Raw genomic sequence first — 72,089 nt, 5'->3', positions numbered from 1 at the left:
GTATCAACCCTGGCTAACACCTACATTAACCTCAGTGTTGCACAACCAGGTGGCGCTGCCACCCACAGGGAAGCAGCCAAATCCCGTAAGTATAGAGAACTGGATCACCACTACAATTTTGTCCCCATTGCTTCTGAGACGCTCGGCGCCTGGGGTAAAAGTGCTACCAGTTTTTTGAAGGAACTGGGTTCTAGGCTCATTGAAACAACAAGGGACCCGAGAGCTGCAAGCTTTCTTTTCCAGCGCCTCAGTGTGGCGATACAGAGGGGAAATGCGCACTGCATCCAGGGTTCCTTCCCGCCATCTGAGGAGCTGGAGGAACTCGACAACCTATGACAACCATCTTTGTAACCCATATGTAACTCCTTTTTTGTAACAAACTTCAAATAAAGTAAATATATGTGTACATACAAAAGAATGGGGGTGGTAGGAGAAGATAATATTAGTGTTCAGTGAGAAACCACAAGGTCTCCTCTGAATACTTTTTATTTTCTTCTCCGAGGCTATGGGTCCCCACATTGGCACCAGAGGTGGTACCTTCACAAATTTATATATATATATATATATATATATATATATATATATATATATATATATATATATATATATATATATATATATATACAACTTTAGAACACTTTCCCACCAGGAGACTCGAACCCTAGCCAGCAAAGAAGCCTTCCAGCAACTAGCATAACAGGTACGCCTTAACCCGCTCCACCACCTGCTCAGACCCTTAAAAGAGATGGTAATTTCGGAGTATTTATATACCACAAAGATCACCACCTCCCAAGAGCACTAGAGCAAGTGAGGGGTCATTTATTCGTTTATTTCATCAAGTCCCTGTTAATATGGGAAGACACAGTGTCTATGCTTAAGGCACAACTCTCCTAAACACGAGAGTGAAGTATACAACTTTAGAACACTTTCCCACCAGGAGACTCGAACCCTAGCCAGCACAGAAGCCTTCCAGCAACTAGCATAACACGTACGCCTTAACCCGCTCCACCACCTGCTCAGACCCTTAAAAGAGATGGTAATTTCGGAGTATTTATATACCACAAAGATCACCACCTCCCAAGAGCACTAGAGCAAGTGAGGGGTCATTTATACGTTTATTTCATCAAGTCCCTGTTAATATTGGAAGACACAGTGTCTATGCTTAAGGCACAACTCTCCTAAACACGAGAGTGAAGTATACAACTTTAGAACACTTCCCCACCAGGAGACTCGAACCCTAGCCAGCACAGAAGCCTTCCAGCAACTAGCATAACACGTACGCCTTAACCCGCTCCACCACCTGCTCAGACCCTTAAAAGAGATGGTAATTTCGGAGTATTTATATACCACAAAGATCACCACCTCCCAAGAGCTCTAGAGCAAGTGAGCGGTCATTTATACGTTTATTTCATCAAGTCCCTGTTAATATGGGAAGACACAGTGTCTATGCTTAAGGCACAACTCTCCTAAACACGAGAGTGAAGTATACAACTTTAGAACACTTTCCCACCAGGAGACTCGAACCCTAGCCAGCACAGAAGCCTTCCAGCAACTAGCATAACAGATTTCTGTTATGCTAGTTGCTGGAAGGCTTCTGTGCTGGCTAGGGTTCGAGTCTCCTGGTGGGAAAGTGTTCTAAAGTTGTATACTTCACTCTCGTGTTTAGGAGAGTTGTGCCATATATATATATATATATATATATATATATATATATATATATATATATATATATATATATATATATATATATATATATATATATATATATATATAATTAGGTAGATACTTGATTTCAATTTAACTTGTTTTATAAAATATACTGATCGATTTGCAGACAAATATATTGTTGCCTAGAAATATCTTGTATTACAAAGAGGGAGCAAGATGTAGGCAGAGAGAATACATGCACATGTCTAATGCGCACACCTCTCTAGAACTCCTGTTGCAGCATCCAAGATATCATCTTGAAAATATTTTGCCCGGCCCTTTTTCTTCATCTCCCACCAATGAGCATCCCATGACCTGACCCCCCTCACCACCCAAGCTGCCTGCTCTCCGTATGCTTACATAACTCAGCAGGTGCAGCAGCAGCAGCAGCAGCAACAGGTGGAGGAGTAGGCTGAACGGGAGGCTGGTGTCAGTATGCGAGTTCAGCTTTAAGACTGACACATATACCCTGGAGGAAGTAACCTTAAGGGCCGCTCCACCACACGCCCGCCCCTACCCTCCTCTGTTGTAATGAACAAGTGTATCATATTAGCCTCACATTCCAACCCGTTCTCACACAAGACAGCACATATATGACTTAATGCTTAAAGTCAATATGTTGAATATGAATTAGTAAATATGTGATATATTCCCAGTTACTTTTTTTTCCAAGGCCCTAACTCTTCCTCACGTACCAACTTGCGTCTCACAGTACCCGTCCGTCAACCTAGATAGCAGAATAGTCGTGATTGGTTCAATTATTAGGAAAATTGTACTTTTCAGGTCCCACATGGGTTGTGAAATTTACCTACTATTGTCCATGCTCTTAGAATATTATAGATCAGCTACTTCCTATTGAAGGTTCGTAGTTTTGTTTTGAGAAATATTAGTTGTTCTTAGTAAATTATAATAAGCACTAAAAATTATTACATAGAATAACAGTCCTTCACCAATCAATATTATATACCATAGTTGGTGCTTTACAAATCTTTAAAGGATGTTTTGTAGGAACGCTAACAGAAAACGATGGTTCATTGGAATGCCTATGGGGTAAACTACTCTAAACAGGATGGTATTGTGTCTACTATACCAACTACAGGATCGGTATATTGTCCACTACCACCTGTTAGGTGAGTAAGGGGTGCAATACCACCCACAGGATGGGTATGAGGGTCACATCCACCCAGAGGATGAGTATGGGGATCACATCCACCCACAGGAAGGGTATGGGGTCCAATACCACCCACAGGATGAGTATGGCGTCCACTACAACCCACAGGATGGGTATGGGGCTCCAACCACCCATAGAATGGGTATGGGGCTCCAACCACCCATAAAATGGGTATGGGGTCCAATAACACCCACTGGATGTGTATATGGCGTCCATTGCCGCACGTCGAGCTCGAAAACCGCAGCATTCATCTCAGAACCATGCCTATTTCACGCAGATTCCTTAATAAACGTAAAAGTTTTATATGTCACAAGAAAGATAGAAATATAAGCTTCATTCTAAATACCTTACCATGGGCATATTTAAATTTAAACCGAAGATACGTGTACTTTTATAATAGCCGAGCTCCGACCCCGGACAGATCGATCGACCGAGCAATGTTTATTTCACGTGAATTCGTTAGTAAACATATATGTTTTATATGTCTCAAGAAAGACAGACATATAAGCTTCACTTTAAACACTTTACTATAGACATATTTAAATTTCTAATGAAGATTATTGTATTTTAAAAATTACGGAGCTCCCACCCCGTACAGACTGAACGACAGAGCAACTCTCAGATCAATGTTTATTTCACGTAAATTCGTTAATAAACACAAATGTTTTATAAGTCTTAAGCAAGATAGAAATAAGAGCTTCATTTTAAATACATTACAATAGACATATTTATAGCTCAAGTGAAGATACATATGTTTTTATAGTAGCGCTCAGTAGCTTGTCGGGCATGGAGTGCAGACGCCTACGCACTTGCCGATATATTGTATAATTAACAAAGATACGCTAATAAAGCCTAAAATCTTATATGCCTCCAGAAAGACCGATATATGAACATTATTATAATTGCACCAAATGAAATATATCATGTTCGAGAACATAGATATATCAATTTTAAATTAAGTTTCGACTCTCTCTCGGGTGAGAGAGATGGGGCGACTCTCGCCCCATCTATTGGAGATTCTGTGCACTAAATACCCAAAGCTACTCAAACCCTCCTAGCATTATTTAAGTAATGAAGTAATATGGTATATTTACTCACTATAATGTGGGTGCTGAATGCAGAACATGAGAAAACATATATTTACTACAAACTAATATAATTTCATTATGAAATAAGTAGCATCAAAGGAAGTCGATGGTCCAAGCAGCAATGTTGTGGAGCGACTTATCCAAGATATATCGTTGTTTGGAAAGTGTTTGTTGGCATATCCAGTTGTCGCACTTCTCTGCTCAAATTATCACAAATTTAAATTATAATGTTAACAAGTAGAATACGTATTTTTAATAAAATCTAACATAACTAGCCAGAAAACATTTAACATTAATTAAAAAATATATGTTTGGAAGTTAAATCGACTTCATAGGACAATGGTTTTGTTATATATACTCGTTATTCGTTGACATGCGTTCGCTACTTAAACTACCATGTACTGTACTTATGTAAAATCTCCCATGTCTCTTCGCTCATCTCACCGAACCCTACAGGCTCTGTGATATATTGTTTAATTAATTGAGATTCACAAATAAAGCTAATAATTGTATATGTTATCAAAAAGGCAGAGCTTAGTTTAGTTCATTTATTATGCACTCCATACCCATCCTATGGACGATAGTGGAGTGTTACAGAGGCACATAATGGGCTCAGGGAATGAGCCCCACAATTTATATAGCCAAGCAAGTTATAATCTTGATAAGCTAGTTACAAAAGTCAATGCACATTGTCACATCAACAATGGGCTCGAGTCCGACCACAAGTACAGTTTATAATTTAAGCAACTGACATATATGGAGGGCTAGTGTCACAATTGATATGTTTATCCTACACATAACCCCCTCTCCCCCATCCAATGGGCAGCGGTGGATAGGTTACAATCAAGTTTTTCATTTTCAGTTTTTCACAGAATCATCATTACATTCTGTAACACCTACACATGATCCATGGTGGCAAATATTGCAACGTTCACAGCATACCATCAGCTTCAAATCATTTAGCTTTCTGCAAATGCAGTACACTTCCATCGAGCATGACCGGATGATTCGTTTTCTTCTCAGTGTCTGAGCTGCAGGGAATGAGATGAGACACTTTCCTTTAAAGTTCTCTTGAAGATGTTGTCTCATTCTGCATATCATACGAGGTTCACCGGATCTACACCACTTGCAAGTGATGCAGCAAACGCCACAGCATATACCCCACTCATACTTGAGTCCTTGTGTCTGCTGACATTCATTATATTGCATATCAGCTTATCATCCTGGCAATTAGCAAGAGCATACAAGATAACTTCAGTAGATTTGGATGGTAATTTATGCCTGGTGTCGTATATGTTAATTTGTCCAGTTACTCCAATGTTGGAAACGGTGGCCCAGTGACAACCATCAACTTGGATAATTTGAATAAATTCACCAATTGTAACTGGCCAGGAGAGGTCCCGCTACCACGCTGGGTCATGAAGGCCTTCTAGGCTTGGCACAGTTTGTTTGATGAGGTCACATGCAGATTTTATATGAAGGTCAGAGAGCTGTACATTTGTTCCAATGTTCATTATCTCGTCATTTGTTAAATAATTTAACATTGTCGAATGTGAAGCACTGTTATCACTCTCCTTATTGTTGCATTGGTGTGAGGAGTGGCAGTGATTGGTTCAGTTTATTTTTTTTTAAATAGGGACATAAATTTGTACTGCAGATACCAGTACAGTTGCACCGTTTCTTTATATATTTTATACTTGGGTTAGCAAGGCGAGACGCTTCTCTTAACGTGATACTGTTGGTATCAAATAGAAATAGTTTTTAAAGTATGTATCTTAATAAATTTGAACCTTATATTATCAACATCAACATATTATATTATTTAACATCAACAAATTAGATTTCGAATGTTAAAACCAATTTCAACCAATTAAAGGATTTATCCTTTTTAAAGGATTTAATTAAAGGATTTGACACAAAAATCAGTATGAAAATTACCTCGGCTGAGGATATTGAAAAACTTCAAGCTGATATTAATAAAGTTTTCGACTGGGCATCAGAAAATAACATGATGTTTAACAGTGATAAATTCCAGGTACTCAGGTACGGTAAAAATGAGGACCTTAAACATAATACAGAGTACAAAACACAATCAAATGTACCCATAGTAGGAAAACAGCATGTAAAGGATTTGGGAATAATAATGTCTGACGACCTAACGTTTAAGGAGCATAACCAAGCAAATATTGCGACAGCCAGAAAAATGATAGGATAGATTACGAGAACTTTCAAATCCAGGGATCCCATCACAATGGTTGTACTCTTCAAGTCACTTGTGTTGTCCCGTCTTGAGTACTGCTCAGTACTCACTTCCCCCTTCAGAGCAGGAGAGATTGCTGAAATAGAGGGAATACAGAGAACATATACGGCACGCATAGACGCAATAAAGCACCTAAATTATTGGGATCGTCTCAAAGCCCTCCAAATGTACTCACTAGAAAGAAGACGAGAGAGATATCAAATAATATACACCTGGAAGATACTGGAGGGCCAAGTACCAAATCTACACAGTAAAATAACAACGTACTGGAGTGAACGATATGGAAGAAAATGTAGAATAGAACCAGTGAAGAGCAGAGGTGCCATAGGCACAATCAGAGAACACTGTATAAACATCAGAGGTCCGCGGTTGTTCAACGTCCTCCCAGCAAGCATAAGAAATATTGCCGGAACAACCGGGGACATTTTCAAGAGGAAACTAGATTTATTCCTCCAAGGAGTGCCGGACCAACCGGGCTGTGGTGGGTATGTGGGCCTGCGGGCCGCTCCAAGCAACAGCCTAGTGGACCAAACTCTCACAAGTCAAGCCTGGCCTCGGGCCGGGCTTGGGGAGTAGAAGAACTCCCAGAACCCCATCAACCAGGTATCCTTTAATGTTAAAAATTGTTCAAATTGAAATAAATATATAACACTGTACAGTACAGTTGTGTTTGCCTGCCACAGCCTGCCACAGCCTTGAGAGCACGGAGCCTCTCTCTACATTGGCGACCCAGTCTGGCTAAACATTGCGGTACAGTAGAACCTCAAGACCAAGGTAAATTGTATCTGGTAACTAGTCGAGCAGAGAGCCATCATCCAACTGCATTTTGCGATCGGCCCCACCCCGTCTGGGTGGGTGTCGGTTCAGGATCTTTGTTTTCTCTACTGAGATGACTAAGCATAGTTCCTGACATGTGGACAATACAGAGTTCAGAACATTTTGGGTGTTGGTATACCCATTGGTGTGGATCAGTATATCATCCACATAGCTAATGATGTGTTCGCTGGACCTTCTAGTTACAAAGTTTAAAAGTGCACTGATTAACACATTGAACAGAGTAGGACTGAGGACACCTCCCTGTGGAGTGCCAAGTTCAAAAAATCTCGTTACACTCCTATGCCCATGGAACAGTACAGATGACTTCTTGTTGGATAGATAGCCTCTTATCCACCGTAGAAGCCATCCTCCAACATTTATTTTAGCAAGTTCTCTCAGAATGACGTGTGGGTTAGCAATGTCAAAGGCTGACTTAAGATCTAGGAAAGTGGTGTATGACCTATCAGTATGCAGGGTGAGGAATGTGGTAATACAGTGATGTACACTCTTTCCATGCATAAAGCCATATATCTGGGGAGACAACATATTAATAATTTTGTAAAGGAGACGGTTGAGAACCATCCTCTCAAGACACTTATAGAGGCAACTAGTGAGGGAGATTGGGCGAAAAGCACTCGGCTGGTGAGGTTTAGGAATGGGAATAATAACACTGTTGGTCCATGACTTAGGAAGCTCCTCAGTTACATAGCTCATATTATACAATTGAAGAAAGGTATTCCCTGGAACTAGCAGAAGCATATGCAGTATGCCGTCAGTAACTCCATCCTCCCCGGGTGATGTAGCTTTGCCTTTATGTAGAGCAGAATCTAGTTCGTATTCAGTAAAAGCATGTCACAGTCATCCTCTTGATGAAGCATGAAGTCAAGGAGCCTTGCCCTGTCAGTATATCTATCATTTAATTCATTCTGCGAGGGTAGAGGAAGACTGTCAAAGCTGGAAGTCGTGGCCCAAGCACCAACAAGCTCATTTGCTCTGTGCAGAGGATTAGGGTACGAGATCTCTGCAGCATTTTTCCCTTTGATCTTGTTGATATCCTTCCATGCCCGACTTAGTGGCGTGTGAGAATTGAGACCACGGACAAAAGTTTCCCAGTCTGTCTGCCTCAGCTCCACCATACGTTCCCTGGCCTTAGCCAGAGCCGCTTGAAAGAGCCGAAGCATTTCAGCAGTGCGGGTCCTTCTACAAGCTAGTCCAATTATTCTGGCAGTGCGTTTTAGTGTCTGCAATTTAAAATCATTATAATAAACATAAGTGCTATGACCAGTGTAATTTGGGTTACGTGGCCTGGACGATGGATCAAGTGATTCTATAAACTGGTTGATAGTACCTGTGAGCTCATTGTTAAAATCTTCAACTGATGAAGGCTCAGATGAACTGCACCAATCTGACACATGGGCAACAAGATTGTCTCGTTGATCGATGGGTACAGCCAGCCTCTTCCGCTTGAACACTCCACCAGGGAGGATAGAGCTGCCAATGCTTATAGTGGCTAATATGGCCAGATGATCAGACGCCATATCTGGCACTATTGACGAGGCGCACACGGTGTGGGAGACGTTGAAACCGAGACATAGATCAGGAATACCTCCGTAGATATGCGTCGGTTCAAGGTCACCCACAATCTGTGCATCATCGTGACTACCTAATAGTGACACTAGTTGCCGTTACGATTACTGAACTGCGAATTACCAATATTCCTATGTCTAGCGTTATAATCACCTCTAATGATGGTAGGCTCAGTCTGAATACAGATAGGAAGGTCAGCATAATTAAAGTTACAAGGAGTCGATTATTTAGTACATAGTTGTTTTTCTCTTAAACTGGATGATAGAGGGGGAGTCTTTAACGTGATTGGGAATACATACATACATACATACATACATACATACATCCATACATACATACATACATACATACATACATACATACATACATACATACATACATACATACATGCATGCGTACATCCATTCATACATACATACATACATACATACATACATACATACATACATACATACATACATACATACATACATACATACATACATACATACATGCATACATGCATGCATACATACATACATACATACATACATACATACATACATACATACATACATACATACATACATACATACATGCATATATAAATACATGCGTATATACATGCGTATATAAATACATACATACATACATTACATACATACATACATACATGCATGCGTACATACATACATCCATCCATCTATCCATACATACATACATACATGCATACATACATACATACATACATACATACATACATACATACATACATACATACATACATACATCCATGCGTACATACATACATCCATCCATCTATCCATTCATACATGCATGCATACATACATACATACATACATACATACATACATACATACATACATACATACATACATACATACATACATGCATGCATGCATGCATACATACATACATACATACATACATACATACATACATACATACATACATACATACATGCATGCATGCGTACATACATACATCCATCTATCCATTCATACATGCATACATACATACATACATACATACATACATACATACATACATACATACATACATACATACATACATACATACATACATACATACATACACGTCCAGCCAGCATATAGCTATTTCGGGACAAAATCCAATACAGTTTATATTGGTGAAACGCCACTGTGATGAGGAGTTGAAATATCACAGGAACTGTAGGTTAATGTGTGACATAAGTGAGGTTAGATGAGGCATCTACAAGCATCAGCTGGAGGCTGATGGAGTGTTGTGGAGGCTGGTGGTACTATGTCCAGATGTTGGAGGGTGGATTTGACTCTCCCACCTTCCCTCCCCCTCCCCCCCCCCCCCCCACACATTGACCGCAGTACGTCTAAGGTTACTTTCCACTCTCGCTTACCAAGGGTAAGCGAGAGTGGACTATACTATACTTACTATAACCCCCGTTATAAGGGTAAGCGAGAGTGGACTATACTAGACTTACTATAACCCCCGCCCCTCCCAACACACACACATGCATCAGATTCTTAACTTACAATATTTATGATTTACCAATTTATGTTACTACACTGACTGTCAATTTCACAATATTGTATAAACTTTGATGAATCGCTCGTCTATGGGTCATCCAATAATGTTAGCAGACTTCTAGATGTTACCACTGCTAGGTTTAGGCTCAGCTACAAGTACCTCTGGAAGTTTGTTACATCTGATGATGTAGATTTGACTAAATGTAAACTCTGTCAGCAGAACTATTCGCATACTTTGCGTCATTATATAATGGAATGTGAAAAATCGCGGAATTTAAAGATAACAAAATCAATAGTGTCCATGAAATGTGTAAGTACTTCATTCATAATGATGTGCTGCTCGAAATCTTAGCGAAGTATCCAAAATTTGCTTACTGTAGGTAATGCATACACATGACTGTAAAGCTGCCGCCCAGTTGGGTGGGTGTGGAGCACATGACTGTAAAGCTGCCGCCCAGTTGGGTGGGTGTGGAGCACATGACTGTAAAGCAGCCGCCCAGTTGGGTGGGTGTGGAGCACATGACTGTAAAGCTGCCGCCCAGTTGGGTGGGTGTGGAGCACATGACTGTAAAGCTGCCGCCCAGTTGGGTGGGTGTGGAGCACATGACTGTAAAGCTGCCGCCCAGTTGGGTGGGTGTGGAGCACATGACTGTAAAGCTGCCGCCCAGTTGGGTGGGTGTGGAGCACATGACTGTAAAGCTGCCGCCCAGTTGGGTGGGCGTGGAGCACATGACTGTAAAGCTGCCGCCCAGTTGGGTGGGTGTGCAGCAAGACTAGTAACTGTGTGACTCACCATAAATGTAAAGTGCCTTGTATAGTGACAGTTGTGAGCCTCTTGTTGAATCACTTGTGACACAAAAGATTACTGATGTGTGTATTTGTGGTGGTGATTAAATATGTATGTGTATGTATATATGTATACGTATGAATATGTACATGTATGCATAAGTATGTGTACATTAATAATTTTGTAACTAGCGTCAAAAGATTGTTACTTGCTTAGCTAAACGAACTAGAGGGTTCAGTTCCTGAACCGATTATGTGCCTCTGTAATCCTTTACACCACCGCCCACGGGATGTGTATTATGGGGTGCATAATAAAGAAAGAAAATGAATGGACCGAACCCCACAATTCATTTAGCTAAGCAAGTTACAATCTTAATGAGCTAGTTACAAAATTCACTATAAGTCGTCACATCATAAATGGGTTCGAGATCGACCACAAGTAGTGCATTACATAAATTTATCAGTATTGTGCAGCCTGTGATCCCCGCCTGGCTGGATACTGATACCTAGGTAATTTTCATGTGTCCGGACACCGGCAATAAGGTGGTATTATTTATTTAACTTAAGATATATATATTTTTAAATGTTGTCACATTAACGGCTACATCTTCCTTTCTTCTGACATATAGATTTTTAAGATTAATTAAAATATATGGAAACTAATTATACAATTTATTGGCTGGTGTGCAGGGCTTCACACTCTCAGAGCTAGCCATCAAGTAACTATCAAAACGCATATATCTTCGTTTTCACTTCAGTTATATTTATGACAAAGGATTTTAAATGTAGCCTATATTTCTACCTTTCAGATGACATAAATACTTTCGTTAATTACAATATCTAGATCAACTAACATTGATTTTCAAAAGGTTGTATATTTTCCATCAATGGAGAGCATCAGCCAAGAAGCCTTCTTTAAAATATGAATATCTTTCCTCACCCAATAAGATCTAATCTCTGAATAAAACGCAAAAAACGACTTGATTGTAACCTATCCACCGCTGCCCATTGGATGGGGGAGAGGGGGTTATGTGTAGGATAAACATATCAATTGTGACACTAGCCCTCCATATATGTCAGTTGCTTAAATTATAAACTGTACTTGTGGTCGGACTCGAGCCCATTGTTGATGTGACAATGTGCATTGACTTTTGTAACTAGCTTATCAAGATTATAACTTGCTTGGCTATATGAATTGTGGGGCTCATTCCCTGAGCCCATTATGTGCCTCTGTAACACTCCACTATCGTCCATAGGATGGGTATGGAGTGCATAATAAATGAACTAAACTAAGCTCTGCCTTTTTGATAACATATACAATTATTAGCTTTATTTGTGAATCTCAATTAATTAAACAATATATCACAGAGCCTGTAGGGTTCGGTGAGATGAGCGAAGAGACATGGGAGATTTTACATAAGTACAGTACATGGTAGTTTAAGTAGCGAACGCATGTCAACGAATAACGAGTATATATAACAAAACCATTGTCCTATGAAGTCGATTTAACTTCCAAACATATATTTTTTAATTAATGTTAAATGTTTTCTGGCTAGTTATGTTAGATTTTATTAAAAATACGTATTCTACTTGTTAACATTATAATTTAAATTTGTGATAATTTGAGCAGAGAAGTGCGACAACTGGATATGCCAACAAACACTTTCCAAACAACGATATATCTTGGATAAGTCGCTCCACAACATTGCTGCTTGGACCATCGACTTCCTTTGATGCTACTTATTTCATAATGAAATTATATTAGTTTGTAGTAAATATATGTTTTCTCATGTTCTGCATTCAGCACCCACATTATAGTGAGTAAATATACCATATTACTTCATTACTTAAATAATGCTAGGAGGGTTTGAGTAGCTTTGGGTATTTAGTGCACAGAATCTCCAATAGATGGGGCGAGAGTCGCCCCATCTCTCTCACCCGAGAGAGAGTCGAAACTTAATTTAAAATTGATATATCTTTGTTCTCGAACATGATATATTTCATTTGGTGCAATTATAATAATGTTCATATATCGGTCTTTCTGGAGGCATATAAGATTTTAGGCTTTATTAGCGTATCTTTGTTAATTATACAATATATCGGCAAGTGCGTAGGCGTCTGCACTCCATGCCCGACAAGCTACTGAGCGCTACTATAAAAACATATGTATCTTCACTTGAGCTATAAATATGTCTATTGTAATGTATTTAAAATGAAGCTCTTATTTCTATCTTGCTTAAGACTTATAAAACATTTGTGTTTATTAACGAATTTACGTGAAATAAACATTGATCTGAGAGAGAGTTGCTCTGTCGTTCAGTCTGTACGGGGTGGGAGCTCCGTAATTTTTAAAATACAATAATCTTCATTAGAAATTTAAATATGTCTATAGTAAAGTGTTTAAAGTGAAGCTTATATGTCTGTCTTTCTTGAGACATATAAAACATATATGTTTACTAACGAATTCACGTGAAATAAACATTGTTCTGAGAGAGAGTTGCTCGGTCGATCGATCTGTCCGGGGTCGGAGCTCGGCTATTATAAAAGTACACGTATCTTCGGTTTAAATTTAAATATGCCCATGGTAAGGTATTTAGAATGAAGCTTATATTTCTATCTTTCTTGTGACATATAAAACTTTTACGTTTATTAAGGAATCTGCGTGAAATAGGCATGGTTCTGAGATGAATGCTGCGGTTTTCGAGCTCGACGTGCGGCAATGGACGCCATATACACATCCAGTGGGTGTTATTGGACCCCATACCCATTTTATGGGTGGTTGGAGCCCCATACCCATTCTATGGGTGGTTGGAGCCCCATACCCATCCTGTGGGTTGTAGTGGACGCCATACTCATCCTGTGGGTGGTATTGGACCCCATACCCTTCCTGTGGGTGGATGTGATCCCCATACTCATCCTCTGGGTGGATGTGACCCTCATACCCATCCTGTGGGTGGTATTGCACCCCTTACTCACCTAACAGGTGGTAGTGGACAATATACCGATCCTGTAGTTGGTATAGTAGACACAATACCATCCTGTTTAGAGTAGTTTACCCCATAGGCATTCCAATGAACCATCGTTTTCTGTTAGCGTTCCTACAAAACATCCTTTAAAGATTTGTAAAGCACCAACTATGGTATATAATATTGATTGGTGAAGGACTGTTATTCTATGTAATAATTTTTAGTGCTTATTATAATTTACTAAGAACAACTAATATTTCTCAAAACAAAACTACGAACCTTCAATAGGAAGTAGCTGATCTATAATATTCTAAGAGCATGGACAATAGTAGGTAAATTTCACAACCCATGTGGGACCTGAAAAGTACAATTTTCCTTATAATTGAACCAATCACGACTATTCTGCTATCTAGGTTGACGGACGGGTACTGTGAGACGCAAGTTGGTACGTGAGGAAGAGTTTGGGCCTTGGGAAAAAAAGTAACTGGGAATATATCACATATTTACTAATTCATATTCAACATATTGACTTTAAGCATTAAGTCATATATGTGCTGTCTTGTGTGAGAACGGGTTGCACATTCACCTCCGTGCCTGAGTGGACTCTCGCCGGTGTATGTATGTTGGATTGTTAATCCTTGTTCTGGTGGCCGCCACTACCGTGTGCTTCTTCCCCAACATGTCACGTGTTCACAAAACCTTGAAGGAAGTGGAAAGTCTAAGTAGACGAGTGATGCCTCACCCTTTACCTGACATAGGCACTCATGTATATTTATTATATATCCACATATGTAACAATATATATTTGTTTTATATACATATTCATATATGTGTGTGCGTGTGTGTGCATCACACACACTATAATGTGTGTGTATGTGTGTGATGCACACACACACACTGTAACAAACACATAGACCATTCACCAGAGCGCACTAAGCGTTGTCATGTCCCACGCTGCCACAACACCCACCTCAACAATTACAAACATTTACAAGAGACATGAATAATGCAAGTGTTGTGTCGACAAGGGGGAGGGGGGTGGATGGGGGGACGAGACTAGTGCATGGAGAGTCCTTTTATGGGAATGAGTCTTAAACTTTTGTGGAGCCGGGTACACAATATCGTCTATTCTGGGCCTCCTCGAGCACACATTCGCTCAGAAGCTTGGATCCTGTGGCTTTCGTCCTGACGTGAAACGTTTCAGGCTTGCAGAAGGCAATACTAACAACTATTACAAACACACACACATATATACAAATGTACATACACCCACAAACACATATATAATGATACTCACACATAAACACTTCAAAGAATAATCAGGTTTAGACTGATTTAAACTACGATTAGGTATATTGTGAGAAGAGTAGCTGAGAAAAGGTATGAAAATGATATAGCTAATAAAGCCAAGACCGAACCAAAGCTACTACACAGTCACATCAGGAGGAAAACAACAGTGAAGGAACAGGTTATGAAACTTAAAACGGGTGAGGACAGGTACACAGAGAATGACAAAGAGGTGTCTGAAGAACTCAACAAGAGGTTCCAGGAGGCCTTCACAATAGAACTAGGTGATGTCACTGTGCTAGGAGAGGTGGCAGTAAACCAGGTGGCCTTGGAGGGGTTCGAAATAACAAGAGATGAGGTCAAAAGGCATCTGATGGGTCTGGACATGAAAAGGCTTTTAGCCCGGACGGAATCTCACAATGGGTATTGAAAGAGTGTGCAGGAGCGCTCTGCTAACTGAAGGAATGGTCGAATAAATGGTTGTCAGAGTTTAACCCAAGCAAATGCAATGTAATGAAGGGACAAGGAGAGTATAGGGACAAGGAGACCAGATACAAGGTAACATTTGGGATATGAAATACTGAGGATTTCATCTACCAAATAATAACTTCTATCTGGTATCATATCATGTATCTGTATCTCCGGAGGTTGTCAGGGTTGTGTGTGTACTCACCTAATTGTGTTTGCAAGAGGTTGAGCTCTGGCTCTTTGGTCCCGCCTCTCAACCGTCAATCAACAGGTGTACAGGTTCTTGAGCCTATTGGGCTCTATCATATCTACACTTGAAACTGTGTATGGAGTCAGCCTCCACCACATCACTTCCTAATGCATTCCATTTGTCAACCACTCTGACACTAAAAAAGTTCTTTCTAATATCTCTATGGCTCATTTGGGCACTCAGTTTCCACCTGTGTCCCCTAGTGCTTGTGCCCCTTGTGTTAAATGGCCTGTCTTTATCTACCCTATCGATTCCCTTGAGCATTTTGAATGTGGTGATCATGTCCCCCTAACTCTTCCACCTTCCAACGAAATGAGGTTTAAGCAAGCAAGAGAAGAATGGGCGGAATGCATTTTTTTGGATTGTCGGGAAGCCTTTGACACAGTATCCCATAAAAGGTTGATGTATAAGCTGGAGAAACAGACAGGAATAACTAGTAGGGCACTCCAGTGGATAAGGGAGTATCTAAGCAATAGGAAGCAGAGAGTTACAGTGAAGGGTGAGATATCAAATTGGCGTGAAGTCACTAGTGGAGTCCCACAGGGCTCTATACCCAGACCTATCCTGTTTCTGATATAAGTAAATGATCTCCCGGAGGGTATAGACTCATTCCTCTCAATGTTTGCTGACGACGCCAAAATTATGAGAAGGATTCAGACAGAGGAGGACAGCTTGAGGCTTCAAGAAGACGTGGACAAGCTACAGGAATGATCGAACAAATGGTTGTTAGAGTTTAACCCAAGGTAATGCACTGTAATGAAGATAGGTGTAGAGGGAAGGAGACCAGATACAAAGTCTCATTTGGGAGATGAAATACTTCAAGAGTCTAAGAAAGAGAAAGACTTAGGGGTTGATATCACGCCAGATCTGTCCCCTGATGTTCATATCAAGAGGATAACATGCGCGGCATATGCCAGGTTGGCTAACAAAAGAACGGCCTTTAGAAACTAGTATAAGGAATCTTTCAGAACTTTGTATACCACATATGTCAGACCAATCCTGGAGTATGCGGCTCCAGCATGGAGTCCATATCCAGTCATGCATAAGAATAAACTGGAAAAGGTTCAAGGGTTTGCCACCAGAATAGTACCCGAACTGAGGGGTATGAGCTAGGAGAAGAGACTACAGGAATTAAACCTCACGTCACTTGGAGACAGAAGAGTTAGAGGGGGGACATCATCACCACATTCAAGAATCTCAGAGTAATTGATGGGGTAGATAAAGACAGGCTATTTACCACAAGGGGCACACCACAAGGGGAACAGGTGGAAATTAAATGCCCAAATGAGCCATAGAGACGTTAGAAAGAATTTTTTCAGTGTCAGTGTAGTAGAAAAATAGAATGCATTAGGAAGAGATGTGGTGGAGGCTGACTCCATACACAGCTTTGAGTGTAGATATGATAGAGCCCAGTAGGCTCAGGAACCTGTACACCATTTCATTGACAGTTGAGAGGCGGGACCAAAGAGCCACAGCTCAACCCGCGCAAGCACAATTAGGTAAGAACAATTAGGTACGTACACCACCACTACTAGGCTGTATGATACAACACCCCTCACCAGCTGTATGATACAACACCACCACCACGCAGTACGATACAAAACCACCACTAGGCTATATGATACATCACCACCACCAGTGCGTATGATCCAACACCATCACCACAAGTCTATATAATACAACACCACCTCCAGGCTGCATGATACAACACAACAACCAGGCTTCAAGATACAATACCACCACCAGGATTTATGACAACATCATCTATCAGGTCCTAACCAACCACAGATTAGAGAACTACTTAGATTCTGTGACAAATTTACACTCAATCAGCAGATATCGGAGCCAACGAGAAATTAAAATATTTTAGATCTGGTCTTTACGAACAATGAAGACATTATCAGAGACATTACGATATCAGATACCACATACTCAGATCACAAGCTCATTGAAATGCAAACGACCATCAATACTCAGAATAGACCTAAAACGTTGATAAAGCGAGAGGGGCTATTCAGTAAATTCAATTTTAATAATAAAAGGATAGACTGGGTGATAATAAGCAGGGAACTTACAAACATTCCATGGGAAACTGTTCTAAGTAATACAAGTCCTACAGAAGGAATAGAAAAACTGACTTCGGAAGCGTATCAAGTCTGTCTGAAACATGTTCCTTTGAGGACAGCCAGAAAGAGATCCAGCGTAGAAAGAGAACGCAGACGACACTATAAACGCAGGAAAAAATAACGGAACTGCTTATGCAGACACGAATTTCCCGTCAAAGAAGGAATAATTTAAATAGGGAGATTGAAGAAATCGAGCGGAAATTGAAACACTCATATGAAACTGAAGAAAGGCAGTTAGAACAAAAAGCAATTCAGGAAATAAAGAAAAATCCAAAATATTTCTTCACATAGGCGAAATCAGAAGCAAAAACCACTGCCAGTATTGGACCTATTCGTACAAGTGAAGGTTCATACACGGAGGATGACAAAGAAATTAGTGAAATCCTAAAAAAGCAGTATGAGGACATGTTTAGCACTCCAATAAACAACATGAAAGTGGAAGATCCAGACAATTTCTTTTTGCGGGATATTCAAACCCGTGTAAATGTAACTGATATAAATACGAGCGCACTAAATTTTGAAAGAGAAATTGAGAACATGCCCATGCACTCGGCCCCAGGTCCAGACTCATGGAATTCAATATTTATAAAGAAATGCAAAGTGCCGGTAGCACAGGCACTCAGTAGAGTGTGGAGGAAGAGCTTGGACACGGGGGAGATACCAGATGCACTTAAAGCAGCAGACATAGCCCCTCTACACAAGGGAGGGAGCAGAGCATTGGCAAAGAATTATAGACCAGTTGCACTAACATCGCACATCATAAAAGTATTTGAGAGAGTGATTAGGAGTCAGGTCACCAATTTCATGGCGACCAATGACCTTCGCAACCCAGGCCAACATGGATTTCGAGCGGGAAGATCGTGCCTCTCACAGCTACTTGAGCACTACGACAGTCACTGAGGCATTAGAAGAAAAACAGAATGCTGATGTGATATACACGGACTTCCCAAAGGCTTTCGATAAATGTGACCATGGCGTGATAGCACACAAAATGAAGTCAATGGGAATAACCGGTAAAGTAGGACGCTGGATACTCAGTTTTCTGTCAAACAGGACTCAGCGAGTAACGGTCAAACATATAAAATCTAGTCTATATCAGTTAAAAGCTCTGTACCTCAGGGTACAATCCTTGCACCGCTGCTTTTCCGTATTCTCATATCAGATATAGACAAAAATACAAGTCACAGCTTCGTATCATCCTTTGCAGATGACCCAAAAATCAGTATGAAAATTATCTCGGCTGAAGACATTGAAAAACTTCAAGCTGGTATTAATAAAGTTTTCGACTGGGCATGAGAAAATAACATGATGTTTAAGAGTGATAAATTCCAGGTACTCAGGTACGGTAAAAATGAGGACCTTAAACATAATACAGAGTACAAAACACAATCAAATGTACCCATAGTAGGAAAACAGCATGTAAAGTATTTGGGAATAATAATGTCTGACGACCTGACGTTTAAGGAGCATAACCAAGCAAATATTGCGAAAGCCTGAAAAATGATAGGATGGATTACGAGAACTTTCAAATCCAGGGATCCCATCACAATGGTTGTACTCTTCAAGTCACTTGTGTTGTCCCGTCTTGAGTACTGCTCAGTACTCACTTCCCCCTTCAGAGCAGGAGAGATTGCTGAAATAGAGGGAATACAGAGAACATATACGGCACGCATAGACGCAATAAAGCACCTAAATTATTGGGATCGTCTCAAAGCCCTCCAAATGTCCTCACAAGAAAGAAGACGAGAGAGATATCAAATAATATACACCTGGAAGATACTGGAGGGCCAAGTACCAAATCTACACAGTAAAATAACAACGTACTGGAGTGAACGATATGGAAGAAAATGCAGAATAGAACCAGTGAAGAGCAGAGGTGCCATAGGCACAATCAGAGAACACTGTATAAACATCAGAGGTCCGCGGTTGTTCAACGTCCTCCCAGCAAGCATAAGAAATATTGCCGGAACAACCGTGAACATGATCAAGAGGAAACTAGATTTATTCCTCCAAGGAGTGCCGGACCAACCGGGCTGTTGTGGGTATGTGGGCCTGCGGGCTGCTCCAAACAACAGCCTAGTGGACCAAACTCTCACAAGTCAAGCCTGGCCTCGGGCCGGGCTTGGGGAGTAGAAGAACTCCCAGAACCCCATCAACCAGGTATCAACCAGGTACCACCACCAGGCTGTATGATACAAAACCATTACCAGGTGCAAGATACAACACCACGTCCAGGCTGCTTAATACAACACCATCACCAGGCTGCATGACACAGCACCACCACCAGGCTGTATGATACAACACCATTACCATGCTGCATGATGCAACACCACCACGAGGCTGTACGATACAACATCATCAGGCAGCATGATACAACACCACCACCAGGCTCTATGATATAACACCACCAGGCTCTATGATACAACAGCACCAACAGGCTGCATGATACAACACAATCACCAGGCTCTATGATACAACACCACCACCAGGTTGTATTATTCTACACCACCACCAGTCTGTATGATTCTACACCACCACCAGGCAGTATGATACAACAACACCATCAGGCTGTATTATTCTACACCACCACCAGTCTGTATGATTCTACACCACCACCAGGTTGTATGATACAACCCCACCACCAGACTATATGATGCAACACCCCCACCAGGCTGTATGATACAACACCCCCACCAGGAAGTACGATACAACACCACCACCACCAGGCTGAATGATACAACACCACCACCAGACTGCATGATACAACACCACCACTAGGCTGTATGATACAACACCACCACCAGGCTGAATGATACAACACCACCACCAGGCTGCATGATAACCCACCACTACCACCAGGCTGCATGATACAACACCACCACCAGGCTAAATGATACAACACCACCACTAGGCTGCATGATACAACACCACCACCAGGCTGCATGATACAACACCACCACCAGGCTGAATGATACAAAACCAACACCAGGCTGAATGATACAACACCACCACCAGGCTGCATGATACAACACCACCACCAGGCTGAATGATACAAAACCACCACCAGACTGTATGATACAGCACCAGCACCATCTTGTATGATACAACACCACCCCCAGGCTGTATGGTATAACTCCACCACCAGCTTGTGTGATACAACACCACCAGCAGACTGTATGGTATAACCCCCACCACCAGGCTGTATGATACAAGACCCCCAACAGGCTGTATAATACAACACCCCCACCAGGAAGTACGATAAAACAACACCACCAGGCTGTACGATATAACACCACCACCACCAGGCTGCATGATACAACACCACCACCAGGGTGCATGATACAACACCACCACCAGGTTGCATGATACAACACCACTTCTAGGCTATACGATACAATACTACCATAACGATGCTGTATGATACAACGCCCCCACCAGGCTGCATGATACAACACAACAACCAGGCTGTATGATACAACACCACAGCAATGCTGTATGATACAACACCACCACCACCACCAGGCTGTATAATACAACAACACCACTAGCTTGTGTGAAACAACACCACCACCAGGCTGTATGATACAACACCACAACCATGCTGTATGCTACAACACTGTATAATACAACAACACCACTAGCCTGTATGATACAACACCACCACCAGGCGGCATGATACAACATGACCACCAGGCTGAATGATACAACAACACCACCAGCAGGCTCCATGATACAACACCACCTCAAGGCTGTATGATACAACAAGACCACAATTCTGTTTGATACAACACCACCACCAGGCTGTATCACACAACACTACCACCACCAGGCTGTATGATACAACACCACCACCAGCAGGCTCCATGATACAACACCACCACCAGGCTGTATCACACAACACTCTCATCTCCAGGCTGTATGATACAACACTACCACTAGGCTGTATGATTCTACACTACCACCAGGCTGCATGGTACAACACCACCACCACCAGGCTGTATGATACAACATTACCACCAGGCTGTATGATACAACAATACCACCAGGCTGCACGATACAAAACCACGACCACCAGGCTGTATGTTAAAACACCACCACTATCACCAGGCTGTATGATACACCACCACCACTACTAGGCTGCATGATACAACACCACCACCACCAGGCTGTATGATAAAATATCACCACCATCAGGCTGTATGAGACAACACTACCACCAGGCTGCATGATACAACACCTCTAAGAGTCTGTATGATAAAACACCACCACCATCAGGCTGCACGATACAACACCACCACCAGGCTGCATTATACAACACCAGCACCAAGCTCTATAATACATGATACATATTATAGAGCAACAACAAGACAAAACAAAAACAAGACAAAAAAAAAAAAAACAAATACAGGAAAAAAGGAAAACAACAAAAGGAAAAGTATGAAAATGATATAGCTAATAAAGCCAAGATCGAACCAAAGCTACTACACAGTCACATCAGGAGGAAAACAACAGTGAAGGAACAGGTTATGAAACTTAGAACGGGTGAGGACAGGTACACAGAGAAAGACAAAGAAGTGTGCGAAGAACTCAACAAGAGGTTCCAGGAGGTCTTCACACCAGAACGAGGAGAGGTCACTGCGCTAGGAGAGGTGGCAGTAAATCAGGCTGGCTTGGAAGGGGTCGAAACTACTAGAGATGAGGTCAAGAGGCACCTGTTGGATCTGGACGTGAGAAAGGCTTTTGGCCCAGACGAAACCTCACCATGGGTATTGAAAGAGTGTGCAGGAGCGCTCTGCTTGCCACTCTCCATAGTGAATAGTAGGTCACTGGAAACGGGAGACCTACCAGAAATATGGAAGACTGCTAATGTAGTACAAATATACAAAGAGGGTGACAGACAAGAGACACTGTACAACAGGCCAGTGTCCTTAACTTGTATACCATGCAAGGTGACGGAGAAGATGACGTGACGTGAGAAAAAAATTTGTAAGAAATTTGGAGAGAATGGACTTGGAGACAACCCATCAACATAGGTTCAGTGTGGGTAAATCTTGCCTTACAGGCTTAATAGAATTCTACGATCAGGTGACAAAGGTTAAGCAAGCAAGAGAAGAATGGGCGGACTGCATTTTTTTGGATTGTCGGAAAGCCTTTGACACAGTACCCCATAAAAGGTTGATGTATTAGCTGGAGAAACATAAAGGAGTAACTAGTAGGGCGCTCCAGTGGATAAGGGAGTATCTAAGCAATAAGAAGCAGAGAGTTACAGTGATATGTGAGACTTCAGATTGGCGTCACTAGTGGAGTCCCACAGGGCTCTGTACCCGGACCTATCCTGTTTCTGATATACGTAAATGATTTCCCGGAGGGTATAGACTCATTCCTCTCAATGTTTGCTGACGACGCCAAAATTATGAGAAGGATTCAGACAGAGGAGGACAGCTTGAGGCTTCAAGAAGACCTGGACAAGCTGGTCGAACAAATGGTTGTTAGAGTTTAACCCAAGCAAATGCAATGTAATGAAGATAGGTGTTTTCCTATCTAATATCACCACCAGGCTGTGTGATACAACACCATTCACCACCAGGCTGTACGATACAACACCACCACCACGCAGTACGATGCAAAACCACCAGTAGGCTGTATGATACAACACAACCACCAGTGTATATGATACAACACCATCACCACCAGTCTGTATAATACAACACCACCTACAGGCTGCTAGATACAACACAACAACCAGGCTGCATGATACAATACCACCACCATGCTGCATGATTCAGCACCATCACCAGGCTGTATGATACAACATCACCATCAGGTTGTATGATACAAAACCACCACCAGGCTGTGTGATACAAAACCACCACCAGGCTGTATGATACAATACCACCACCAGGCTGTATGACACCACACCACCACCAGGCTGTATGATACAACACCATTACCAGGCTGCATGATACAACACCACGTCCAGGCTGCTTGATACAACACCATCAAAAGGCTGTATGATACAACACCACCACCAGGCTTTATGACACAGCACCCAACCAGGCTGTATGACACAGCAACACCACCAGGCTGTATTACACAGCACCACCACCAGGCAGTACGATACAACACCACCACCAGGCAGTACGATACAACACCACCACCAGACTGTATGATACAACACCATCACAAGGCTGTATGATACAACACCACCAGCTGGCTGTATGATACAACACCACCACCAGGCTGTATGATACAACAGCACCTCCAGGCTGCATGATACAATACCACCACCAGGCTGTATGATACAACACCACCGGCTGGCTGTATGATACAACACCACCACCAGGATGTATGATTACACACCACCACCAGTCTGTATGATTCTACACAACCACCAGACTGTATGACACAACACCCCGACCAGGCTGTATGATACAACACACCCACCAGGAAGTACGATACAACACCACCACCAGGCAGTACGATACAACACCACCACCAGGCTGTATGATACAACACTACCACCAGGCTGTATGATTCAACACAACCAGGCTGCATGATACAACACCACGGCCACAAGGCTGCATGATACAACACCACGGCCACAAGGCTGCATGATACAACACCACGGCCACAAGGCTGCATGATACAACACCAACACCAGGCTGTATGATACAACACCACCACCAGGCTGTATGATACAACACCACCACCAGGCTGTATAATACAACACGACCAACAGGCTGTATGACACAACACCACCAACAGGCTGTATGGTACAACACCACAAATAGGCTGTATGATACAACACCACCACCACGCTGTTTAATGCAACACCACCACCAGGCTGTATGATTCAACACCACAACCAGGCTGAATGATAAAACACCACCACCAGTGTGTATGATACAACATCACCACCAGGCAATACGATACAACACCACCACCACCAAGCAGTACGATACAACTCCACCATCAGACTGTATGATAAAAACACCAACATGATCACGCTGTATGACAACACAACTACCAGGCTGTATGATATAACACCACTATTAGGTTGCATGATACAACAACACCACCAGGCTATATGATACAACAACACCACCAGGCTATATGATACAACACCACCACCAGGCTATATGATACAACACCACAACTACCAGGCTGTTTGATAAAACACCACTACGAGGCTGCATGATACACCACCATCACCAGGCTGTATGATACAATACCACCACCAGGCTGTATGATACAACACCATTAACAGGCTGCATGATACAACACCACGTCCAGGTTGCTCGATACAAAACCGTCACAAGGCTGTATAATACAACACCACCACCAGGCTGTATGACACAGAACCCAACCAGGCTGTATGACACAGCAACACCACCAGGCTTTATTACACAGCACCACCACCAGGCAGTATGATTCTACACCACCAACAGGCAGTATGATACAAAACCACCACCAGGTTGTATGATGCTACACCATCACCAGGCTGTATGATTTTACACCACCACCACCAGTTTGTATGATTCTACACAACCACCAGGCTGTATGATACAACACCACCACCAGCTTGAATGATACAACACCCCCACCAGGAAGTACGATACAACAACACCACCAGGCAGTACGATACAACACCACCACCACCAGGCTGCATGATACAACACCACCACCAGGCTGCATGATACAACACAATCACCAGGCTGTATGATACAACACCAACACTAGGCTGCATGATACATCACCACCACCAGGCTGTACGATACAGTACCACCACCAGGCAGTATGATACAACACCACTACCAGATTGTATGATAAAACAACCACCAGGCTGTAAGATACAACACCACTACCACACAGTACGATACAACACCACCGTCAGGCTGTATAATTCAACACTACCACCGGGCTGTATGATTCAACACCACCAGGCTACATGATAAAACACCACTACCACTATTGCTTCATGATACAACACCAACACCAGGCTGTATAATACAACACCACCACCAGACTGTGTGATACAACACCATCACAAAGCTGTATGATGCAACACCACCAGCTGGCTGTATGATATAACACCACCACCAGGCTGTATGATACAACAGCACCTCCAGGCTGCATGATACAATACCACCACCAGGCTGTATGATACAACACCACCAGCTGGCTGTATGATACAACACCACCACTAGGATGTATGATTCTACCCCACTACCAGTCTGTATGATTCTACACTACCACCAGGCTGTATGATACAACACCCCGACCAGGCTGTATGATACAACACCCCCACCAGGAAGTACGATACCACACCACCACCAGACAGTACGATACAACACCACCACCAGGCAGTACGATACAGTACCACCACCAGGCTGTATGATACAACACCAACACCAGGCTTTATGATATAACACAACCACCAGGCTGTAAGATACAACACCCCGACCAGGCTGTATGATACAACACCACCACCACCATGCTGTATGATACAACACCACCACCAGGCTGCACGATACAACACCAGCACCACCAGGCTGTATGATACAACACCACCACCAGGCTAAATGATACAACAACACCATCAGGCTGTATTATTCTACACCACCACCAGTCTGTATGATTCTACACCACCACCAGGTTGTATGATACAACCCCACCACCAGACTATATGATGCAACACCCCCACCAGGCTGTATGATACAACACCCCCACCAGGAAGTACGATACAACACCACCACCACCAGGCTGAATGATACAACACCACCACCAGGCTGCATGATACAACACCACCACTAGGCTGCATGATACAACACCACCACCAGGCTGAATGATACAACACCACCACCAGGCTGCATGATAACCCACCACTACCACCAGGCTGCATGATACAACACCACCACCAGGCTAAATGATACAACACCACCACTAGGCTGCATGATACAACACCACCACCAGGCTGCATGATACAACACCACCACCAGGCTGAATGATACAACACCAACACCAGGCTGAATGATACAACACCACCACCAGGCTGCATGATACAACACCACCACCAGGCTGAATGATACAAAACCACCACCAGACTGTATGATACAGCACCAGCACCATCTTGTATGATACAACACCACCCCCAGGCTGTATGGTATAACTCCACCACCAGCTTGTATGATACAACACCACCACCAGACTGTATGGTATAACCCCCACCACCAGGCTGTATGATACAAGACCCCCAACAGGCTGTATAATACAACACCCCCACCAGGAAGTACGATAAAACAACACCACCAGGCTGTACGATATAACACCACCACCACCAGGCTGCATGATACAACACCACCACCAGGGTGCATGATACAACACCACCACCAGGTTGCATGATACAACACCACTTCTAGGCTATACGATACAATACTACCATAACGATGCTGTATGATACAACGCCCCCACCAGGCTGCATGATACAACACAACAACCAGGCTGTATGATACAACACCACAGCAATGCTGTATGATACAACACCACCACCACCACCAGGCTGTATAATACAACAACACCACTAGCTTGTGTGAAACAACACCACCACCAGGCTGTATGATACAACACCACAACCATGCTGTATGCTACAACACCAGACTGTATGATACAGCACCACCACCAGACAGTACGATACAACACCACCCCTAGGCTGTATGATATACCAACACCACTAGGCTGCATGATACAACACCACCACCAGGCTGTATAATACAACAACACCACTAGCCTGTATGATACAACACCACCACCAGGCGGCATGATACAACATGACCACCAGGCTGAATGATACAACAACATCACCAGCAGGCTCCATGATACAACACCACCTCAAGGCTGTATGATACAACAAGACCACAATTCTGTTTGATACAACACCACCACCAGGCTGTATCACACAACACTACCACCACCAGGCTGTATGATACAACACCACCACCAGCAGGCTCCATGATACAACACCACCACCAGGCTGTATCACACAACACTCTCATCTCCAGGCTGTATGATACAACACTACCACTAGGCTGTATGATTCTACACTACCACCAGGCTGCATGGTACAACACCACCACCACCAGGCTGTATGATACAACATTACCACCAGGCTGTATGATACAACAATACCACCAGGCTGCACGATACAAAACCACGACCACCAGGCTGTATGTTAAAACACCACCACTATCACCAGGCTGTATGATACACCACCACCACTACTAGGCTGCATGATACAACACCACCACCACCAGGCTGTATGATAAAATATCACCACCATCAGGCTGTATGAGACAACACTACCACCAGGCTGCATGATACAACACCTCTAAGAGTCTGTATGATAAAACACCACCACCATCAGGCTGCACGATACAACACCACCACCAGGCTGCATTATACAACACCAGCACCAAGCTCTATAATACATGATACATATTATAGAGCAACAACAAGACAAAACAAAAACAAGACAAAAAAAAAAAAACAAATACAGGAAAAAAAGGAAAACAACAAAAGGAAAAGTATGAAAATGATATAGCTAATAAAGGCAAGACCGAACCAAAGCTACTACACAGTCACATCAGGAGGAAAACAACAGTGAAGGAACAGGTTATGAAACTTAGAACGGGTGAGGACAGGTACACAGAGAAAGACAAAGAAGTGTGCGAAGAACTCAACAAGAGGTTCCAGGAGGTCTTCACACCAGAACGAGGAGAGGTCACTGCGCTAGGAGAGGTGGCAGTAAATCAGGCTGGCTTGGAAGGGGTCGAAACTACTAGAGATGAGGTCAAGAGGCACCTGTTGGATCTGGACGTGAGAAAGGCTTTTGGCCCAGACGAAACCTCACCATGGGTATTGAAAGAGTGTGCAGGAGCGCTCTGCTTGCCACTCTCCATAGTGAATAGTAGGTCACTGGAAACGGGAGACCTACCAGAAATATGGAAGACTGCTAATGTAGTACAAATATACAAAGAGGGTGACAGACAAGAGACACTGTACAACAGGCCAGTGTCCTTAACTTGTATACCATGCAAGGTGACGGAGAAGATGACGTGACGTGAGAAAAAAATTTGTAAGAAATTTGGAGAGAATGGACTTGGAGACAACCCATCAACATAGGTTCAGTGTGGGTAAATCTTGCCTTACAGGCTTAATAGAATTCTACGATCAGGTGACAAAGGTTAAGCAAGCAAGAGAAGAATGGGCGGACTGCATTTTTTTGGATTGTCGGAAAGCCTTTGACACAGTACCCCATAAAAGGTTGATGTATTAGCTGGAGAAACATAAAGGAGTAACTAGTAGGGCGCTCCAGTGGATAAGGGAGTATCTAAGCAATAAGAAGCAGAGAGTTACAGTGATATGTGAGACTTCAGATTGGCGTCACTAGTGGAGTCCCACAGGGCTCTGTACCCGGACCTATCCTGTTTCTGATATACGTAAATGATTTCCCGGAGGGTATAGACTCATTCCTCTCAATGTTTGCTGACGACGCCAAAATTATGAGAAGGATTCAGACAGAGGAGGACAGCTTGAGGCTTCAAGAAGACCTGGACAAGCTGGTCGAACAAATGGTTGTTAGAGTTTAACCCAAGCAAATGCAATGTAATGAAGATAGGTGTTTTCCTATCTAATATCACCACCAGGCTGTGTGATACAACACCATTCACCACCAGGCTGTACGATACAACACCACCACCACGCAGTACGATGCAAAACCACCAGTAGGCTGTATGATACAACACAACCACCAGTGTATATGATACAACACCATCACCACCAGTCTGTATAATACAACACCACCTACAGGCTGCTAGATACAACACAACAACCAGGCTGCATGATACAATACCACCACCATGCTGCATGATTCAGCACCACCACCAGGCTGTATGATACAACATCACCATCAGGTTGTATGATACAAAACCACCACCAGGCTGTGTGATACAAAACCACCACCAGGCTGTATGATACAATACCACCACCAGGCTGTATGATACAACACCATTACCAGGCTGCATGATACAACACCACGTCCAGGCTGCTTGATACAACACCATCAAAAGGCTGTATGATACAACACCACCACCAGGCTTTATGACACAGCACCCAACCAGGCTGTATGACACAGCAACACCACCAGGCTGTATTACACAGCACCACCACCAGGCAGTACGATACAACACCACCACCAGGCAGTACGATACAACACCACCACCAGACTGTATGATGCAGCACCATCACAAGGCTGTATGATACAACACCACCAGCTGGCTGTATGATACAACACCACCACCAGGCTGTATGATACAACAGCACCTCTAGGCTGCATGATACAATACCACCACCAGGCTGTATGATACAACACCACCGGCTGGCTGTATGATACAACACCACCACCAGGCTGTATGATACAACACCACCACCAGGCTGTATAATACAACACGACCAACAGGCTGTATGACACAACACCACCAACAGGCTGTATGGTACAACACCACAAATAGGCTGTATGATACAACACCACCACCACGCTGTTTAATGCAACACCACCACCAGGCTGTATGATTCAACACCACAACCAGGCTGAATGATAAAACACCACCACCAGTGTGTATGATACAACATCACCACCAGGCAATACGATACAACACCACCACCACCAAGCAGTACGATACAACTCCACCATCAGACTGTATGATAAAAACACCAACATGATCACGCTGTATGACAACACAACTACCAGGCTGTATGATATAACACCACTATTAGGTTGCATGATACAACAACACCACCAGGCTATATGATACAACAACACCACCAGGCTATATGATACAACACCACCACCAGGCTATATGATACAACACCACAACTACCAGGCTGTTTGATAAAACACCACTACGAGGCTGCATGATACACCACCATCACCAGGCTGTATGATACAATACCACCACCAGGCTGTATGATACAACACCATTAACAGGCTGCATGATACAACACCACGTCCAGGTTGCTCGATACAAAACCGTCACAAGGCTGTATAATACAACACCACCACCAGGCTGTATGACACAGAACCCAACCAGGCTGTATGACACAGCAACACCACCAGGCTTTATTACACAGCACCACCACCAGGCAGTATGATTCTACACCACCAACAGGCAGTATGATACAAAACCACCACCAGGTTGTATGATGCTACACCATCACCAGGCTGTATGATTTTACACCACCACCACCAGTTTGTATGATTCTACACAACCACCAGGCTGTATGATACAACACCACCACCAGCTTGAATGATACAACACCCCCACCAGGAAGTACGATACAACAACACCACCAGGCAGTACGATACAACACCACCACCACCAGGCTGCATGATACAACACCACCACCAGGCTGCATGATACAACACAATCACCAGGCTGTATGATACAACACCAACACTAGGCTGCATGATACATCACCACCACCAGGCTGTACGATACAGTACCACCACCAGGCAGTATGATATAACACCACTACCAGATTGTATGATAAAACAACCACCAGGCTGTAAGATACAACACCACTACCACACAGTACGATACAACACCACCGTCAGGCTGTATAATTCAACACTACCACCGGGCTGTATGATTCAACACCACCAGGCTACATGATAAAACACCACTACCACTATTGCTTCATGATACAACACCAACACCAGGCTGTATAATACAACACCACCACCAGACTGTGTGATACAACACCATCACAAAGCTGTATGATGCAACACCACCAGCTGGCTGTATGATATAACACCACCACCAGGCTGTATGATACAACAGCACCTCCAGGCTGCATGATACAATACCACCACCAGGCTGTATGATACAACACCACCAGCTGGCTGTATGATACAACACCACCACTAGGATGTATGATTCTACCCCACTACCAGTCTGTATGATTCTACATTACCACCAGGCTGTATGATACAACACCCCGACCAGGCTGTATGATACAACACCCCCACCAGGAAGTACGATACCACACCACCACCAGACAGTACGATACAACACCACCACCAGGCAGTACGATACAGTACCACCACCAGGCTGTATGATACAACACCAACACCAGGCTTTATGATATAACACAACCACCAGGCTGTAAGATACAACACCCCGACCAGGCTGTATGATACAACACCACCACCACCATGCTGTATGATACAACACCACCACCAGGCTGCACGATACAACACCAGCACCACCAGGCTGTATGATACAACACCACCACCAGGCTAAATGATACAACAACACCATCAGGCTGTATTATTCTACACCACCACCAGTCTGTATGATTCTACACCACCACCAGGTTGTATGATACAACCCCACCACCAGACTATATGATGCAACACCCCCACCAGGCTGTATGATACAACACCCCCACCAGGAAGTACGATACAACACCACCACCACCAGGCTGAATGATACAACACCACCACCAGGCTGCATGATACAACACCACCACTAGGCTGCATGATACAACACCACCACCAGGCTGAATGATACAACACCACCACCAGGCTGCATGATAACCCACCACTACCACCAGGCTGCATGATACAACACCACCACCAGGCTAAATGATACAACACCACCACTAGGCTGCATGATACAACACCACCACCAGGCTGCATGATACAACACCACCACCAGGCTGAATGATACAACACCAACACCAGGCTGAATGATACAACACCACCACCACCAGGCTGCATGATACAACACCACCACCAGGCTGAATGATACAAAACCACCACCAGACTGTATGATACAGCACCAGCACCATCTTGTATGATACAACACCACCCCCAGGCTGTATGGTATAACTCCACCACCAGCTTGTATGATACAACACCACCACCAGACTGTATGGTATAACCCCCACCACCAGGCTGTATGATACAAGACCCCCAACAGGCTGTATAATACAACACCCCCACCAGGAAGTACGATAAAACAACACCACCAGGCTGTACGATATAACACCACCACCACCAGGCTGCATGATACAACACCACCACCAGGGTGCATGATACAACACCACCACCAGGTTGCATGATACAACACCACTTCTAGGCTATACGATACAATACTACCATAACGATGCTGTATGATACAACGCCCCCACCAGGCTGCATGATACAACACAACAACCAGGCTGTATGATACAACACCACAGCAATGCTGTATGATACAACACCACCACCACCACCAGGCTGTATAATACAACAACACCACTAGCTTGTGTGAAACAACACCACCACCAGGCTGTATGATACAACACCACAACCATGCTGTATGCTACAACACCAGACTGTATGATACAGCACCACCACCAGACAGTACGATACAACACCACCCCTAGGCTGTATGATATACCAACACCACTAGGCTGCATGATACAACACCACCACCAGGCTGTATAATACAACAACACCACTAGCCTGTATGATACAACACCACCACCAGGCGGCATGATACAACATGACCACCAGGCTGAATGATACAACAACACCACCAGCAGGCTCCATGATACAACACCACCTCAAGGCTGTATGATACAACAAGACCACAATTCTGTTTGATACAACACCACCACCAGGCTGTATCACACAACACTACCACCACCAGGCTGTATGATACAACACCACCACCAGCAGGCTCCATGATACAACACCACCACCAGGCTGTATCACACAACACTCTCATCTCCAGGCTGTATGATACAACACTACCACTAGGCTGTATGATTCTACACTACCACCAGGCTGCATGGTACAACACCACCACCACCAGGCTGTATGATACAACATTACCACCAGGCTGTATGATACAACAATACCACCAGGCTGCACGATACAAAACCACGACCACCAGGCTGTATGTTAAAACACCACCACTATCACCAGGCTGTATGATACACCACCACCACTACTAGGCTGCATGATACAACACCACCACCACCAGGCTGTATGATAAAATATCACCACCATCAGGCTGTATGAGACAACACTACCACCAGGCTGCATGATACAACACCTCTAAGAGTCTGTATGATAAAACACCACCACCATCAGGCTGCACGATACAACACCACCACCAGGCTGCATTATACAACACCAGCACCAAGCTCTATAATACATGATACATATTATAGAGCAACAACAAGACAAAACAAAAACAAGACAAAAAAAAAAAAAACAAATACAGGAAAAAAAGGAAAACAACAAAAGGAAAAGTATGAAAATGATATAGCTAATAAAGGCAAGACCGAACCAAAGCTACTACACAGTCACATCAGGAGGAAAACAACAGTGAAGGAACAGGTTATGAAACTTAGAACGGGTGAGGACAGGTACACAGAGAAAGACAAAGAAGTGTGCGAAGAACTCAACAAGAGGTTCCAGGAGGTCTTCACACCAGAACGAGGAGAGGTCACTGCGCTAGGAGAGGTGGCAGTAAATCAGGCTGGCTTGGAAGGGGTCGAAACTACTAGAGATGAGGTCAAGAGGCACCTGTTGGATCTGGACGTGAGAAAGGCTTTTGGCCCAGACGAAACCTCACCATGGGTATTGAAAGAGTGTGCAGGAGCGCTCTGCTTGCCACTCTCCATAGTGAATAGTAGGTCACTGGAAACGGGAGACCTACCAGAAATATGGAAGACTGCTAATGTAGTACAAATATACAAAGAGGGTGACAGACAAGAGACACTGTACAACAGGCCAGTGTCCTTAACTTGTATACCATGCAAGGTGACGGAGAAGATGACGTGACGTGAGAAAAAAATTTGTAAGAAATTTGGAGAGAATGGACTTGGAGACAACCCATCAACATAGGTTCAGTGTGGGTAAATCTTGCCTTACAGGCTTAATAGAATTCTACGATCAGGTGACAAAGGTTAAGCAAGCAAGAGAAGAATGGGCGGACTGCATTTTTTTGGATTGTCGGAAAGCCTTTGACACAGTACCCCATAAAAGGTTGATGTATTAGCTGGAGAAACATAAAGGAGTAACTAGTAGGGCGCTCCAGTGGATAAGGGAGTATCTAAGCAATAAGAAGCAGAGAGTTACAGTGATATGTGAGACTTCAGATTGGCGTCACTAGTGGAGTCCCACAGGGCTCTGTACCCGGACCTATCCTGTTTCTGATATACGTAAATGATTTCCCGGAGGGTATAGACTCATTCCTCTCAATGTTTGCTGACGACGCCAAAATTATGAGAAGGATTCAGACAGAGGAGGACAGCTTGAGGCTTCAAGAAGACCTGGACAAGCTGGTCGAACAAATGGTTGTTAGAGTTTAACCCAAGCAAATGCAATGTAATGAAGATAGGTGTTTTCCTATCTAATATCACCACCAGGCTGTGTGATACAACACCATTCACCACCAGGCTGTACGATACAACACCACCACCACGCAGTACGATGCAAAACCACCAGTAGGCTGTATGATACAACACAACCACCAGTGTATATGATACAACACCATCACCACCAGTCTGTATAATACAACACCACCTACAGGCTGCTAGATACAACACAACAACCAGGCTGCATGATACAATACCACCACCATGCTGCATGATTCAGCACCACCACCAGGCTGTATGATACAACATCACCATCAGGTTGTATGATACAAAACCACCACCAGGCTGTGTGATACAAAACCACCACCAGGCTGTATGATACAATACCACCACCAGGCTGTATGATACAACACCATTACCAGGCTGCATGATACAACACCACGTCCAGGCTGCTTGATACAACACCATCAAAAGGCTGTATGATACAACACCACCACCAGGCTTTATGACACAGCACCCAACCAGGCTGTATGACACAGCAACACCACCAGGCTGTATTACACAGCACCACCACCAGGCAGTACGATACAACACCACCACCAGGCAGTACGATACAACACCACCACCAGACTGTATGATGCAGCACCATCACAAGGCTGTATGATACAACACCACCAGCTGGCTGTATGATACAACACCACCACCAGGCTGTATGATACAACAGCACCTCTAGGCTGCATGATACAATACCACCACCAGGCTGTATGATACAACACCACCGGCTGGCTGTATGATACAACACCACCACCAGGATGTATGATTACACACCACCACCAGTCTGTATGATTCTACACAACCACCAGACTGTATGACACAACACCCCGACCAGGCTGTATGATACAACACACCCACCAGGAAGTACGATACAACACCACCACCAGGCAGTACGATACAACACCACCACCAGGCTGTATGATTCAACACAACCAGGCTGCATGATACAACACCACGGCCACAAGGCTGCATGATACAACACCACGGCCACAAGGCTGCATGATACAACACCACGGCCACAAGGCTGCATGATACAACACCACGGCCACAAGGCTGCATGATACAACACCAACACCAGGCTGTATGATACAACACCACCACCAGGCTGTATGATACAACACCACCACCAGGCTGTATAATACAACACGACCAACAGGCTGTATGACACAACACCACCAACAGGCTGTATAGTACAACACCACAAATAGGCTGTATGATACAACACCACCACCACGCTGTTTAATGCAACACCACCACCAGGCTGTATGATTCAACACCACAACCAGGCTGAATGATAAAACACCACCACCAGTGTGTATGATACAACATCACCACCAGGCAATACGATACAACACCACCACCACCAAGCAGTACGATACAACTCCACCATCAGACTGTATGATAAAAACACCAACATGATCACGCTGTATGACAACACAACTACCAGGCTCTATGATATAACACCACTATTAGGTTGCATGATACAACAACACCACCAGGCTATATGATACAACAACACCACCAGGCTATATGATACAACACCACCACCAGGCTATATGATACAACACCACAACTACCAGGCTGTATGATAAAACACCACTACGAGGCTGCATGATACACCACCATCACCAGGCTGTATGATACAATACCACCACCAGGCTGTATGATACAACACCATTAACAGGCTGCATGATACAACACCACGTCCAGGTTGCTCGATACAAAACCGTCACAAGGCTGTATAATACAACACCACCACCAGGCTGTATGACACAGAACCCAACCAGGCTGTATGACACAGCAACACCACCAGGCTTTATTACACAGCACCACCACCAGGCAGTATGATTCTACACCACCAACAGGCAGTATGATACAAAACCACCACCAGGTTGTATGATGCTACACCATCACCAGGCTGTATGATTTTACACCACCACCACCAGTTTGTATGATTCTACACAACCACCAGGCTGTATGATACAACACCACCACCAGCTTGAATGATACAACACCCCCACCAGGAAGTACGATACAACAACACCACCAGGCAGTACGATACAACACCACCACCACCAGGCTGCATGATACAACACCACCACCAGGCTGCATGATACAACACAATCACCAGGCTGTATGATACAACACCAACACTAGGCTGCATGATACATCACCACCACCAGGCTGTACGATACAGTACCACCACCAGGCAGTATGATACAACACCACTACCAGATTGTATGATAAAACAACCACCAGGCTGTAAGATACAACACCACTACCACACAGTACGATACAACACCACCGTCAGGCTGTATAATTCAACACTACCACCGGGCTGTATGATTCAACACCACCAGGCTACATGATAAAACACCACTACCACTATTGCTTCATGATACAAGACCAACACCAGGCTGTATAATACAACACCACCACCAGACTGTGTGATACAACACCATCACAAGGCTGTATGATGCAACACCACCAGCTGGCTGTATGATATAACACCACCACCAGGCTGTATGATACAACAGCACCTCCACGCTGCATGATACAATACCACCACCAGGCTGTATAATACAACACCACCAGCTGGCTGTATGATACAACACCACCACTAGGATGTATGATTCTACACCACTACCAGTCTGTATGATTCTACACTACCACCAGGCTGTATGATACAACACCCCGACCAGGCTGTATGATACAACACCCCCACCAGGAAGTACGATACCACACCACCACCAGACAGTACGATACAACACCACCACCAGGCAGTACGATACAGTACCACCACCAGGCTGTATGATACAACACCAACACCAGGCTGTATGATATAACACAACCACCAGGCTGTAAGATACAACACCCCGACCAGGCTGTATGATACAACACCACCACCACCATGCTGAATGATACAACACCACCACCAGGCTGCACGATACAACACCAGCACCACCAGGCTGTATGATACAACACCACCACCAGGAAGTACGATGCAACACCACTACCACACAGTATGATACAACACCGCCACCAGGCTATGTGATTCAACACTACCACCAGGCTGTATGATTCAACACCACCAGGCTGCATGATACAACACCACTGTTACGAGGCTGCATGATACAACACCACTGTTACGAGGCTACATGATACAACACCAACACCAGGCTGTATGATACAACACCACAACTAGGCTGTATGATACAACACCACCACCAGGCTGTATAACACAACACCACCAGGCTGTATGATACAACACCACCACCAGGCTGTATGGTACAACACCACAACCAGGCTGTATGATAAAAAACCACCACCAGGCTGTATAATACAACACCACCACCAGGCTGTATGATTCAACACCACTACCAGGCTGAATGATAAAACACCACTACCAGTGTGTATGATACAATACCATACCACCAGGCTGTCTGATACAACATCACCACCATGCAGTACGATACAACTCCACCACCAGGCTGTATGATAAAAACTCCACCACGATCAGGCTGTATGACAACACAACTACCAGGCTGTATGATATAACACCACCATTAGGCTGCATTATACAACAACACCACCAGGCTATATGATACAACACCACAACTACCAGGCTGAATGATAAAACACCACTACGAGGCTGCATGATACACCACCACCACCAGGTTGTATGATACAACACCACAACCAGGCTGTATGATACATCACCACTACGAGGCTGCATAATACAACATCACCTCTTAGCTGTATGATATAACACCACCACCAGGCTGTATGATACAACAACACCACCACCAGGCTATATGATACAACACCACCACCACCAAGCTGGATGATACAACATTACCACCAGGCTGCATGATACAACACCACTACCACCAGGCTGCATGATACAACACCACCACCACCAAGCTGCATGATACAACATTACCACCAGGCTGCATGATACAACACCACCACCAGGCTGCATGATACAACACCACCACCAGGCTACATGATACAACACCACCGGCCTGCATGATACAACACTACCACCTGACTTCATGATACAACACCACTTCAAGGCTGTATGATACAACACAACCACCAGGCTGTATGATACAACACAACAACCAGGCTGTATGATACAACACCACAACCATGCTGTATGTTACAACACCACCACCAGGTTGTATGATGCAACACAACCATGCTGTATGATTCAACACCACCAGACTGTATGATACAACACCACCACCAGAAAGTACGATACAACACCACCACTAGGCTGTATGATACAACAACACCACTAGGCTGCATGATACAACACCACCATAAGGCTGTATGATAAAACAACACCACTAGGCTGCATGATACAACACCACCACCAGGCTGTATGATACAACAACACCACTAGGCTGCATGATACAACACCACCACCAGGTGGCATGATACAACACCACCACCAGGCTGCATGATACAACAACACAACAATTCTGTATGATACAACACCACCACCAGGCTATATGATACAACACTACCACCACCAGGCTGTATGATACAATACCACCACCAGGCTATATGATACAACACTACCACCACCAGGCTGTATGATACAACACCACCACCACCAGCAGGCTGTATGATACAACACTACCACCACCAGGCTATATGATACATCACTACCACCAGGCTGTATGACTCAACACTACCACCAGGCTGCATGATACAACACCACCACCACCAGGCTGTCTGATACAACTCCACCACCAGGCTGTATGATACCACACTACCACCACCAGGCTGTAATTTAAAACATCACCACCGCCACCAGACTGTATGATACAACACCACCACCAGGCTGTATGATAAAACACCACCACCATCAGGCTGTATGATACAACACTACCACCAGGCTGCATGATACAACACCACCAGGCTGCATGATACAACAACACTACCAGGCTGCATGATACAGCACCATTTCTAGGGTGTATGATACAACACCGCCACAACCATACTGAACGATACCACACCACCACCAGGCCGCACGATACAACATCACCACCAGGCTGTATGATACAACACCATTTCTAGGCTGTATGATAAAACACCACCACCACCAGTTTGTACGATACAACACCACCACGATTCTGTATGATAAAACACCACCACCACCACCACCACGAGTCTGTATGATAAAACACCACCACCACCAGGCTGTATGATACAACACCACCACCACCAGGCTGTATGATACAACACCACCACCACCAGGCTGTATGATACAACACCACCACCACCAGGCTGTATGATACAACACTACCACCAGGCTGTATGATTCAACACAACCAGGCTGCATGATACAACACCACGGCCACAAGGCTGCATGATACAACACCACGGCCACAAGGCTGCATGATACAACACCACGGCCACAAGGCTGCATGATACAACACCAACACCAGGCTGTATGATACAACACCACCACCAGGCTGTATGATACAACACCACCACCAGGCTGTATAATACAACACGACCAACAGGCTGTATGACACAACACCACCAACAGGCTGTATGGTACAACACCACAAATAGGCTGTATGATACAACACCACCACCACGCTGTTTAATGCAACACCACCACCAGGCTGTATGATTCAACACCACAACCAGGCTGAATGATAAAACACCACCACCAGTGTGTATGATACAACATCACCACCAGGCAATACGATACAACACCACCACCACCAAGCAGTACGATACAACTCCACCATCAGACTGTATGATAAAAACACCAACATGATCACGCTGTATGACAACACAACTACCAGGCTGTATGATATAACACCACTATTAGGTTGCATGATACAACAACACCACCAGGCTATATGATACAACAACACCACCAGGCTATATGATACAACACCACCACCAGGCTATATGATACAACACCACAACTACCAGGCTGTTTGATAAAACACCACTACGAGGCTGCATGATACACCACCATCACCAGGCTGTATGATACAATACCACCACCAGGCTGTATGATACAACACCATTAACAGGCTGCATGATACAACACCACGTCCAGGTTGCTCGATACAAAACCGTCACAAGGCTGTATAATACAACACCACCACCAGGCTGTATGACACAGAACCCAACCAGGCTGTATGACACAGCAACACCACCAGGCTTTATTACACAGCACCACCACCAGGCAGTATGATTCTACACCACCAACAGGCAGTATGATACAAAACCACCACCAGGTTGTATGATGCTACACCATCACCAGGCTGTATGATTTTACACCACCACCACCAGTTTGTATGATTCTACACAACCACCAGGCTGTATGATACAACACCACCACCAGCTTGAATGATACAACACCCCCACCAGGAAGTACGATACAACAACACCACCAGGCAGTACGATACAACACCACCACCACCAGGCTGCATGATACAACACCACCACCAGGCTGCATGATACAACACAATCACCAGGCTGTATGATACAACACCAACACTAGGCTGCATGATACATCACCACCACCAGGCTGTACGATACAGTACCACCACCAGGCAGTATGATACAACACCACTACCAGATTGTATGATAAAACAACCACCAGGCTGTAAGATACAACACCACTACCACACAGTACGATACAACACCACCGTCAGGCTGTATAATTCAACACTACCACCGGGCTGTATGATTCAACACCACCAGGCTACATGATAAAACACCACTACCACTATTGCTTCATGATACAACACCAACACCAGGCTGTATAATACAACACCACCACCAGACTGTGTGATACAACACCATCACAAGGCTGTATGATGCAACACCACCAGCTGGCTGTATGATATAACACCACCACCAGGCTGTATGATACAACAGCACCTCCAGGCTGCATGATACAATACCACCACCAGGCTGTATGATACAACACCACCAGCTGGCTGTATGATACAACACCACCACTAGGATGTATGATTCTACCCCACTACCAGTCTGTATGATTCTACACTACCACCAGGCTGTATGATACAACACCCCGACCAGGCTGTATGATACAACACCCCCACCAGGAAGTACGATACCACACCACCACCAGACAGTACGATACAACACCACCACCAGGCAGTACGATACAGTACCACCACCAGGCTGTATGATACAACACCAACACCAGGCTTTATGATATAACACAACCACCAGGCTGTAAGATACAACACCCCGACCAGGCTGTATGATACAACACCACCACCACCATGCTGTATGATACAACACCACCACCAGGCTGCACGATACAACACCAGCACCACCAGGCTGTATGATACAACACCACCACCAGGCTAAATGATACAACAACACCATCAGGCTGTATTATTCTACACCACCACCAGTCTGTATGATTCTACACCACCACCAGGTTGTATGATACAACCCCACCACCAGACTATATGATGCAACACCCCCACCAGGCTGTATGATACAACACCCCCACCAGGAACGATACAACACCACCACCACCAGGCTGAATGATACAACACCACCACCAGGCTGCATGATACAACACCACCACTAGGCTGCATGATACAACACCACCACCAGGCTGAATGATACAACACCACCACCAGGCTGCATGATAACCCACCACTACCACCAGGCTGCATGATACAACACCACCACCAGGCTAAATGATACAACACCACCACTAGGCTGCATGATACAACACCACCACCAGGCTGCATGATACAACACCACCACCAGGCTGAATGATACAACACCAACACCAGGCTGCATGATACAACACCACCACCAGGCTGCATGATACAACACCACCACCAGGCTGAATGATACAAAACCACCACCAGACTGTATGATACAGCACCAGCACCATCTTGTATGATACAACACCACCCCCAGGCTGTATGGTATAACTCCACCACCAGCTTGTATGATACAACACCACCACCAGACTGTATGGTATAACCCCCACCACCAGGCTGTATGATACAAGACCCCCAACAGGCTGTATAATACAACACCCCCACCAGGAAGTACGATAAAACAACACCACCAGGCTGTACGATATAACACCACCACCACCAGGCTGCATGATACAACACCACCACCAGGGTGCATGATACAACACCACCACCAGGTTGCATGATACAACACCACTTCTAGGCTATACGATACAATACTACCATAACGATGCTGTATGATACAACGCCCCCACCAGGCTGCATGATACAACACAACAACCAGGCTGTATGATACAACACCACAGCAATGCTGTATGATACAACACCACCACCACCACCAGGCTGTATAATACAACAACACCACTAGCTTGTGTGAAACAACACCACCACCAGGCTGTATGATACAACACCACAACCATGCTGTATGCTACAACACCAGACTGTATGATACAGCACCACCACCAGACAGTACGATACAACACCACCCCTAGGCTGTATGATATACCAACACCACTAGGCTGCATGATACAACACCACCACCAGGCTGTATAATACAACAACACCACTAGCCTGTATGATACAACACCACCACCAGGCGGCATGATACAACATGACCACCAGGCTGAATGATACAACAACACCACCAGCAGGCTCCATGATACAACACCACCTCAAGGCTGTATGATACAACAAGACCACAATTCTGTTTGATACAACACCACCACCAGGCTGTATCACACAACACTACCACCACCAGGCTGTATGATACAACACCACCACCAGCAGGCTCCATGATACAACACCACCACCAGGCTGTATCACACAACACTCTCATCTCCAGGCTGTATGATACAACACTACCACTAGGCTGTATGATTCTACACTACCACCAGGCTGCATGGTACAACACCACCACCACCAGGCTGTATGATACAACATTACCACCAGGCTGTATGATACAACAATACCACCAGGCTGCACGATACAAAACCACGACCACCAGGCTGTATGTTAAAACACCACCACTATCACCAGGCTGTATGATACACCACCACCACTACTAGGCTGCATGATACAACACCACCACCACCAGGCTGTATGATAAAATATCACCTCCATCAGGCTGTATGAGACAACACTACCACCAGGCTGCATGATACAACACCTCTAAGAGTCTGTATGATAAAACACCACCACCATCAGGCTGCACGATACAACACCACCACCAGGCTGCATTATACAACACCAGCACCAAGCTCTATAATACATGATACATATTATAGAGCAACAACAAGACAAAACAAAAACAAGACAAAAAAAAACAACAAATACAGGAAAAAAAGGAAAACAACAAAAGGAAAAGTATGAAAATGATATAGCTAATAAAGCCAAGATCGAACCAAAGCTACTACACAGTCACATCAGGAGGAAAACAACAGTGAAGGAACAGGTTATGAAACTTAGAACGGGTGAGGACAGGTACACAGAGAAAGACAAAGAAGTGTGCGAAGAACTCAACAAGAGGTTCCAGGAGGTCTTCACACCAGAACGAGGAGAGGTCACTGCGCTAGGAGAGGTGGCAGTAAATCAGGCTGGCTTGGAAGGGGTCGAAACTACTAGAGATGAGGTCAAGAGGCACCTGTTGGATCTGGACGTGAGAAAGGCTTTTGGCCCAGACGAAACCTCACCATGGGTATTGAAAGAGTGTGCAGGAGCGCTCTGCTTGCCACTCTCCATAGTGAATAGTAGGTCACTGGAAACGGGAGACCTACCAGAAATATGGAAGACTGCTAATGTAGTACAAATATACAAAGAGGGTGACAGACAAGAGACACTACAACAGGCCAGTGTCCTTAACTTGTATACCATGCAAGGTGACGGAGAAGATGACGTGACGTGAGAAAAAAATTTGTAAGAAATTTGGAGAGAATGGACTTGGAGACAACCCATCAACATAGGTTCAGTGTGGGTAAATCTTGCCTTACAGGCTTAATAGAATTCTACGATCAGGTGACAAAGGTTAAGCAAGCAAGAGAAGAATGGGCGGACTGCATTTTTTTGGATTGTCGGAAAGCCTTTGACACAGTACCCCATAAAAGGTTGATGTATTAGCTGGAGAAACATAAAGGAGTAACTAGTAGGGCGCTCCAGTGGATAAGGGAGTATCTAAGCAATAAGAAGCAGAGAGTTACAGTGATATGTGAGACTTCAGATTGGCGTCACTAGTGGAGTCCCACAGGGCTCTGTACCCGGACCTATCCTGTTTCTGATATACGTAAATGATTTCCCGGAGGGTATAGACTCATTCCTCTCAATGTTTGCTGACGACGCCAAAATTATGAGAAGGATTCAGACAGAGGAGGACAGCTTGAGGCTTCAAGAAGACCTGGACAAGCTGGTCGAACAAATGGTTGTTAGAGTTTAACCCAAGCAAATGCAATGTAATGAAGATAGGTGTTTTCCTATCTAATATCACCACCAGGCTGTGTGATACAACACCATTCACCACCAGGCTGTACGATACAACACCACCACCACGCAGTACGATGCAAAACCACCAGTAGGCTGTATGATACAACACAACCACCAGTGTATATGATACAACACCATCACCACCAGTCTGTATAATACAACACCACCTACAGGCTGCTAGATACAACACAACAACCAGGCTGCATGATACAATACCACCACCATGCTGCATGATTCAGCACCACCACCAGGCTGTATGATACAACATCACCATCAGGTTGTATGATACAAAACCACCACCAGGCTGTGTGATACAAAACCACCACCAGGCTGTATGATACAATACCACCACCAGGCTGTATGATACAACACCATTACCAGGCTGCATGATACAACACCACGTCCAGGCTGCTTGATACAACACCATCAAAAGGCTGTATGATACAACACCACCACCAGGCTTTATGACACAGCACCCAACCAGGCTGTATGACACAGCAACACCACCAGGCTGTATTACACAGCACCACCACCAGGCAGTACGATACAACACCACCACCAGGCAGTACGATACAACACCACCACCAGACTGTATGATGCAGCACCATCACAAGGCTGTATGATACAACACCACCAGCTGGCTGTATGATACAACACCACCACCAGGCTGTATGATACAACAGCACCTCTAGGCTGCATGATACAATACCACCACCAGGCTGTATGATACAACACCACCGGCTGGCTGTATGATACAACACCACCACCAGGATGTATGATTACACACCACCACCAGTCTGTATGATTCTACACAACCACCAGACTGAATGACACAACACCCCGACCAGGCTGTATGATACAACACACCCACCAGGAAGTACGATACAACACCACCACCAGGCAGTACGATACAACACCACCACCAGGCTGTATGATTCAACACAACCAGGCTGCATGATACAACACCACGGCCACAAGGCTGCATGATACAACACCACGGCCACAAGGCTGCATGATACAACACCACGGCCACAAGGCTGCATGATACAACACCACGGCCACAAGGCTGCATGATACAACACCAACACCAGGCTGTATGATACAACACCACCACCAGGCTGTATGATACAACACCACCACCAGGCTGTATAATACAACACGACCAACAGGCTGTATGACACAACACCACCAACAGGCTGTATAGTACAACACCACAAATAGGCTGTATGATACAACACCACCACCACGCTGTTTAATGCAACACCACCACCAGGCTGTATGATTCAACACCACAACCAGGCTGAATGATAAAACACCACCACCAGTGTGTATGATACAACATCACCACCAGGCAATACGATACAACACCACCACCACCAAGCAGTACGATACAACTCCACCATCAGACTGTATGATAAAAACACCAACATGATCACGCTGTATGACAACACAACTACCAGGCTGTATGATATAACACCACTATTAGGTTGCATGATACAACAACACCACCAGGCTATATGATACAACAACACCACCAGGCTATATGATACAACACCACCACCAGGCTATATGATACAACACCACAACTACCAGGCTGTATGATAAAACACCACTACGAGGCTGCATGATACACCACCATCACCAGGCTGTATGATACAATACCACCACCAGGCTGTATGATACAACACCATTAACAGGCTGCATGATACAACACCACGTCCAGGTTGCTCGATACAAAACCGTCACAAGGCTGTATAATACAACACCACCACCAGGCTGTATGACACAGAACCCAACCAGGCTGTATGACACAGCAACACCACCAGGCTTTATTACACAGCACCACCACCAGGCAGTATGATTCTACACCACCAACAGGCAGTATGATACAAAACCACCACCAGGTTGTATGATGCTACACCATCACCAGGCTGTATGATTTTACACCACCACCACCAGTTTGTATGATTCTACACAACCACCAGGCTGTATGATACAACACCACCACCAGCTTGAATGATACAACACCCCCACCAGGAAGTACGATACAACAACACCACCAGGCAGTACGATACAACACCACCACCACCAGGCTGCATGATACATCACCACCACCAGGCTGTACGATACAGTACCACCACCAGGCAGTATGATACAACACCACTACCAGATTGTATGATAAAACAACCACCAGGCTGTAAGATACAACACCACTACCACACAGTACGATACAACACCACCGTCAGGCTGTATAATTCAACACTACCACCGGGCTGTATGATTCAACACCACCAGGCTACATGATAAAACACCACTACCACTATTGCTTCATGATACAAGACCAACACCAGGCTGTATAATACAACACCACCACCAGACTGTGTGATACAACACCATCACAAGGCTGTATGATGCAACACCACCAGCTGGCTGTATGATATAACACCACCACCAGGCTGTATGATACAACAGCACCTCCAGGCTGCATGATACAATACCACCACCAGGCTGTATAATACAACACCACCAGCTGGCTGTATGATACAACACCACCACTAGGATGTATGATTCTACACCACTACCAGTCTGTATGATTCTACACTACCACCAGGCTGTATGATACAACACCCCGACCAGGCTGTATGATACAACACCCCCACCAGGAAGTACGATACCACACCACCACCAGACAGTACGATACAACACCACCACCAGGCAGTACGATACAGTACCACCACCAGGCTGTATGATACAACACCAACACCAGGCTGTATGATATAACACAACCACCAGGCTGTAAGATACAACACCCCGACCAGGCTGTATGATACAACACCACCACCACCATGCTGAATGATACAACACCACCACCAGGCTGCACGATACAACACCAGCACCACCAGGCTGTATGATACAACACCACCACCAGGAAGTACGATGCAACACCACTACCACACAGTATGATACAACACCGCCACCAGGCTATGTGATTCAACACTACCACCAGGCTGTATGATTCAACACCACCAGGCTGCATGATACAACACCACTGTTACGAGGCTGCATGATACAACACCACTGTTACGAGGCTACATGATACAACACCAACACCAGGCTGTATGATACAACACCACAACTAGGCTGTATGATACAACACCACCACCAGGCTGTATAACACAACACCACCAGGCTGTATGATACAACACCACCACCAGGCTGTATGGTACAACACCACAACCAGGCTGTATGATAAAAAACCACCACCAGGCTGTATAATACAACACCACCACCAGGCTGTATGATTCAACACCACTACCAGGCTGAATGATAAAACACCACTACCAGTGTGTATGATACAATACCATACCACCAGGCTGTCTGATACAACATCACCACCATGCAGTACGATACAACTCCACCACCAGGCTGTATGATAAAAACTCCACCACGATCAGGCTGTATGACAACACAACTACCAGGCTGTATGATATAACACCACCATTAGGCTGCATGATACAACAACACCACCAGGCTATATGATACAACACCACAACTACCAGGCTGAATGATAAAACACCACTACGAGGCTGCATGATACACCACCACCACCAGGTTGTATGATACAACACCACAACCAGGCTGTATGATACATCACCACTACGAGGCTGCATAATACAACATCACCTCTTAGCTGTATGATATAACACCACCACCAGGCTGTATGATACAACAACACCACCACCAGGCTATATGATACAACACCACCACCACCAAGCTGGATGATACAACATTACCACCAGGCTGCATGATACAACACCACTACCACCAGGCTGCATGATACAACACCACCACCACCAAGCTGCATGATACAACATTACCACCAGGCTGCATGATACAACACCACCACCAGGCTGCATGATACAACACCACCACCAGGCTACATGATACAACACCACCGGCCTGCATGATACAACACTACCACCTGACTTCATGATACAACACCACTTCAAGGCTGTATGATACAACACAACCACCAGGCTGTATGATACAACACAACAACCAGGCTGTATGATACAACACCACAACCATGCTGTATGTTACAACACCACCACCAGGTTGTATGATGCAACACAACCATGCTGTATGATTCAACACCACCAGACTGTATGATACAACACCACCACCAGAAAGTACGATACAACACCACCACTAGGCTGTATGATACAACAACACCACTAGGCTGCATGATACAACACCACCATAAGGCTGTATGATAAAACAACACCACTAGGCTGCATGATACAACACCACCACCAGGCTGTATGATACAACAACACCACTAGGCTGCATGATACAACACCACCACCAGGTGGCATGATACAACACCACCACCAGGCTGCATGATACAACAACACAACAATTCTGTATGATACAACACCACCACCAGGCTATATGATACAACACTACCACCACCAGGCTGTATGATACAATACCACCACCAGGCTATATGATACAACACTACCACCACCAGGCTGTATGATACAACACCACCACCACCAGCAGGCTGTATGATACAACACTACCACCACCAGGCTATATGATACATCACTACCACCAGGCTGTATGACTCAACACTACCACCAGGCTGCATGATACAACACCACCACCACCAGGCTGTCTGATACAACTCCACCACCAGGCTGTATGATACCACACTACCACCACCAGGCTGTAATTTAAAACATCACCACCGCCACCAGACTGTATGATACAACACCACCACCAGGCTGTATGATAAAACACCACCACCATCAGGCTGTATGATACAACACTACCACCAGGCTGCATGATACAACACCACCAGGCTGCATGATACAACAACACTACCAGGCTGCATGATACAGCACCATTTCTAGGGTGTATGATACAACACCGCCACAACCATACTGAACGATACCACACCACCACCAGGCCGCACGATACAACATCACCACCAGGCTGTATGATACAACACCATTTCTAGGCTGTATGATAAAACACCACCACCACCAGTTTGTACGATACAACACCACCACGATTCTGTATGATAAAACACCACCACCACCACCACCACGAGTCTGTATGATAAAACACCACCACCACCAGGCTGTATGATACAACACCACCACCACCAGGCTGTATGATACAACACCACCACCACCAGGCTGTATGATACAACACCACCACCACCAGGCTGTATGATACAACACTACCACCAGGCTGCACTGTTGGAAATAACCAACAGTTGTATACATCTCTGTATGTTATACAACCTTAGTATTAACCACAAGTAGTTACTAAAATTACTAACTTGTAGATTTAATCATTATCATGATATATTTAGACATATTGCCAGATTCTTGCTAGTCAGCGTGACGACGTGAGGAACGAGAGGCAGTAACATGAATTCTCTCCACATTTAGTTGGATTTATAACAAGAATCCAGTTTATCATTTCCTTTACTAAAAATAGTTACTTACTAATAAGTTTAATTTCGTAGTATACTACTATTTATTGGAACTCCCTTATTTAGTTGATATCAAACATTCTAGAGGAAATTACTTTAATGTAAATGATTTTACTTTAATTTCCTCGATTGGCTGCACAACTTTAATAAGTCAATTTATGTTACGCGAAATTCTAATTTATCACAGAAGAATTTAATGTGATATTAATACTCGTCACTACCTCTTCCTTCTATAGTCAACTGCGATATATACATATCCATTTACGCTCGAGATGTCTATCGAGAGCCGCGCATGCGCAATAAGGAAGAGGAGGAAGACGGGAGAGCGTCACCACCAGAGACGAGAGAGCACGTCTCGGACGCCATTAACAGCGTGTAGCAGAGCTACGTTTTGACCTTACTTATTTCGCTCCCACGACCAGTAGAGCGGTGCCACGTTATCTGGCATAATAGCCGTGTCCCAGACTAGCATATCTGCAATTCCAAAGTCAACGAAGCAGCAGCTGGAGGACGAAGAATTGCTCAAGTCTCCACATCAACGGACACGCGGCTCGGCAGCTAGGTTCACCTGTTTGTTATCATGTGGCCACAGTTAACATTTAGGCTAGTTGTCGTTAGGCCGTATGCAAAATAATAAAATCCCGTACGTGTCTTTAGTAAATTTACCATCTAAATAGATGATTATTTTCATTGCTTTCTATAGATGGAATTTACAGTGCTTGAATATAAATTGCACAGATATTGGCTGAAGATTTCTACAGTTATCCTTATAATTTAGGATGCATTTGTAGTTACCTATTATGTAGAAGATTTCTACAATGTAGTTGCCTTTCAGTACCAAGGCGACGCCAACTGAGGTGCTAGGCTTCCCCACCTTCATGCAACAATTGCCCTATGCAACACGTCGTCGGTGGAGCGTGGCAACCGATTACATCTCTCTAGATTTACAGCTAAGCTGTCCCTTTTTTATCTGTAGCAATAACTCTGTAGTTACAGTAGTGATCTCCCAAAGAGATCTATTATATTAACCCATTGATCTATATATACTGTACTATTCTATTCAGCAGTATATTCAGGTGCATTTACCTCCAATTAATTTAGAATAATCAACCTTATTTACTTTCATATTTTATTTACTCTGGTGAAGAACCAGCACCAGAATAATGCTAAGGATGTATTAATCTTTTAGCATGTAACCCCCAAATTTTGTGAAAGTTAATTTGACTCCATTTATATCAGAAATACAGTTTCACTAAGATCCATAGAACACTAGTTCTTGGGATCAGTTTTTCCATTGTCTTATTTTGTTTTCCACTTTTTCTCAAAAAGTGGTGGTCCTTCATAGCTATCCAAGTATATATTTAATTATTAGTTATTCGAGTCAGGTTTTCCCCCACATGCACGATACAACACCACCACCACCATGCTGTATGATACAACACCACCACCAGGCTGTATGATACAACACCACCACCAGGCTGTATGATACAACACCACCACCACCAGGCTGCACGATACAACACCACCACCACCACCAGGCTGCATGATACAACACCTCCACCACCAGGCTGTGTGATACAACACCACCACCAGGCTGCATGACACAACACCACCACCAGGCTGCATGATACAACACCACCACCAGACTGCACGATACAACACCACCACGAGTCTGTATGATAAAACACCACCACCACCAGGCAGTATGATACAACACTACAAACAGGCTGCACGATACAACATCACCAGGTTGCATGATACAACACCACCACCACTACCAGTCTGTTTGATAAAACACCACCAGGCAGTACGATACAACACCACCACTAGGCAGCATTATACAACACCTGCACCAAGCTCTATGATACAACAAGAAAAAAAAGAAAACAACAAAAAGAAAAAGTATGAAAATGATATAGCTAATAAAGCCAAGACTGAACCATAGCTACTACACAGTCACATCAGGAGGAAAACAACAGTGAAGGATCAGGCGATAAAACTTAGAATGGGTGAGGACAGGTACACAGAGAATTACAAAGAAGTGTGTGAAGAACTCAACAAGAGGTTCCAGGAGGTCTTCACACCAGAACGAGGAGAGGTCACTGCGCTAGGAGAAGTGGCAGTAAATCAGGCTGGCTTGGAAGGGGTCGAAACTACTAGAGATGAGGTCAAGAGGCACCTGTTGGATCTGGACGTGAGAAAGGGTTTCGGCCCGGACGGAATCGCACCATGGGTATTGAAAGAGTGTGCAGGAGCGCTCTGCTTGCCACTTTCCATAGTGAATAGTAGGTCACTGGAAACGGGAGACCTACCAGAAATATGGACGACTGCTAATGTAGTCCCAATATACAAAGAGGGTGACAGACAAGAGGCACTGAACAACAGGCCAGTGTCCTTAACTTGTATACCATGCAAGGTGATGGAGAAGATCGTGAGAAAAACATTTGTTAAGAAATTTGGAGAGAATGGACTTCGAGACAACCCACCAACATGGGTTCAGGGAGGATAAATCTTGCCTTACAGGCTTAATAGAATTCCACGATCAGGTGACAAAGGTTAAGCAAGCAAGAGAAGAATGGGCGGACTGCATTTTTTTGGATTCTCGAAAATCCATTGACATAGTACCCCATAAAATGCTGATGTATAAGCTGGAGAAACAGACAGGAGTAACTAGTAAGGCGCTCCAGTGGATAAGGGAGTACCTAAGCAATAGGAAGCAGAGAGTTACAGTGATGGGTGAGACCTCAGATTGGCGTGAAGTCACTAGTGGAGTCCCACAAGGCTCTGTACTTAGACCTATCCTGTTTCTGATATACGTAAATGATCTCCCGGAGGGTATAGACTCATTTCTCTCAATGTTTGCTGACGACGCCAAAATTTTGAGAAGGATTAAGACAGAGGAGGACAGCTTGAGGCTTCAAGAAGACCTGGACAAGCTGCAGGAATGGTCGAACAAATGGTTGTTAGAGTTTAACCCATGCAAATGCAACATAATGAAGATAGGTGTAGGGAGCAGGAGACCAGATACAAGGTATGATTTGGGAGATGAAATACTTCAAGAGTCTAAGAGAGAAAGGCTTGGGGGTTGATATCACACCAAAGCTGTCCCCTGATGTTCATATCAAGAGGATAACATCAGCGGCATATGCCAGGTTGGCTAACATAAGAACGGCATATAGAAACTTGTATAAGGAATCTTTCAGAACATTGTATACCACATATGTCAGGCCAATCCTTGAGCATGCGGCTCCAGCATGGAGTCCATATGAAGTCAAGCATATCAATAAACTGGAAAAGGTTAAAAGGTTTGCCACCAGACTAGTACCCGAACTGAGGGGTATGAGCTACGAGGAGAGACTACAGGAATTAAACCTCACGTCATTGGGAGACAGAAGAGTTAGAGGGGATATGATCACCACATTCAAGATTCTCAGAGGAATTGATAGGGAAGATAAAGACAGGATATTTACCAAAAGGGGCACACCACAAGGGAACACAGGTAGAAATTAAATGCCCAATTTTTTTCAGTGTCAGTGTAGTAGAAAAATGGAATGCATTAGGAAGAGATGTGGTGTAGGCTGACTCCATACACAGCTTAGAGTGTAGATATGACAGATCCCATTAGGCTCAGGAACCTGTACACGAGTTCATTGACAGTTGAGAGGCGGGACCAAAGAGCTACAGCTCTTTGGTCCTTTAACCCCCGCAAGCACAATTAGGTAAGAACAATTAGGTAAGTACACCACCACCACCAGGTTGTATGATACAACACCACCACTACGATTAGGCTGTATGATACAACAACACAACCAGGCTGTATGATACAACACCATTCACCACCAGGCTGTATGATACAACACCATTCACCACCAGGCTGTATGATACAACACCACCACCAGGCTGTATGATACAACACCACAACCAGGCTGTATGATACAACACCATTCACCACCAGGCTGTATGATACAACACCACCACCAGGCAGTACAATACAAAACCACCACTAGGCTGTATGATACAAAACCACCAACAGGCTGTATGATACAACACCACCACCAGGCTGTATGACACAACACCACCACCACCAGGCTGCTTGATACAACACCACCACCAGGCTGTATGACACAACACCACCACCACCAGGCTGCTTGATACAGCACCATCACCAGGCTGTATGATGCACTCCACCAGGCTGAATGATAGAACACCACCAGCTGGCAGTATGATACAACAGCACCACCAGTCTGTATGATGCAACACTACCACCAGACTGTATGATACATCACCACCACAAGGTTGTATGATACAACACCACCAGCTGGCTGTATGATACAACACCACCACCAGGCTGTATGATTCTACACCTCCACCAGTCTGTATGATACAACACCACCAGCTAGCTGTATGATATAACACCACCACCACCAGGCTGTATGATTCTACACCACCACCGGGCTGTATGATTCTACACCTCCACCAGTCTGTATGATACAACACCACCAGCTAGCTGTATGATATAACACCACCACCAGGCTGTATGATTCTACACCACCACCGGGCTGTATGATTCTACACCACCACCAGGCTGTATGATACAACACCACCAGGGTGCATGATTCGACACCACCACCACCAGGCTGTGTGATACAACACCACCACCACCAGGCTGCATGATATAACACCACTACCAGGCTGTATGATACAACACCATCACCAGGTGCATGATATAATAATATACCTGTTATTCATTTTACACCTTAGCTAATAATATTTATCCTTATCAAATAGGCAGCAAGCAGAGATGAATTAAATCTTTTATAATATATATATCAGTATAAATGGCATTCAACTTAGAAAGTTAAGGAGAATATCATAAATAATGGATCATTCGTTAAGTTTTGATCGATATATATATATATATATATATATATATATATATATATATATATATATATATATATATATTAGTATATTTTGGTAGCATTCTTTCCTGTAGACATATATTATTAAATATGACCGAAAAAGTAAGATTAATAATTCTAACACGAATTTTCTCAATCTTTCGTACATTACGCTTCACTGTTGGAGGTAAATCAAAAATTAATTCTCCAAAATTCATTTTTATTTCTAGTCTGACGCGACACGGGCGCGTTTCGTAAAACTTATTACATTTTCAAAGACTTTAGTTCACAAATACACAACTGAATAGAACTTACGTATCTCCGATTTTATATCTACATTTGAGTGAGGTGGGAGGGGTGATGTGGCATTAACAGAAGACAGAACAAGAGGGGATATTAATAGGGTATTAAAAGTATCAACACAAGACAGAACACAAACAATGGGTATTGAATAGAAGTGTTTGTAGAAAGCCTATTGGTCCATATTTCTTGATGCTTCTATATTGGAGCGGAGTCTTGAGGTGGGTAGAATATAGTTGTGCAATAATTTGCTGTTGATTGCTGGTGTTGACTTCTTGATGTGTAGTGCCTCGCAAACGTCAAGCCGCCTGCTATCGCTGTATCTATCGATGATTTCTGTGTTGTTTACTAGGATTTCTCTGGCGATGGTTTGGTTGTGGGAAGAGATTATTGGGTTTTTTGGAGCTTACAGTCCCCAAGTGGGCATTTGAAGGCATAGACGACGTTAGTCTCTTTTAAAGCGTTCTGTTTTGTGTCTGGAGAGTTTCCCAGTATATAGGCAAGACAACAACATCTCTTTCTAGGCGTTTAACGATGCAGAAGCAACAGGGCTCCATTAAGGAACATATAATCTCTTCCCACAACCAAACCATCGCCAGAGAAATCCTAGTAAACAACACAGAAATCATCGATAGATACAGCGATAGCAGGCGGCTTGACGTTTGCGAGGCACTACACATCAAGAAGTCAACACCAGCAATCAACAGCCAATTATTTCACAACTATATTCTACCCACCTCAAGACTCCGCTCCAATATAGAAGCATCAAGAAATATGGACCAATAGGCTTTCTACAAACACTTCTATTCAACACCCATTGTTTGTGTTCTGTCTTGTGTTGATACTTTTAATACCCTATTAATATCCCCTCTTGTTCTGTCTTGTGTTATTGCAACATCACCCCTCCCACCTCACTCAAATGTAGATATAAAATCGGAGATACGTAAGTTCTATTCAGTTGTGTATTTGTGAACTAAAGTCTTTGAAAATGTAATAAGTTTTACGAAACGCGCCCGTGTCGCGTCAGACTAGAAATAAAAATGAATTTTGGAGAATTAATTTTTGATTTACCTCCAACAGTGAAGCGTAATGTACGAAAGATTGAGAAAATTCGTGTTAGAATTATTAATCTTACTTTTTCGGTCATATTTAATAATATATATATATATATATATATATATATATATATATATATATATATATATATATATATATATATATATATATATATATATATATATATATATATATATATATATATATATATATATATATATATATATATATATATATATATATATATATATATATATATATATATATATATATATATATATATATATATATATATATATATATATATATATATATATATATATATTTTGGTAGCAGTCTTTCCTGTAGACATATTTTATTAAATATGACCGAAAAAGTAAGATTAATAATTCTAACACGAATTTTCTCAATCTTTCGTACATTATGCTTCACTGTTGGAGGTAAATCAAAAATCACTTCTCCAAAATTCATTTTTATTTCTAGTCTGACGCGACACGGGCGCGTTTCGTAAAACTTATTACATTTTCAAAGACTTCACAAATACACAACTGATTAGAACTTGCGTTTCCCTGATTTTATATCTACATTTGAGTGAGGTGGGAAGGGTGATGTGGCATTACATTTGAGTGAGGTGGGAAGGATGATGTGGCATTAGAGGATATTAATAGGGTATTAAAAGTATCAACACAAGACAGAACACGAAACAATGGATATTGAATAGAAGTGTTTGTAGAAAGCCTATTGGTCCATATTTCTTGATGCTTCTATATTGGAGCGGAGTCTTGAGGTGGGTAGAATATAGTTGTGCAATAATTGGCTGTTGATTGCTGGTGTTGACTTCTTGATGTGTAGTGCCTCGCAAACGTCAAGCCGCCTGCTATCGCTGTATCTATCGATGATTTCTGTGTTGTTTACTAGGATTTCTCTGGCGATGGTTTGGTTATGGGAAGAGATTATATGTTCCTTAATGGAGCCCTGTTGTTTATGCATCGTTAAACGCCTAGAAAGAGATGTTGTTGTCTTGCCTATATACTGGGTTTTTTGGAGCTTACAGTCCCCAAGTGGGCATTTGAAGGCATAGACGACGTTAGTCTCTTTTAAAGCGTTCTGTTTCGTGTCTGGAGAGTTTCTCATGAGTAGGCTGGCCGTTTTTCTGGTTTTATAGTAAATCGTCAGTTGTATCCTCTGATTTTTGTCTGTAGGGATAACGTTTCTATTAACAATATCTTTCAGGACCCTTTCCTCTGTTTTATGAGCTGTGGAAAAGAAGTTCCTGTAAAATAGTCTAATAGGGGGTATAGGTGTTGTGTTAGTTGTCTCTTCGGAGGTTGCATGGCTTTTCACTTTCCTTCTTATGATGTCTTCGATGAAACCATTGGAGAAGCCGTTATTGACTAGAACCTGCCTTACCCTACAGAGTTCTTCGTCGACTTGCTTCCATTCTGAGCTGTGGCTGAGAGCACGGTCGACGTATGCGTTAACAACACTCCTCTTGTACCTGTCAGGGCAGTCGCTGTTGGCATTTAGGCACATTCCTATGTTTGTTTCCTTTGTGTAGACTGCAGTGTGGAAACCTCCGCCCTTTTCCATGACTGTTACATCTAGAAAAGGCAGCTTCCCATCCTTTTCCGTCTCGTAAGTGAAACGCAGCACGGAACTCTGCTCAAATGCCTCCTTCAGCTCCTGCAGATGTCTGACATCAGGTACCTGTGTAAAAATGTCGTCAACATACCTGCAGTATATGGCCGGTTTCAAGTTCATGTCGACTAAGACTTTTTGCTCGATGGTACCCATGTAGAAGTTTGCAAACAGGACACCTAGGGGAGAACCCATAGCGACCCCATCTACTTGCTTATACATATGCCCATCCGGGCTCAAGAAGGGTGCCTCTTTAGTACAAGCTTGGAGTAGTTTCCTCAGAATACTTTCTGGCATGTCAAGAGGAGTACAGGCTGGATCACGATACACTCTGTCGGCTATCATTCCGATTGTCTCGTCCACAGGTACGTTGGTAAACAGCGATTCTACGTCCAACGAGGCTCTTATCCCTGTGGCCCGTGCGCCCCGCAGTAAGTCCACAAATTCCTTTGGAGACTTCAGGCTGAAGGCGCAAGGAACATAAGGAGTCAGCAGGCCGTTGAGTCGCTTTGCCAATCTGTACGTGGGTGTGGGTATCTGGCTAATGATTGGCCGAAGTGGGTTTCCAGGCTTGTGCGTCTTGACATTTCCATACGCATATCCAGGTTTATATTCCCCAATGATCTTTGGCAGGTGGAGTCCGGATTTCTTGGCGTTCACAGTTTCGATCAGTTTGTTGACCTTTGCTTTTAATTCGGCTGTAGTGTCCTTCGTTACCCTTTGGAACTTAGTTTGGTCAGAGAGTATGATGTTCATTTTTGCCAGATATTCGTCTTTTTTAAGAATGACATATATTGGCGACTTGTCACCTCTCCTGACAACTATCTCCTTGTTCTCACGAAGGCTTTTAGCTGCCGCTCTAAGCTCGGGGGACAGTATGGTGCTTCTGTAGTTGCCTCGATTCTTTCCTCCTTCTGCAATAAGTTCTGCTTGTAACGTATCTTTGGTAGTGACCTTCTTTTGTGTCTCGAGGTCGAATATGTCGTCCAACAGAATTTCCAACTCCACTTTCCGGGCCATTTCACTCGGTCTGGACATAACATGACAGTTTATGCCCAGATTTAGGAGAGTGACTTGGTCCTCAGTGAGGTTAATTCCTGCAAGGTTCAGGAAGCCATCTCTTGGTCGTGGAATTGCCATAGGTCCTCCATATAATGTTGTTAGTTTCTTGATAATCCTTGTTTCAGTGCTGAGGTGATGTTGGTCTGTGAGGATGTCGAGGTGTTGTTCAATGCGGGTACGGATACTATGGTCGATGTTGCTATTTCTCCACTCGTTTGTAGCATGAAGTAGTTGCGTTTTTTTGTCTTTGATTTCATTCTCTGCCTTGTATATCTGATCACGAATCAGATCCTGGCGATATTTTATCGTGAAGGCTTGATTCCTTGCTGCTGGGTCGTGCACTTTAACATTAGTATATTTTGGTAGCAGTCTTTCCTGTAGACATATTTTATTAAATATGACCGAAAAAGTAAGATTAATAATTCTAACACGAATTTTCTCAATCTTTCGTACATTATGCTTCACTGTTGGAGGTAAATCAAAAATCACTTCTCCAAAATTCATTTTTATTTCTAGTCTGACGCGACACGGGCGCGTTTCGTAAAACTTATTACATTTTCAAAGACTTCACAAATACACAACTGATTAGAACTTGCGTTTCCCTGATTTTATATCTACATTTGAGTGAGGTGGGAAGGGTGATGTGGCATTACATTTGAGTGAGGTGGGAAGGATGATGTGGCATTAGAGGATATTAATAGGGTATTAAAAGTATCAACACAAGACAGAACACGAAACAATGGATATTGAATAGAAGTGTTTGTAGAAAGCCTATTGGCCCATATTTCTTGATGCTTCTATATTGGAGCGGAGTCTTGAGGTGGGTAGAATATAGTTGTGCAATAATTGGCTGTTGATTGCTGGTGTTGACTTCTTGATGTGTAGTGCCTCGCAAACGTCAAGCCGCCTGCTATCGCTGTATCTATCGATGATTTCTGTGTTGTTTACTAGGATTTCTCTGGCGATGGTTTGGTTATGGGAAGAGATTATATGTTCCTTAATGGAGCCCTGTTGTTTATGCATCGTTAAACGCCTAGAAAGAGATGTTGTTGTCTTGCCTATATACTGGGTTTTTTGGAGCTTACAGTCCCCAAGTGGGCATTTGAAGGCATAGACGACGTTAGTCTCTTTTAAAGCGTTCTGTTTCGTGTCTGGAGAGTTTCTCATGAGTAGGCTGGCCGTTTTTCTGGTTTTATAGTAAATCGTCAGTTGTATCCTCTGATTTTTGTCTGTAGGGATAACGTTTCTATTAACAATATCTTTCAGGACCCTTTCCTCTGTTTTATGAGCTGTGGAAAAGAAGTTCCTGTAAAATAGTCTAATAGGGGGTATAGGTGTTGTGTTAGTTGTCTCTTCGGAGGTTGCATGGCTTTTCACTTTCCTTCTTATGATGTCTTCGATGAAACCATTGGAGAAGCCGTTATTGACTAGAACCTGCCTTACCCTACAGAGTTCTTCGTCGACTTGCTTCCATTCTGAGCTGTGGCTGAGAGCACGGTCGACGTATGCGTTAACAACACTCCTCTTGTACCTGTCAGGGCAGTCGCTGTTGGCATTTAGGCACATTCCTATGTTTGTTTCCTTTGTGTAGACTGCAGTGTGGAAACCTCCGCCCTTTTCCATGACTGTTACATCTAGAAAAGGCAGCTTCCCATCCTTTTCCGTCTCGTAAGTGAAACGCAGCACGGAACTCTGCTCAAATGCCTCCTTCAGCTCCTGCAGATGTCTGACATCAGGTACCTGTGTAAAAATGTCGTCAACATACCTGCAGTATATGGCCGGTTTCAAGTTCATGTCGACTAAGACTTTTTGCTCGATGGTACCCATGTAGAAGTTTGCAAACAGGACACCTAGGGGAGAACCCATAGCGACCCCATCTACTTGCTTATACATATGCCCATCCGGGCTCAAGAAGGGTGCCTCTTTAGTACAAGCTTGGAGTAGTTTCCTCAGAATACTTTCTGGCATGTCAAGAGGAGTACAGGCTGGATCACGATACACTCTGTCGGCTATCATTCCGATTGTCTCGTCCACAGGTACGTTGGTAAACAGCGATTCTACGTCCAACGAGGCTCTTATCCCTGTGGCCCGTGCGCCCCGCAGTAAGTCCACAAATTCCTTTGGAGACTTCAGGCTGAAGGCGCAAGGAACATAAGGAGTCAGCAGGCCGTTGAGTCGCTTTGCCAATCTGTACGTGGGTGTGGGTATCTGGCTAATGATTGGCCGAAGTGGGTTTCCAGGCTTGTGCGTCTTGACATTTCCATACGCATATCCAGGTTTATATTCCCCAATGATCTTTGGCAGGTGGAGTCCGGATTTCTTGGCGTTCACAGTTTCGATCAGTTTGTTGACCTTTGCTTTTAATTCGGCTGTAGTGTCCTTCGTTACCCTTTGGAACTTAGTTTGGTCAGAGAGTATGATGTTCATTTTTGCCAGATATTCGTCTTTTTTAAGAATGACATATATTGGCGACTTGTCACCTCTCCTGACAACTATCTCCTTGTTCTCACGAAGGCTTTTAGCTGCCGCTCTAAGCTCGGGGGACAGTATGGTGCTTCTGTAGTTGCCTCGATTCTTTCCTCCTTCTGCAATAAGTTCTGCTTGTAACGTATCTTTGGTAGTGACCTTCTTTTGTGTCTCGAGGTCGAATATGTCGTCCAACAGAATTTCCAACTCCACTTTCCGGGCCATTTCACTCGGTCTGGACATAACATGACAGTTTATGCCCAGATTTAGGAGAGTGACTTGGTCCTCAGTGAGGTTAATTCCTGCAAGGTTCAGGAAGCCATCTCTTGGTCGTGGAATTGCCATAGGTCCTCCATATAATGTTGTTAGTTTCTTGATAATCCTTGTTTCAGTGCTGAGGTGATGTTGGTCTGTGAGGATGTCGAGGTGTTGTTCAATGCGGGTACGGATACTATGGTCGATGTTGCTATTTCTCCACTCGTTTGTAGCATGAAGTAGTTGCGTTTTTTTGTCTTTGATTTCATTCTCTGCCTTGTATATCTGATCACGAATCAGATCCTGGCGATATTTTATCGTGAAGGCTTGATTCCTTGCTGCTGGGTCGTGCACTTTAACATTAGTATATTTTGGTAGCAGTCTTTCCTGTAGACATATTTTATTAAATATGACCGAAAAAGTAAGATTAATAATTCTAACACGAATTTTCTCAATCTTTCGTACATTATGCTTCACTGTTGGAGGTAAATCAAAAATCACTTCTCCAAAATTCATTTTTATTTCTAGTCTGACGCGACACGGGCGCGTTTCGTAAAACTTATTACATTTTCAAAGACTTCACAAATACACAACTGATTAGAACTTGCGTTTCCCTGATTTTATATCTACATTTGAGTGAGGTGGGAAGGGTGATGTGGCATTACATTTGAGTGAGGTGGGAAGGATGATGTGGCATTAGAGGATATTAATAGGGTATTAAAAGTATCAACACAAGACAGAACACGAAACAATGGATATTGAATAGAAGTGTTTGTAGAAAGCCTATTGGTCCATATTTCTTGATGCTTCTATATTGGAGCGGAGTCTTGAGGTGGGTAGAATATAGTTGTGCAATAATTGGCTGTTGATTGCTGGTGTTGACTTCTTGATGTGTAGTGCCTCGCAAACGTCAAGCCGCCTGCTATCGCTGTATCTATCGATGATTTCTGTGTTGTTTACTAGGATTTCTCTGGCGATGGTTTGGTTATGGGAAGAGATTATATGTTCCTTAATGGAGCCCTGTTGTTTATGCATCGTTAAACGCCTAGAAAGAGATGTTGTTGTCTTGCCTATATACTGGGTTTTTTGGAGCTTACAGTCCCCAAGTGGGCATTTGAAGGCATAGACGACGTTAGTCTCTTTTAAAGCGTTCTGTTTCGTGTCTGGAGAGTTTCTCATGAGTAGGCTGGCCGTTTTTCTGGTTTTATAGTAAATCGTCAGTTGTATCCTCTGATTTTTGTCTGTAGGGATAACGTTTCTATTAACAATATCTTTCAGGACCCTTTCCTCTGTTTTATGAGCTGTGGAAAAGAAGTTCCTGTAAAATAGTCTAATAGGGGGTATAGGTGTTGTGTTAGTTGTCTCTTCGGAGGTTGCATGGCTTTTCACTTTCCTTCTTATGATGTCTTCGATGAAACCATTGGAGAAGCCGTTATTGACTAGAACCTGCCTTACCCTACAGAGTTCTTCGTCGACTTGCTTCCATTCTGAGCTGTGGCTGAGAGCACGGTCGACGTATGCGTTAACAACACTCCTCTTGTACCTGTCAGGGCAGTCGCTTCTTTTCCACAAGAAAACTTTTCCACAAGATACTATGGTCGATGTTGCTATTTCTCCACTCGTTTGTAGCATGAAGTAGTTGCGTTTTGTTGTCTTTGATTTCATTCTCTGCCTTGTATATCTGATCACGAATCAGATCCTGGCGATATTTTATCGTGAAGGCTTGATTCCTTGCTGCTGGGTCGTGCGCTTTAATATTAGTATATTTTGGTAGCAGTCTTTCCTGTAGACATATATTATTAAATATGACCGAAAAAGTAAGATTAATAATTCTAACACGAATTTTCTCAATCTTTCGTACATTACGCTTTACTGTTGGAGGTAAATCAAAAATCAATTCTCTAAAATTCATTTTTATTTCTAGTCTGACGCGACACGGGCGCGTTTCGTAAAACTTATTACATTTTCAAAGACTTTAGTTCACAAATACACAACTGATTAGAACTTACGTATCTCCGATTTTATATCTACATTTGAGTGAGGTGGGAGGGGTGATGTGGCATTAACACAAGACAGAACAAGAGGGGATATTAATAGACCGTGCTCTCAGCCACAGCTCAGAATGGAAGCAAGTCGACGAAGAACTCTGTAGGGTAAGGCAGGTCCTAGTCAATAACGGCTTCTCCAATGGTTTCATCGAAGACATCATAACGCATATATATATATATATATATATATATATATATATATATATATATATATATATATATATATATATATATATATATATATATATATATATATATATATATATATATATATATATATATATATATATATTATTATTATTATTTTCTACCACAGACGTGGCCACACATTTACAATGCTAACCAGCATATATACATTTTCTTTTGTACTCCATGGACGGGGTTAAAGATGTGTTAAACATATAGTTCAAGGGTTTATTGAACAATCAACCACAGAAGGTGATTCGGTGCTCTTAAAATGCTAAGCTAATCTACATACTTAAATGCATAGATACACAGATTTACGTATGCCCTACATAAAGTGTTCAATGTGTCTTTTACATAGTGTTATTAACGAGCATTTACAAAGGTGAAATGTAATTCTGATCAGCTTCCATATATACTTTATACACATACATATACATACATACACACACATATATACGTACATATACATATATATACATACATGTATACATACATATATACACACATATGCATTCACATACATTTGTCTCTTTTTACCCTGACAGGGTGAGATAGCTGATAGAGAAACTAGTGTGCAATTAAGCACTTAATCACTGAAGGTGATGAAGGTGCTTTTACAAGCTCAGTTATATAGTTACATCACATACATACATTGTATAATTTATACATTATATCTGGGGGGCCTCGTAGCCTGGTGGATAGCGCGCAGGACTCGTAATTCTGTGGCGCGGGTTCGATTCCCGCACGAGGCAGAAACAAATGGGCAAAGTTTCTTTCACCCTAAGTGCCCCTGTTACCTAGCAGTAAATAGGTACCTGGGAGTTAGTCAGCTGGCACGGGCTGCTTCCTGGGGTGTGTGTGTGTGTGTGGAGTGGGAAATGAAAAAAAAAATAGTTAGTAAACAGTTGATTGACAGTTGAGAGGCGGGCCGAAAGAGCAAAGCTAAACCCCCGCAAAAACACAACTAGTAAACACAACTAGTAAACACATTACATGGTTAATCTTGGGTACAAGTCCAATATATCATCAAGTGTTCCAGTACTCATATAGTAATTACACAGTTCAGCATACCTTAGCCCAGGAGGGCGAAAGTCAGTCAGTATGGGACATTCTACAATATAATGTTCAAGAGAGTGCATGTTTTCTCTTTCACAAAGTTGACACATTGTGTACTCGACATTTGGGTTTTGAGAAAGCTGCCAGATACGTCTATATCCCAGGCGTATTCTGGCCACTATAACATCACATTGCCGGGTTCTTGTTTTATTAGTCCCATATGTGAATGCCTCCTCACGATATCAATCATAATATTTAATACTACAACTTTCCGGTCTTTGTGAATTTGTTAGGTCTGTGAGATCTTCATTAGATATTTGTTTAAGTATTCTCTAATATGTATGTATTTTCTATATATATATATATATATATATATATATATATATATATATATATATATATATATATATATATATATATATATATATATATATATATATATGTATATATATATATATATATATATATATATATATATATATATGTGTGTGTGTGTGTGTGTACACTCACCTAGTTGTACTCACCTAGTTGTGTTTGCGGGGGTTGAGCTCTGGCTCTTTGGTCCCACCTTTCAACCGTCAATCAACAGGTGTACAGATCTTGAAACTGTGTATGGAGTCAGCCTCCACCACATCACTTTCTAATGCATTCCATTTGTCAACCACTCTGACACTAAAAAAGTTCTTTCTAATATCTCTGTGGCTCATTTGGGCACTCAGTTTCCACCTGTGTCCCCTTGTGTGTGTGCCCCTTGTGTTAAATAGCCTGTCTTTATCTACCCTATCAATTCCCTTCAGAATCTAGAATGTGGTGATCATGTCCCCCCTAACTCTTCTGTCTTCCAGCGAAGTGAGGTTTAATTCCCGTAGTCTCTCCTCGTAGCTCATACCTCTCAGCTCGGGTACCAGTCTCGTGGCAAACCTTTGAACCTTTTCCAGTTTAGTCTTATCCTTGACTAGATATGGACTCCATGCTGGGGCTGCATACTCCAGGATTGGCCTGACATATGTGGTATACAAAGTTCTGAATGGTTCTTTACACAAGTTTCTGAATGCCGTTCGTATGTTGGCCAGCCTGGCATATGCCGCTGATGTTATCCTCTTGATATGTGCTGCAGGAGACAGGTCTGGCGTGATATCAACCCCCAAGTCTTCTTCTTTCTCTGACTCCTAAAGAATTTCCTCTCCCAGATGATACCTTGTATCTGGCCTCCTGCTCCTACACCTATATTCATTACATTACATTTGGTTGGGTTAAACTCTAACAACCATTTGTTCGACCATTCCTTCAGCTTGTTTAGGTCTTCTTGAAGCCTCAAACAGTCCTCTTCTGTTTTAATCCTTCTGATAATTTTAGCGTCGTCTGCAAACATTGAGAGAAATGAATCGATACCCTCCGGGAGACCATTTACATATATCAGAAACAGGATAGGTCCGAGTACTGAGTCCTGTGGGACTCCACTGGTGACTTCACGCCAATCGGAGGTCTCACCCCTCACTGTAACTCTCTGCTTCCTATTGCTTAGGTACTTCCTTATCCACTGGAGCACCTTACCAGCTACACCTGCCTGTCTCTCCAGCTTATGTACCAGCCTCTTATGCGGTACTGTGTCAAAGGCTTTCCGAGAATCCAAGAAAATGCAGTCCGCCCAGCCCTCTCTTTCTTGCTTAATCTTTGTCACCTGATCGTAGAATTCTATCAAGCCTGTAAGGCAAGATTTACCCTCCCTGAACCCATGTTGGCGATTTGCCACGAAGTCCCTTCTCTCCAGATGTGTTACCAGGTTTTTTCTCCATCACCTTGCATGGTATACAAGTCAAGGACACTGGCCTGTAGTTCAGTGCCTCTTGCCTGTCGCTCTTTTTGTATATTGTGACGGAGTTCCCCCCCTTATAATTCTCCCACGCCTGCAGTAAGAGTCATTTCTACTTTTCCCAAGCGTTCTCTACGTTGCAGGCTATAATTTGGTATATGGGAGAGAGTGAAGTGTTCTCCGAGAGCCGAGAAATTTGTGAAATAGTAATATTTTGGCCTGTGGTATAGGCCCTTTAGGGAGCCAAGATGGCGCTTGCCTCCCTGATTTCCCGCCAAAACCGTGTGACGTCAGTGGCACCGGATTGGTCACCGACAGCAATGTGGCACCGGGAGCCAATGAAAACCTCCCGTGGCGAAAGTGACGTCACGAAGGAAGGGGGTCCGGCCAGCGCGCCGGGCTGGCGCCAGCAGTCAGACACGACACGTCACAGAGGTCGGACGTGCGACGATTGGTCCTGTCAGTTTGACAGTTGTTTCCCGCTCCCGTGGATTTACGCGTCACCTGAGGTCTGCCAGTACTCTGAGAGGTCTTCCCTAGTTCATGTGTTGAACCAGAGAGGGAATTGACGGTTATTTGAGCAACAAGTGCTCCAGTCAGGTACTGTGCAAGTAGCAGTGAAGCCGTGCAGTGACGTATGTGACGTCTGTGGCAGTTCACCAGTTCGTGACAGCATGGTGGCTGACAGAGCCACTGGGTAGCTGAGGAAGGAGAGGACTATTTGGGAATCCGGACGACTGTAGCTGAGACGTAGGCGGCAGCCGTTGATGGGAGAAGACGACGGCCAGGAGACCGACTCCAACCTTCAAGAAGTCAAGAAGGAGGACGGACCTGCAGTGAAGAGGCACGGAGACGACGCGCTAAACGGTGGGACGACGAGAGGCTCTGGTAGGACACGACGACGTGTCGTGTGGGGGCGTTCCCGACACGAGGACCAGGAGCTACATCTCGACTCTCATCGGAGGATAGGTTGAAGTAGGTGTTTCTAGTTCCCTCCCCATTCCCCTTTAGTTAGCTATATTATTCGGCCATATTATCTAGCCTGAGGATTTTATATGTCGTGAGCAAGTCTCACCCATGGCACGGTGAAGCACCAGTGTGCGAGACAGTACTATCAAGAGTACTTGTAATATTCATGTTTATTATTGGTGTGTACAGGCACCAGGAACAAGTGATAAATTTACTGTGTATTGTATATCTTTCTACAGATGTTGAGGTGAACATACAGTGATAAATTATATGTAATATTATGCCAGTATTTGGAAGTTAGGCTAAGTGCCCAGAAACTATTTATTTTCCATGTATTGATGTTTGATTTATATACCATATATATGTCTATGTGCATTCAGTGAATAATCATTTGTGAGTACAGTGAATTATTGCGTTATCGCCCACGAGAGAAAGTACTGAAAACTCCAGTGTTAATACTTTATAATATGTCATTGAATGAAGGGCAGTGAAATCCATTGCAGTGAATCATTATAGCATTGATTGTAGAAACGACTGTTTGAGCCTGAGTATAGTGTAACTAAGTGATATGTGCTATTGTGCCAATATCGAGTGTGCCAGTTTATAGTAATATTGGAGAACTTAAAGAAACAGCGCGCGTGAATCTAGGAAACAAGCAAAGCTTTCGCGCGCGGGGGCCAGGCGATCAGCTGTTCTTGACATTTGACAAGGAGGGAAGGTGTTGCCACTTAGTGGTCGCGTACTAACCGTGGGAACTACCGGCCGCGTCAGGATCAGTTGATTTATTTGTTATTGTTTGTCCTTGTGACATCTTTCATACATTTTAAGTAAAATACAAAATTACCATTGTGTTTTTATCATCTCCTCCATTGATCTTGTGGCTATATTATACTGAAAGCATAGAGTGATAACAGTAAGTACCTGCCTGGATTCCTGATCTTTTGAGTGTGACCTTGCCAAGGCTACCACTAATTCCACCAGTCCACTGATGGTGTTACTGGCCACCTAAAACACCAGTTGGCGACCTTGTGGTTAACCGTAGAGCCCTATTGTTGGGAAGGGCACACGACAGTCAAGTGAACGAGTAGTGTTCCCACTCTTTCTTAATCAGAGGCCGTTAAGATTGACTGGGAGACTCTCCTGGCGTGCAGTGGCGCCGTGAGGATCGAGTGAAGACCCGCAGGGCTACGGTGAGTGACCTTGAGCATAACTATTGCTCACCCCAGAGTAAGAATAGAGAGGTGAAAACCCCAACATTGGCGACCTCGCCAGGATTATCGATCGAAGTAAAGGTTGCAGTGGTACTTGGCAGTGGTGTTAGAGATCAGGTGCAGGTTATCACTCGTAGCACAAGACGGAGGATGATAAAGTGACGAGGTTTATTGACTCTAGAGACGAACAGGTGCTGGAAGAGTGCACCAAGGCACAGTTACAGGCAATAGCGGATCATTTCGGAATAAAGCTGAAATCTGCCAGAGTGGCAGAAAGAAGACTAGAGATAATGGCTCAGCTCAGGGCTCGAGACGAAGCTTTGGGGGAGGAACGGCCCCAAACACCTGCCAGTCTGGGTGAACACCTGAGTATTGGTGGAAGCAGCAGGGGATCCAGCGGCAGCAGGTACAGCATTAAGCTGGAAATAATGAAGCTGCAGCTGGAAGCACAGCAGCACAAGGAAGAGCGAGAAGCAGAAACGCAGCTGAGGAGAGAAGAAGCACAGCAGCGCAAGGAAGAGCGAGAAGCAGAAGCGCAGTTGAGGAGAGAAGAAGCTCAGCTACGCAAAGAAGAACAAGAGCGAGAGGCACAGATGAAGTGTGAGGAGCGAGAAGCACAGATGAAGTGTGAGGAGCGAGAAGCACAGTTACGCAGGGAAGAACAAGAGCGAGAAGCACAGCTACGCCGGGAAGAACGCGAGCGAGAATTTAGGCTGAGACAATCGGAAATAGCATCCAACAAGGAGGTAGAGCTGAAGCGAGCTGAACTGGGACTAGGTGCACCTGCTCCGCCGCCACAGGAAGACCGACGAGTGAGGAACGAGACCTGCCGGTCTATGTGCCTAGTGAAGCCGAAAGTTTCTTCGATCACTTTGAGAGAGTTGCTGCTATGAAGAGGTGGCCGAGGGCGGAGTGGGCAGAGTTAGTTCAAGGGAGGCTCACAGGTGAAGCTCGTGAAGCCTTCACTATGCTCGACTTTCAAGAATGCACCAACTACGATGTGGAAAAACGAGCTGTGCTCCGTTCCTTCAAGCTCACGCCAGAGTGTTACCGGAAGAGGTTTAGAGAATGTACCCGGTTGCCAGGAAAGTCGCATGCGGAGACGGCGAGGCACATAGAGAGAAAGCTCCTTAAGTGGCTGGACTCTGAAGAAGCGAGGTCGGTCGAAGAGGTCAAGGAACTAATGGCTATGGAAAAGTTTATGTCCGTGCTCTCTCCTGAGATCAGGATGAGGATAAAGGAGGCGGACATAAAGAACCTGAGGGCCGCAGCCGACCGAGCCGACATGTTAGAGGAAGCACTACGCCCAAGCCGACATGTTAGAGGAAGCACTACGCCCAAGCCGAGAGGGACAGCACCGATCACCCGTGTACTCCGGAAGCAGTAGGGATTATAGGAGGACGGATGGATGGAGGACAGAAGCGAGTTCTCCCAAGTCCCACCGCTCGAGATGGGACGACAGAGGAACAAAAGGTGCTGTAGAGACGATAGAGGAGAACCAAGCTGAAAGCTTGGGAACTGTTACCGCAACGAAGGAAACGACCAATGAGGCGAGAAGGACACAGGGAGCGACGGCCTCTGAAAGCAGTGCTAAGGCGAGCGGTGGCGAATGGTAT

The sequence above is a fragment of the Procambarus clarkii genome, chromosome 8 (assembly GCF_040958095.1).
Source record: "Procambarus clarkii isolate CNS0578487 chromosome 8, FALCON_Pclarkii_2.0, whole genome shotgun sequence".
NCBI lineage: Eukaryota > Metazoa > Arthropoda > Malacostraca > Decapoda > Cambaridae > Procambarus > Procambarus clarkii.
This window is presented reverse-complemented; position numbering follows the sequence as displayed.